Raw genomic sequence first — 60792 nt, 5'->3', positions numbered from 1 at the left:
GCCGTATGTTTAAGCTGGCGTATGCTTTCCCATGCCTGGCTGCGCCCAATACAGCAGTGCGTTTTGTGTATGTGTCAAACACAGAAATAGCACCACTTACTGAGACTGCGCCCAACAATACGGTGCGCCGAATGGTCGTGAAAATACAGTAATAACGCAAAAGCCCGCCTAAACTGACCTCTCAACCACAGACTGAATGTAACCGACAGTGTTCCTGAGTGAGTGGTCAACGAAACAATGCCTTCAAGTGCACAAAATGTGACTTTTATAAAACAAATGTAATTATTTGTGTCTCTTTTTTCCCCACTTGTTTTAAATGTAGGTTTCATTTCTTTGCGAACATAGATTTGAATCTGGGTTGCACCATTTTTCTGCTTGACTCATTCACTCCCAAAGACGTTTTTAAACGTCTTTTCAGACTTGGTCCAGAATTGGCTGGAACTGAATGAGTTAAGTGTCCGCTAAACAAAAAGCAGCTCATGACTGCTTCCATTTGCAACGAACCCTGGTTTGGTTTGGAATTGCACTTGTAGGTTTGTGTGTAGATCCACGTATCTGGCACATAAAATGACCACATATTCCTTCCCTCCACATCTTGAGAAATTTACTCAACAATTAACATGTGCCAGTCAAGCTGGTGATGATAGCGAACACCAATGTGTGCATCCAACATCACTGCATGTCTGCTTTCGTTACTGACATGATAATGTTTCTGTCGTCCGTATGCCACTTGAAAATGGTGCATTGCCACCGGGGCCCCGGCTGCCGAGTCAATAACATTGTGTAAATTAGCTCAATTATACAGTCAATAAGTGAATAAGACAAATTAATTTGATTGTCTGTCATCTAGCAGAACAAGGTTTAACACTTATGCCTTTCACTATATGTCACTGGCATAGATAAATAAACAAAGTGACATTATTTGCTGTAAATAATTTTCAGAGTAAAATTGGTTCATTTCCCCTGGCACAGCCAATGACCTCTGATGGCATCATTTATGGTTGCAACGACAATATCTGACGAGCTTCAAGTCTTGGACTTTCAATCTTGATTAATGAACACTTTCTATGACAAATGCTTTTACTGTCATCCGCCCTGAGCTAGTCCAAGAATGAAATTTCAAATCTACCTGCACAGTACGAATACTCCCAGTGGGCTGTCCACTGTTGTAACCGCTGTCCCTGAAAGGGTTAATACCACAAGAAGACAAGAAAATGACCGATCAGCGGATCTAAATGTTCGGAGCATCCTTTTTAACAACAGCGTGAATTGCAAGTAAAACCACCAATCCGCTTTTTCTTTGATGCAGGGGTACACAAGCCTTTAAGAAGACATTTTCATTTCTCTACCATTTTTACATCAACACCGGTCCCAGGGGCTGTTTGAATGAGTGCCACCCAGCTCGCGTTAAGCCTGAAATGCTCCATGTGACACAGTGAAATTCATCATCATAGCCTCTGACCAATTGGGCGTAAATGCTGGCTGCCAGCTGCTCCTCTCTTCAGGCACCTCTCTATGTCTATCTAGCCTCTGAGCACTGCAGGTCTCATGCAGCTCAACCTTCACCTTGCAAGTTCCTACGCTGACAGCCTGCTCCCATACTTCACTCTACGGCAGTGCAGTAATAAGCTGGAAGCAAAATATTGGCTCACCTCAGTCATCTGATATAGCTTTCTCCTCTGTCATAACCTTTACCAGTAATGCTTCGCCACAAATACGTTTCCTTTTGACCAGAAATATGTTTTTTTTCCATTTACTGTCACCCTTCACTCCGCTCATCCATATCCCCATACCCTTAAAATTTATTTTTATGAAAAGGCTCTGGACCTCCGATAAATGTATTTTTTGTTGCTGTCAATCCTCTGATCCATTCGAGTGAAAATGAATGCAAATGTACAGTACTTACTTTACAAGTCAATTTACAATGGTTGCTCCTAAATTTTCGACCTGTGCCCCTAAAATTTCAGGTTCAGAGCCTCTGTGTTGCTAGTAAAAAAAAAAAAATTGTCTGGAGCTGGCATATTATTGTACTGCTTGCGCAATATATTAACCGCACTGGCATGCTTTGCGACTCCTAATACATTCTCCCGTATTTTAATAAAAATATTTTTGCTTCTTTAACTACCGGTACTTCCCTCTTCACTTTGGGACACACGTTTCAGCCCGTTTTACCAATCATTACAGTGTTAGTGAGCAGAAGTCCCCAAACAGAACCCACACAATCACATGGAGAAGGACTCACCTTTTTAACGGCCAAGTGTCCCTCGAGCCACACAGCATTCCAGCATGAGAGCTCATCTATGACTTGGCAGTAGGCAGCTCTCTCTGATGGCACCGTTGCAGGCCAGCCTTCCCTAATGAAAGGAGTCAGTCGGGTCTTGTGCAAATGCCATCTGAAGCACCTACAAGCAAGACAACAGCTTGGAGGGGAAATGCACCATGAGGACCCAGCCTGTTCTACGATGTCCTGGTCGGTGTCTAGGACATCAAAGCCTACGGTGGCTCAGGAAAATGATTCGCCAACGCGTTACCTCTGCCACACGTTCATGGTGATCCATCAGAAGTATAAAGTGCCGTCCATGGGTGTAGTGGGCTGTGGCTTTGAGTAGTCAGGCAAAACCCCACAAACCCAATGGCAGGCACTGCAAAGATGCACTTCTCCTAGATTGGTTCATTGTGAGGCTGCGCTGTCCAGTGCATCGAATATCCTGTTGATGTATTCATTTTGTCAGATGGTTGACACCCAGTGCGCCCCAGTGTGGATCAAGATGAGTGGAGTGAGGCTTAAGATCTTGCGTTTGTAGTGAAAGGTTACAAGGCTGTGATGGTTCAACAATGCTGGTGCATTGGCAAAGCTCCAATTTGGAGAATACAACAGAGACGTACAATTGACCAGCAATCTCTCATTTGTGGGAGATCACTATTTTGTTCGCCATCCTGAACTCTGAGATTTGACGTTTGACATGCATCAGTCTACTGGATGACGCCAACATCGCGGAGCGTTTGCAGCTCAGCATCGTATTATCATGCAGAGTGAGGGGCAGCTGGCAAAGATGCTGGAAAGTGGTGGCCAGGTGGCTCGTTAAATGTGCCGTGGTGGAAGGCAGTTAGACAGCCCAAACCCATGAAGAGTGACGGCCAGTGATGCTGCCAGAGTGTGGACGTCGTGAAGGTGGTGGAACTAGTGGCGGCGAGTGGGGTGTTCGCTGGGATGTAACATCATATGCCAGACATTCTATTTTCTGTTAAATATTCGTTGTAGTACTTTTGTAAATGTAACCAGAAGGAATAAAACTGCACCTCTTGTATGATTTGTCTCAATATTTTAATGAGAAGATAACATTTACCAAGTCATTTAGGACTGTTCTGTTATTATATTAACCTCTAGGTGGAGGCCAAGTTATCTGGAATGCAATAAGTCAGAGGTTGGCGGTCTGACCACCCAAATGTGTGAAATACTGTCACGTGCTTGCTAAAATGGAAACAGGGCAGCACAACCGAGAGAAGCTGTTCATCTTTTCAAAGCGCCAGAAATCTCTGTCAGGTGGCTGGGAAGGCTGGTGTGCGCCTTTGAACTACTCAATGCCACGACTCAGCATTCAGGAGCCAAGAAGAAGAAGAAAACAATCCTTGTCACTTCCAGACCCAATTATGTACAGTATGTGTCTTGTGATTGACGACCTGTCCAGGATGTTTACCATGCCTCACCCAAAAGCAGCTGGGATAGCAGGCAGCACTCCAGCGATCGGAAACAGTGTAGGTTTCTCAGAAATTATATACTGTATAGCAGCCATGTCCAAAGTCCGGCCGAATTTCATCCGGCCCTCGGCCCCTGTCATAAAATCAGTCTGGCCCGCAGGTTGGGCGCAATGGAACACGTGTTGCATTGACTGAGGTCTCGTAGACTGGGGAGTGATGTTTCATAGAGTACTGCTTCCCTCTAGTGGCTAAATGAGTAATAGCATTTAGACACTAGAGGGCATCACTCACGATTTAACAAGACATCACTCCGTGTTTATATTGACTGATATGTCATATTTCAAATGATCCTTGCAGTTGTGGATATGTGTATTGCTTGTTCATTTCCCTGTTGTTCGAGTCAAAGGTTTTGTGACTATTGAAAAGTCATGGTGATACATTTTATGTTTCAAATCAATCAATTTGCACTCAGGAGACTTCTGTTTAAGAAAAAGTCAAGTGAATAAGCAGTTGCATGTGATATACCTGTTTCAAATGAACCAAAAGAAATTCTTAAGATTGTTGAAATTAAAATAAAAATGGAAATGTGAAACAGACTGGCTTACTAAAATTTGTTGAACAATATTGTTGTTCAGGGCGGCCCGGTAGTCCAGTGGTGAGCACGTCGGCTTCACAGTGCAAAGGTACCGGGTTCGATTCCGGCTCTGGCCTCCCTGTGTGGAGTTTGCATGTTCTCCCCGGGCCTGCGTGGGTTTTCTCCGGGTGCTCCGGTTTCCTCCCACATTCCAAAAATATGCATGGCAGAGCTGATTGAACACTCTAAATTGTCCCTAGGTGTGAGTGTGAGTGTGGATGGTTGTTCGTCTATGTGTGCCCTGCGATTGGCTGGCAACCGATTCAGGGTGTCCCCCGCCTACTGCCCGGAGACAGCTGGGATGGGCTCCAGCACCCCCCGCGACCCTAGTGAGGATCATGCGGTACAGAAAATGAATGAATGAATGAATGAATGAATTAATATTGTTGTTCAATGTCAAGAATGTCAGCCAAGGTCGGGCCCCCGACATTTTACCACATAAAATCTGGCCCCCTTGGCAAAAAGTTTGGACAACCCTCCTGTATAGCTTTGTTTATTTTATTTTTTTCCGATCGCTGAATTCTAGTAACTTTGTAAGGCCACTGGATTATAACTATCTAGTAGGGTAACCAATGTGTGATGTGCGCCCTTGTTTTGTTTTCATGTTTTATCGATTCTCATTTTAAAAAATTTAAAAAAAAGGTCTCCGGGTCTCAATCTTAATTATATTGTCTGCACATTTTATACTATTATTTCTGATAGGACAACCTTTATTTCACTTTGTGGGGTCTCCTTATCATGAGTTATCTTGTAATGGTGACCCACTGAAAGCAAACTGGAGACAAAAGACGAATGATTATGTTGATGATGATGATGAGTGTGATGACTTTGAAAGTTGAGCAGCTTGACCTTGGCATTCAGGTGCCATGTAGTTCTAAATGATGTGATAATGTACTAGTCATAAAAAGGACATGGACGCTCTGATGAAATATATATGATCATTTGAAGGTGTCTTATAAAAATGCTTAAAATACTGCCACAAGTAATTGCTTCTAAGTAAGCACATCTGTCGTGAACGGTAATGAATATAATTAGGATACTGAAGGAGAAATTTAGTGAATGGCCAAGACCATGTGACATTGTCAAGAATGACTTGTAACAGTGATCAGTTGTAATGCATTATCCAAATGTGGGTGGCAAGGTCAGAAATGGAGAAACGTCTACATGTGCTTTTTCACTCATGCAAACAAGAGTCTTCGGTCATTATGGCAGAAAGGAACTGATTTTATAAACTGATGGGGCAAACTCGTTTTTGTTGTCGAAAGTGGAAACAAAGAAATGCTTTGTGTCCCAAAAAACTCTATGTTATGCCAGTTTTGACCTTTTCCTTTACAGGGAGGAAAGTTGACCTTTAAAAACCATCACGGTTTAATGACAAGCTGGTCGCTAACAGAAGAGCACACTTTCAATGTAACCTTTTACCAAAGTTCCTTTTTTTAAAACTGATAAATCCCAAACTAAGACGTTATTCCTCATTCAATGGACATATCTATGCCAATGCTACGGTAGACTGCCAGAGAGAGACACCTACTGGCGGATCGCGACTACATTACATGATCTTGTTTTCTTTTGTTTCGTCTCACACCAGAAGAGTTGGTGAGGGGAGACATCCATTTATCTGGTTGCCAGCCAAGGCGGTCCGGTAGTCCAGTGGTTAGCACGTCGACCTCACAGTGCAGAGGTACCGGGTTCGATTCCAGCTCCGGCCTCCCTGTGTGGAGTTTGCATGTTCTCCCCGGGCCTGCGTGGGTTTTCTCCGGGTACTCCGGTTTCCTCCCACATTCCAAAAACATGCATGGTAGGCTGATTGAACGCTCTAAGTTGTCCCTAGGTGTGAATGTGAGCGTGGTTGGTTGTTCGTCTCTGTGTGCCCTGCGATTGGCTGGCAACTGATTCAGGGTGTCCCCCGCCTACTGCCCAAAGACAGCTGGGATCGGCTCCAGCACCCCCCGCGACCCTAGTGAGGATCAAGCGGTTCGGAAAATGGATGGATGGATGGATGGTTGCCAGCCAATCACAGGGCCCACACAGACGAACAAGCGTCCGCACTCACGCTCACACCTATGGACAATTTAGCGTGGCCCATTAACCTGCCATGCATGTTTCTGGAATGTGGGAGGAAACCAGAGAACCCGGAGAAAACCGACGCAGGCACGGGGAGAGCATGCAAACTCGCCTAATCATAAATTAAGTTTCACTTTATTCATGGTGAACAAAAGGTTAGTTCTGACGGTCTGGCTTTCATTGTTTCTATAGGCCCTGATCTTTTTTTGTTTGCCTCAGCATATTGCATTGGTTGTACAGGTAGTATGTTTCATAAAGACAAGGTAAAATAGGCCATACTCGTCCTTCAATTTTTTGCTGTGTGTGTGCCTTCGGGAAAAGTTCCGACAGTTCTACAGTAGTTTTGTTGGTCTTTGTCATCAATGATCAATATCAGGTTACCACTAGAGGACACTGCTCTTTTATTATCCATGTGACCTCAAGTTTCAGTTTGAAATTTCATAAAATCACACAACTGTCAGGTGAGTGGCATGTTTTAGCAGTCAGTTAAACACAGGGGTAAGCGCATAAGCGCACAATCGTGTGAAAAAGAAAACATTACACGGGTTTCTCTGAATGTGGCTTGAGGGCTTTTTCCCCAGTCACATTTCCTGGTGATTTCTTCTAGCTGCAAAGGGGAATAATCCATCAATCCATCCATCCATCCATCCATTTTCTGAACGGCTTGATCCTCACAAGGATCACGGGGGGTGCTGGAGCCCAGCCGTCTTCGGGCAGTCGGCCTGAACCAGTCGCCAGCCAATCGCAGGGCAGACAGAGACAAACAAACATCCATGCTCACACTCACCCCAAGGGACAATTTAGAGTGTTCAGTCAGCCTGCCATGAATGAACTCCCAGCTCCACATATGCATCGGCGCTCTGCGCTGATGCTCCTTTCTTCTCAATGTCAGCTCCTCAAGCCATGCATCCACCGAGCCGTAGACTGAACAAAGCAGGTCTGTGAAAATGCTGCCCATTACAGGCGCAAAACACAATCGCCATGGGGATGTCCTGCAACGTCTGCAACAAATGGTGCAGATATTCCTCCCAATCAAAATCAGTGCTGGTACACGTGTGCTGCCGGGAAGGCGCACCCACCAAATCAGGTGTTTTGCTCGTGGGGGAGCTGGAAAACAGGCAGGACAGCAGACCTTGAGGACTGAGTTTGGACACCCCTGATTTAGGGTGTTCAATCAGCCTGCCATGCATGTTTTTGGAATCTGGGAGGAAACCGGAGTAAACCCACGCAGGAAAGCCGGAACCGGGATCGAACCCACGACCTCTGCACTGTGAGGTCGACACGCCAAGGGGAATAATTCATTAATTCAAGCATTTTCCGATCCGCTTATCCTCAATAGGGTCGCGGGGGGGGCGTATATCACAGCTTTCCTCGGGCAGTAGGCGGGGGCACCCTGAACCGGTTGCCAGCCAATCGCAGGGCACACACTAATGAACAACCATCCGTGCTCACACTCACACCTTGGGGCAATTTAGAGTGTTCAATCAGCCTGCCATGCATGTTTTTGGGAAAGTGGGAGGAAACTGGGAGTACGGAGAAAACCCACGCAGGCCCAAAAGAACATGCAAACTTCACACAGGGAAGCCGAAGCTGGAATAGAACCCGGTACCTTTGCACTGTGAGGTCGACGCGCTAACCACTGGACCACCGGGCCTCCAAGGGGAATAATGTTTAGGAAAATATTTTTGTTGAATTGACAAAGTGAATCATGTAGACAACAAAGTTGATAAGTTCCTGCAGGATTTGAAAAGAAATGAGGAAACTGTATTACTGTGCTGTGCTTTATTTGACAATAAAGTTATACTTGACTTGATTTTACTTGACTTGAAAGCGAGTGATGTTTTAGGAGACAAATAATAATGGGAAGAACTTAGTGGAACATAGATGCATGTGTGAGATTGGCCCAAGGGCGTTGTTTCGACCTTCAAAGACTGGATCCCCTAAATGCTGCATTTTCGGCTAGGCTACGCTTCCATTTCCAGTGTCACTTCCGGTGCGACTTGAGCACATGTGGTTTCACATTAAGCCTGTCCAAATACGCCACGGTTTGAGGCAGTCACGGTCTCCTACAAAAGGAAAGATGATGTTTGGCGCGGCTTCCCCCCACCACAAATGAGCATTTGCTCCGGAGCAAATTTTTAAACCACCTCCCTGAAGTGGGTTAAATTTGCTCCGGAGTAAGCTGTTTTCAGGGGCTACACCGGTGGGTGTAACTTTGCATGTGTGAACGCTATACTGGGGCAGCACAGGCGTAGCATCGGAGCAAATGTTGCCGTGTGAACACCCCTTTTCTTCGGAGGACTCGGCTTGTGAATTTGGACACAGCCTTTAATGAGCGGGCAAGGTGGAGCTAGGCAATAACTAATCGAATCATACCTGTAAAAAGATCCGTAATCTGCCTTTTATTGAAAAAATAATATTCAATATTGTCTGTAACTGTAATTTAGCAAAGTATATTATCATAGGTGCCGCATGATAGAAAATTGTGATAAAAGGCCATTTATTTAAAAAATATTGGGTCATTTGTTTTTAAGTGTCAAAAAAATTCCCATGCAAATGAAATAGCACCTATTTTTAAAAACAGTCTGGAATATGAATTTTATGTTGTGACTGTGAGCAACTTGAAAAGCAGTCATTTTCGTGAGCGATGGAATTCAAAGAGCTCCTAGACAATGATGTCATATTTTCTCAGAAAACACGCTTGCTTGAAACACTAGCGCAATGACTTATCAAGGTCACTGTTTGCCCTGGCATTCAACTTTTCAACTCAATTTTTGCAGAGTGTGGATACCAGTAATGCCGTCAAACTGATGAATAGAACCAAATATAAACTTTTTTTTCCACTACTGCAATTTAGTCATTTAAAAAGAATGCTTGCATCTGTTTTGAGCAAACGGACCACCTCTTAAATTACTCCGCATGTCATCAATCATAAAGTGCTTGCATCCATCCGGTCTTTGTAATATAATTGTAGACAAGCAACAAGATTTTGACCACTTGCACAATATTGCACAATGATATCTGATGTAAAAGCTGTATCATACAGTCTTCGTTTTAGAATATTTTTCATCAACACTGCCAGAGTGACATTTTAGAATTGATCACTATAACTGAGGATATTGTGCAAGTGGTAATTATCTTGTGATTGCTCAGTGTAAGGTTACAACTGCTTTTCCAGGACAGGTCACCTTCCAACATTCTTTCTTAACATTTACAACAGTTCTCACCTCAGTTTGTACAGTTATGGGGTCTATTTAAGTTTTGAAAGCGGAGTGTAAGTCATTCGATCTTAAAAAGGAGATTTCATGTTCAATACTGTAGTTATAGTTATAGCTATAGTTCAATACTTGTTTTGTGAAAGGACAGTTGATCAAATATTGTATAACAATTGCCCTGATGTACTTCTATTGATTTGCATTAAAACCAGATAAGACTGATTTTGCTGACCTGGCCCTGTTGCCCCACATTGAGTGTGACTCCCCAGACATAAAGGCTTTCTGCTGATTAGTCCCATGAAAATTGTCCTACTGACGCAACAATCAATAATGACCTTTCAGATATTTAAAGGTGTGAGCATGAAATTTATGTTTGCTTGTAAATATCTGGTTGTTGTCAGTGTCAACCGCATTTTGCATTCGTAGCCAACAATGCTGTTGGTTGCCAAAATGTGTGTTGACACACTCTTGGTGGTTGCCCAATACTTGATTGCTGTCGTGTTCTCACACGATGTGAACTCTGTGCTAACATCTGTGAAGGAGCATCTGTTTTTACAAGCTGCTATGGTTTTGATCATAATGTGATATTTAACAGTGTTCACTTTTGCGATAATTTTAATTAAAACATCTCTTTCAACCTCGCTCTCAATGTGTCTATGAAACACGGTCGCAATGCCAAAAAAGTCATGACATTAATTTCACAGAATTTCTCAACAATGAAATGGTTGACATGAATAATTGCAGTTTTTTGCAGCTAAATAATACGGCACCAGTGCAAATGCTAACGTAAGCTTAAACAGCCAAAGACTGGTGTTGGGAAGTCTTACCACTTCCAGGTTGTGTAGCAAAACAAGACTTTTTTTTCAAAACCGTATAGTTACCATAAAGGCAAGTGAATTTAAGTGACGTTCATGATCTCATTCATGTGATCTGTTTCTGGCAAACTATCAGAAAAGATGCAACATTCTTCCCCTTAGGGGCTAAATAAGTCAAAGTAAATACGTAATAAAATAAAAACGTTGTACAGTGCACATCAACACGTTGGATGAAAAAGCCCATTACTTTATGCAGATGACTAAAATCAAATTTTTGAGGAGTTAATCGCAGAGATGAACACACGTTTTTATTTTGCTTAGTTTTGTTTTGTTATTTTTTTAAATCAAAGAGAATAAACAGAGACAAGAAATCCACAAGCACACAACATGGCTACGCCCAATGTTCCAAGTGCAGTCAGATTATCAACCAATTTCTTGCATTTTCACAATGGAGCAATTAGTCTTTCTTCCTTTCTTGGATCTCAAAAGAGCTTCCTGCCATTGAGTGACTCAACTGAATGGGAGGTGGGGGGGGGGGGGGGGGGGGATTCCACTTGTTGGGAAATATATCTTTCTCACAGTAAAACCGCATTAGAATATGGCCAAACTCAAACCGCCTGGGGCTAATGAAAACTTTTGAAATTCCTCCAACAGTTTTTTGGGGGGAAAAAATACATCTTTTATTCAGTACAACATCTTGCATCTTTCTGTTACACCCTAAAATTCTTGCAACGTCTGTTCACCGGAACACTGGAACTGACTCAAGATCTCTGTCAACCTGATTTGTTGGGCTGTCCTACGAATGCAGCAACAATAACAATCAACATTGTGAACAATGTACTGTTTGGGTCCTGGGTTTCGACAATCGTCTTGAAATTCTGTATGACGTTCCTCAATATGAACCACAGGAGTACACATAAGAAAGTGTTCTTTTTTGCTTGTGTTTTTTTTATTGTATTATTTTATATTGTCATATTGTCTTTCATTCAAATATTGTAAGTGACTTTAGCATAGGTTAAGAATGGAGACTACAGCACATGCGCTTTGACTTATGGGTAAAATGGGGTTCTGTTTGGGTCGTAGGAACGTAACTCTGCCCCTATTAGATTGTATATGTGAGACAATGATTTAAAATCATTTAAAATGTTTCTGCTAATGTAGCAATACTCCAAAAGCTATAGTGCCGTGAACACGGTCTTACAGAAGGCCCAAAGAATTGGTGGAGATCATACTTGAACAATTTCCTTTTTAATGAAGTGCTTTTCTTCATCTACAAATGAGATGCTCTCGTGCGCATGTTAACTAATGGGATCTTCAGAGTTCTCCAATTCCCAGTATGAGAAGAAAATTGGCTACCTCATGGAAAGCGTATCATCCATCTTCCAGGTCAGGCCCACATGTTTCTAATCTAGTACTTAATAGTGCGTGTCTTCATGCTTTACTGAGGTGAGGGAGCCAGCAAACACGAAGGACACGCTTTAACCTTTGCATGGGATATGCATACCCTCCACAACGAGTTAGCTGAAAAACCCTCCCGTCACTGTTGTGTCCAGGGAATCATCTTACAGGACGTACCTTTGCACATTCATATGTGGTGATGATATAGGATAAGGTGGTTCGGAAGAATGAATGAATGGTGATGATGTTGGACCTGGTGTCTCAATCACCTATGGAAGGAAAGCACATAGACTGAAAGTGAGTTGGATACTGCATTCAGCCATCTCGTTACCTTTACGTCCCGCGTCCTAGATGCATAATTTTCCCGCGGGACACACAGTTCCAAATAATGTGCGTTTTTGGGACGCAAGGAAATTTCTCAGTCAAAAAAAAAAACTACGGTAAATCTTTTTTTTTCAGCAACGATGGCAGTTTGACCATCGTCGCCATTGTTGTTTTGATTTCGCGTTAAGTAATCTCGCGTGATGAGATTTCCGTTCTCGTGAGACGAGATTGGCGAGATCGGCCTTCACCTGGCGGGAAGCAGACGATTGCCAAGTTGTGTAACATTAAAACAACTGTTGCGAAAGTTTATTGCGGAGATATCACAGAGGAAGCAGGTAAAGTTTTTTTGTGATGATAAGTTGACTTTGAGAAAGCCTTGCATCATTGGAAGCAGAGTAAAAAGAGGAGAATTTATTAACTCAAAGACTGAAGCATGGGATGAAATAAAAAGCTATTTCTCAGCAAATCTTGTATGCCTGAATTATTAAAATGTTTGCAGCATTTGTTTATAAGAAATAAACCTATTATCAAAGTATATTGTTGTTGTTTGTGTTATCAGCATATGCAATTGAATAAGTAGACCATTTCAGAATTCGAAATTTAGGACTCTCGAAATGCATAATGGCACTCATACTTTTCTGATCAGTGAATCACTGGGACTCACAGGACTAAAACTGTACAATTATCACTGAGACTGCACATGTTTAAATGTGCACGTAGAGTAACAATAAACCCTTTTCGTTCCTCCAGCACAACTGCCGCACGCCTCATTTAAGTGTGCATGCCGTAACTGGCGCCCAAATAATTTTGTCCGTTTATCTTGGTGTTAAACAATAAATATCATGAAAGTTCATGTCTCATTTTTAAAAGAGGGTTTTGGTAACTTGACAAGACACAGACGTTGGATGTTATCTATAGTACAGTGTATATAGACCAGTGGTTCTTAACCTGGGTTCGATCGAACCCTTGGGGTCGGTTCGACGGAACCTTTGTCATGTAGGGTAAGACACACATGACTCAACATGTCAATTAGTTATGACACGCCCACTTGGCCATTACCTGCTGCCGATGATCATATAACATTGCTTGTCCAATCCCCGCTGTGGGAAATTTAGTGCGCTTTGTCGTCAACGTGCGACTGTCATGATAGTACGTTAAAATAAACTATACTTATCTCTTGAAATTTTATTAACTTTTTTTCTGTTTTTAATAAATGCATTTTTTAATACAGTATCTTGAATTTGTTTTAAAATATATGAAAATATTGATTTTTCACTAATGAAGGTGTCACGTTTGCAAGGTGGTGGTGGACCCCAAAAAGCAGGCACGAGGGAGGAGCAGGTTGTACTTGAAGTGTATTGATAAAAAAAACTGAAAACTAAATCCAAAACAAAGTATCAAACAAAAACCATGACTGAAGCTAAAACATAACAGTGACCAAAACAACTGAAACAAATCTGACAGCAGCAAACAAGCAAACAATGACCCGACAATGAGTGGTCGGGTGGTAGTCCTTTTATACAACTAATTACATAACGACCAACAGGTGTGCAGCTGCAGGGGGAGCCCTACACTGCCACGTGTTGGTCCCAAACCAAAACATGACAGAAGGGTTCTGTGAATGTGGGTTCAGTACCTCTAAAAAGGTTAAGAACCACTGATATAGACCAAGGGTGCCCAAGCCTCGTCCTCAACAACCCCATTCCAGCCTGTTTCACATGTTTCCCTCTTCCAACAAACCTGACTCAAATGATCAGCTCATTAGCCAGCTTTGCAGAAGGCTGGTAAGGATCCTGATCATTTGAATCCGGTTTGATGGATAGTGGCTCTCGAGGACCGGACTTTGGGCACCCTTGATGTTGACAGGAGACTGTGTGATTGGAGTGGCATGCAAATAATCCCTGTAAGGAATTGGAGTGCAAATTAGAGGGCGTTCCAAGAAAATAACGTAATCGTAAGAATAACTCATGTTAACTAAATCCAATAGGGAGACATGCTAGCTGAGCAGATAATGTATGCAATGATATAGGCTAAGACAGCCATTGTGAATAAAATTCAAATAGAAACCCAATTCCAATGAAGATGGGGCATGATGCACATCAATAAAAACAGAATAAATGATTCTTCCTTGCTGTATAATGAATTGAGTACACTACAATTTTTATTTGATTTAATGGTCAAACTTCTACAGGCGACAAATATTTACTCCTTTTGAAGTGAATGCCGGCAACACATTCCTCCAAAAAAAAAGAAAAAAGAAAAAGAGAGAGAAAAAAAGCTTGCGCTGGGGCATGTTTCTCACTGTCTGACATCCCCTTTCCCTTTTACATTACGCAATAACTATTTGAGAACAGAAGACGCAAACTGTTAAAGCTTGTGCGGTGGAATACGTTCCCATTAACGGTTGGTGTACACACAGCCGGTGATTTGTGTTGTTATATTTTGCAAGTGGCACACATTTTCATCGGGAGACAGGTCTGGACTGCAGGCAGGCCAGTCCAATTCCCTCACTCTTTTACTACAAAGCCACGCTGTTGTAACGCATGCAGAATGGGGCTCGGCACTGTCTTGAAAAAGGCATTGCTTGAATGGTCGCATATATTGCTCCAAACCTGTATTTGAAACGCTCAAACGCTACGTGGTGTCACAACAGAGCTAACCCAATGCAAAGGATGTCATCTGACACTACACGGGTGTACGTTCATAAAACCTTTCTCCGCAAAGCCTTCGACGCCACTGACTTGGCAGCGTGGGCTCCCCAGTCGGTGATGCGGTTGCGATACGGCTTCAAAGCATGATTCGGTGCTATTGGGACCCACACATAAAAATAAGTGTATAAAAGCTACAGGGTTGTAAGGCAAGATGGAGGATTTTATATATTGTGCTCTGTATCATATCGTAATAGGATCACACAGCACTACGAGTGCACACGTATACACACACGTGCACACACGCACACACAAGTCACAGAAGGCTCTCATGCAGCCTTGGCAGTGGCCCCAGATGGCTCCACTCCGATTGTGAAGATTATGAAAATTGTCATTTTTATTGCCAGTTACAAATGAGATCACAAAGGTAGAAGGTGCAAAATAACATTTAGATAGCTGAAATAAAGTTGAAAAAGAATTTGAAATTCCTTCAAGACCGTGAAGAGGAGCGTTAAAGGTAGGGTTTTTCTATACTCCAATTTTTGAAAAATCTGCCCCGGCAGACTATTTAGTACAGAGGCTTGATACCCATCTCTAACCATCATTGGTGCAGGTTTTGGAACTTTGCGCTGTTATAGGCCAAGATGGTCACTTTACATATCCGACCGGGAGAATGCAACATCCATGATTTAAAACAAGAAACATTTAAAATGCGGATTTATCAGCCCACGCTTTTTCCACTACGTCCAGCCATCTTAGATGGGCTCGTGCCCAGAGAAGCCGACAATGTTTGCTCTGGATGGTCGAGTTTTAACTTGCATTTGTAGATTTAATGAAGACCTGTGATAATGGACAAGTTTTTTTTTTTTGGGGGGGGGGGGGGGGTTGAAACAATTATGCCAGTTTTTAATAAAGTGCTACACGAGGTATCAAAGATCACAAGCATCCAGCGTTGGTTTTCAGGCCTTGCCGCTTGCCTGTAGAGATTTCTCCAGAGTTTTTGAATCTTTTGATTATATTTTGGACCGGAGATGATGAGATCCCTAAATTCCTTGCAATTTTATGTTGAGAGACGTTCTTAAACCGTTGGGCTACTTGCTCATGCAGTTTTTTTCACAAAGTGGTGAAAGTCGCCCAATTCTTGCTTCTTGAAAAACGGACCCTGTGAGCTGGATCTGCTCTTTAAAGACCCAATCACAACGCTCACCTGTTTCAAATGAACCAATTCCCCAATGGAATGTTCCAAACATGTTTTTGGACCATTCCTCACCGTTCCCAGTTTTTTGACGCAATCAATCATTTTTGCAATTACCTAGTAACAGTCTCATTAGACAATGTTTGAGCCATGACATTTTATTATTTGATGCCAATTGGACTCTATCAATGTTCAGCCTGCCCTTTACTCTGTGGTTTACATACTGAAATGATGACATCGCATTCAGACTGACACATTCAATGTGATTATATTGCCACCTGACTGTGAGTAATGCAGCACACTCTAACATTAAGATGCATTTCAACAACCCTATCTGCAAGGCTGTGATCTAATACTGCTTTGGCTTTCATGAGTATTACTCAGCAACTATCAAGTCAAGTCCAGTCAGCAGTATTTATAGAGCACTTTCAAACAGCCATCGCTGCATACAAAGTGCTGTACATGGAGCGATTTAACATACACAATTAACAGTAAGACGAATCCGTAATAAAGGCGGTAGAAAGCACCAAACAGTAAAACCAAGAACAAATCTAAGTCATGCTGAGTCGAATGCCAAAGAATACAAGTGAGTTTTGAGGAGGGCTTTAAAGATGGGCAGCAAGGAGGCTCGCAATCAGTAAACATTGTTGCAGTTTGAAAAAAGAGCGTTAGCTCGGTGAGTTCATAGGGGCTCCTTTCTCATTCGGGTCGATATAGATTTTAAATGCTGTAATAAGTAGCAAATATGGGCAAGGCAGAACATTTTAGTGAATGGGAAGACTTTTCACTCCATCTGTTGCAAGAATCTATAAACAGGGAAGAAAAAAAAAGTCCGGATTCAATGTGTAATGTTTTGGCCTCTAGTATTCCCATAGTGATAACAATGGACTTACCGGATGAGAAAAAAAATGGTGATTTATTGGAACGACAGAATTGTTTTGTTCTCACAGAAATATAGTAGGAACCATCACCCCGTCCGTGTGGTGACACGGCGTCTGAGCCTTTGAAAATGGTTCTTCAAAGCAGTGAGAACAGAAAGGAGGAGAAAAAGGTTCGATGGAGAGCACTCACGGTTGGTGTCGGTCAATTTAATGACTATTCCAGTAAATGTATGCTGAGCGGCCTCTGCTACTGTCATTAGGGGGCCACCGCGCATGGCAAAAATGGAGAAAGCGAACACTACTTCCTGTAGGTCTGTTCAGAGAAAGGACAAAAAAATTAGAGGAAACCTCAGAAAGGGGGAGCCTGGAAGACGATGGCAATGAGGAAAATCCTTAGGGTCAATCATCATTGACACACAGTATTATATCTCTGTGTCCTGAAAACCTGGACTCACACACACTCACCCATTTTAAATATGCTTCCATTTATATTTTACAGTTATATTTATGTATATACTATTTGTTCTTCTACTTTTCCCTTTCATAATTTTGCTGTTGTAAATTGGGAATTTCTCCATTGTGAGACAAATAAAAGTTTTCTTATCTTAAACCATCACAGACAATTCATTAACAATGAGGCTGGAGCATTGAACAAAACAACAACAACAAAAAACATTTGCATGTCTGTGTTTTGTGCATAGTAGAATAAATATTGGCAAACCCACTTGAAAAAAATGCATAAATTACAAGACAAAAAGGGGGGCTAAAAAAAAAGTTGGACTTTCAAGCAAATGTCTAAATTCCTTCCGAAAAGTAACTAACTGTAAATAAAAGCAGCCATTGTATGCCGAGACCTGTCAAAAATTCATTTAGAATTTGGAAAGAAAAAAAAACCAACCTATGAAATAATGCAAAATTAACTGTTGCGGTCTTCCAGTATATGGTTACTCTTTAAATATGTTATGAACTTATTTTTGCCCAGTAAACATGCAATTATTATTCTTATTTTTTGTAAAATTCAGTCTTTATTTTCAAGATAGTTCTGGTTGTATAATATTTCTAGGACAACATAATGGTAACAACAAAATGGTAGTGCCTTTTTTTTTTAAATTTGTAGCAGTGGTTTTCAGACCAAGTACGTACCACCTAAAATATACTTGGCTGTCCAAATACCACCATCGTGACTTGAGCTAAAATACAGCAGTATAGTTGTCCTAGGTATTTATTTTAAAAAAGCAAGAAAGGTTTTATTCCTTAAAATTATATTTACTGAGCTCAGATCTCATTTTAGAAAGAGGTTTTGCCCACCATGGCATATTCAGAGGAGCACTGCAAGTGCAAAAATAAATTTAAAGTGATGGATTTGCAATTGCTAAGGCGCTGCAGGTTATTAGATTGGCTTCCAAATATGTTCAATACACAGTTGAATTTGTGCACGTTTTGCATGCATAATTATTTCAATGCAGCAAGCATTGTGTTGCCAGGGGAAACAGCAGCACCAATTTCTTGTCCCTAAAAACATGATTTCATCCTCTCACATAAAGCTAAGGGCGGGCCGGTGATCCAGTGGTTAGCGTGTCGACCTCACAGTGCAGAGGTACCGGGTTCAATTCCAGCTCTGGCCTCCCTGTGTGGGTTTTCTCCGGGCACTCCGGTTTCCTCCCGCATTCCAAAACCATGCATGGTAGGTTGAGTGAACACTCTAAATTGTTCATAGGTGGGAGTGTGAGCGCAGATGGTTCTTCGTCTGTGCGTGCCCTGAGATTGGCTGGCAACCGGTTCAGGGTGTACCCCACCTACTGCCCAAAGACAGCTGGGATAGGCTCCAGCACCCCCCGCCACCCTTGTGAGGATGAGCGGATCGGAAAATGGATGGATGAACATTGAGCTATGTAGCGCTACAGAAATTGCTTGAGCCTAAACATTGGATAGTTTTACTAAAACTCAAATTTTCCAGATGGTGCCCTTGCCTTACTTTGCAGCTTGTCTGACTTCAGAAGCAAAATTACGGTTTTGTAAACCTCCAGCTAAACTTGGAAAAAAAAAGCGGATCTCTGGAATCGTCATGGCATTGCATGCTTGGTGATCAATTTTAATTACAAACGTACCGTAGACAGATTGATTGATTACACAGGTGAAAAAGCATTTCCACGTGTTCATTTTTCACCTCTTCACTGTTTATTAATAATGGTTCAAGCCATTTGATTCCAAGTAGACCCATAAAATATTTGACCAAGAGGACGAATTCCAGTGTCCGCTACACCGCCAGCAGAAATGGTTCCCATACTTCCATCCTTCGAAACCTCGTCTTCCCCACTAAGTCCCACATTGATGAACACATCCGTGCCGGACGAGGACGGTGATGACTTCTCAAGATATTATGGAGACGTAACGAAGGGATACTGTGACGTACTGCCGAGATCCTGAAGGAGTGGTGCTACAGGCAGAACAGTATAAAAGAGACACTGGAGGAGGGTGCTGAAACACACCGAAGAGGAGGAGAGACTTGAGCTAGAAAGAGAAGAGGAACATGCGAGACAAGGATAAGCATAGGCAAGCATAGCCACAAGTAGAGGTCCACAAACAGGTAAGACATTTGCGCGTCCCTATAGGATTGCGCTTTCTACCTTCTCCTGAGAGGCTTATGCAATACCGCACAACTACACATTTTTAAAACATTGTTTCTGACATTAACGAAGGGAAACCAACCAAGGTTGTTAGTTTCTAGTCACTTTCATTTTAATAAGATGTCAAATTTGGGTCGTCCGTGTTGAATGTAATTTGAATATCAATCCATTCTGCTCATGAATGGCAGTGGAACTAATTCATTGCAATGGTCGGCAAAATGCATCAAAACATTGAATGGAGTGCAAATGTGGCCAGTTGGGCAGATTACGCATATTTCCGATGCTTTGACACAACGACAAACTTTTGTACGTTAATTGCTTTGTAAGTGGATGTGGAAATGTTTGTGAGTCCCCCTGACAAATGGTGATGGCTAACACAGATGTGAAATCCGAGTGGGGGCGTCGACAACGGTTTGTTTTTTTTCTTCTTCTTTGCTTCAGCCCTCCCCACTCAAATACATCCGAGTCCATGTTTGAAGGCATATTTGTTTCTGTTTAAAGTACATTTGTTGCCACTATAGTGGAAAATGGGACTGACAGTATAGCGCAGGGGTCCCCAAACTTTTTCCTGTGAGGGCCACATAACTTTTCCCTTCTCTGATGGGGGTCCGGTGTCAGTTTGTAACATCAACGATCGTAGGGGAGCTTAAAAAATGTATTGTTTCCCAGAAAGCCACACATATCCAAATAACCCTTTCCAGGTTCTTTACAGAAAAAAAGTCAGGAAACAAATAATAACACTATTAATGAAATAAATAATAACTAAATAACCCTTCTATGAGTTTTTCACAGAAAAAAAACAGGAAATCAATAATAACTAAACAACTCTCTCTCTTTATAGCCCCTTGAAATCCACAAAAAAAGAGTTCTGCCATCTACGAGAACGCCACCTATATTGTCTTGTTTATGTCTGCTACCGTCTTGTTCACGTGTTCTACTAATTGATCTGAGACACAACTAAAACACTGAAACATTCTATGGTTTGTAAATAACTTTGTGACCTTGATTTCAACGCTATTTGCGTCATGGGTCATTTTGCCCCTAAGACCACCTTGGTACTTTTTTCTTACAGCTTCCATGGAAATGTGAATAAAAACAACATTTCAATTTTTCTGCAGTTGGGGACAAGCTAGGAAAAGTCATAAAATTTCAAGTTAAAAAAATATCTTTTAGGGTTTTTTTTTAACACAGTGACGGGTCTTTTTGACCCGAGGACAACAGGAGGGTTAGAGGGCCGGGTCAAATGTGCCCGTGGGCCGTATCCGACAGTGAGAATTGTGAGTGGGAATGGTTGTCTGTCCTGACGAGCCCTGTCGCGGAATGTTTTTTTTTGTTCTTTTTCAAAAAAATTTTGATGCAGTTGTTTTTCTTTTCCTACCAGAGGTGACGTTGTGCCGCTGGGTTCTATCCTTCGCTGAGGTCCTGGTGTACAACAACAAACGACCAGCGGTTGAAAGTTTGACGGTCAAATGCGAAGGAACTGCATGACAATGCCATTGAGGCTACTCCTCCTTTTCATGGTCGGAATCAGCCAAGCGACGTTTTTTTCGGCAAAAGGTGAATCTTTCACAAAGCTCACTTGATATTTAGGAAAACTGGATTTCAAAGACCTTCTTCATCTCTGAATAAGATCTGTCCGGAAATTTTCAATAAATACTCAAAATAAATTCGCCTTCCAGAGGAAGTCCAACTTTCAGGAAAACTGTATTTTTTTTCTTCACAATTTAAAAAGTTCCCTGGTGGCTTCATAAAAGACTTTTGGCTCTAAAAATACAAAGGATAATACACTTAACATATGCTGTTAAATATCACTCAGCTTTGGTTGGGCAATTCAGTTTCTTCCAAACGAGCCACTACTCAAACCTGCCAGGCTTTGTCGAGTACGACATTTCTTACCATGACGACTTGGGGCAGTGCAATGACATTGCGACAAGGTGAATGCCTACTTAAAAAAAAAAAAAAAATAGCCCACAGACTGAGCAGACCTCCGAGCTGATAACACTATTTGCTCATCTGTGCAAACGTAGCACTGCTTACCTTTTGCCTCCGACATGATAGCACTTCCCTTTAATTTGGTGGCTAGCCTCTAAAAGTGAGAGTGAAACTGTTGCTTTGCCCGGCCGAGTTCGCGGGTCATAGGCAGCGAAACTTGGTTTGTGGGTGGTATTTTGTCAAATCTGGAATGGCTTGCATGTTGACGCACAATTAGGCAGCCAACTAAAGATCTACTTGTTTGATAAATTTTCCACTTGGTGGGTGGACCGGCCCTCCGGAGACCTAACGTTTTTGTACACAAGCAATTAAAACTTAACCGAGTCAGTTGACATTAAAGATGTCCAAGAGATTTTTGGTTAATTTCTCCAACACATACACAAAAAAAAACACAAGTGTGTTTTTGTGGGATGGGTATATGAAATTTACAGTCGAGTTATGCAGCTATTGGCAGCAAGGTCAGGTTTGAAAGGCGAGTATTTATTTCTATTTGTCTCATCTATGCTTGGAATGTCCGCAATTTTTTAGAGGTTTTCCACTATTTGTTATTATCAGCGCATACAATAAGATCATAAAGCAAATCAAATCAATGGTCTCTTGCAGAACAATGGCGAAGCGAAGATTCTATGACCCGCTCTCATGGTAAAGTTTGTTGTTCTTACACCCTCTAAGTGTTTTGAAGTGGGAATCGATCATTCTCCTCAATGTGATTTCCCTGCCTGCTTCTAAACTGCCAATAGACAACTACGAATGGAGCACATGGTTCAATGTGGACCATCCGGGAGGCCGCGGAGACTACGAGCAGCTGGACGCCATCCGCTTTTACTATCGAGCCCGTGTGTGTGAGACTCCCCGAGCGCTGGAGGCCAGAACCACTGATTGGGTCCCAGCCCGTGAAACCGGGGAGAAAGTGCATGCGGACCCAACTGTGGGCTTCTGGTGCCTCAACGAAGAGCAAGGCCCAGAGCGGAACTGCTCCAACTATGCGGTTCGATTCCTTTGTCCCAAAGGTTTGTTCTCATATGTTTCAGCAGTCCAGATCTTGATATTATGTGATTATTGATTCATTTTTACACTGCATCATTGGTGTAATTGTTACTTTGTGGTGTAATACGGCTGCGGTTCTATTTCTTCTCAGGTAACGGTCTCAACTTTCAGGATATTTGGAGTCCGTGGACAGACTGGGGTCCATGTTCTGCCCTCTGTGGTCAAGTGGGAGTCCAAATTCGCTCCAGAAGCTGCAGTTCTCCCTCACTGCTTTGCAATGGACCAAAGGTAGAAAGGAAAGAATGCCACGGACCAGAGTGTGTGACAGGTAAGCACGCATTGGTTGCTTAAAACAACTTGTTCTCTGAACCAGGACCAGCAAGCACTGCGATACGGCAAATTATCAGTGACTGAATACTGTGGTTATTTCACCCAATTTTTAGATTGCGCCCTACACTGTGTGATGGGAAGGGCGAATGCAGAGTGCAGTGCGTGCATGTGTGAAGAGCACATCCTGCTGGGCTCTGTCCGTGGTTCTGGGGCTCTCATTGCCGAGGGGGCTGCAATACTGGGCTCGGACAAACTCCTCACCCTCACAGACCACAATGGACATTTCCGGATCCCCGGGCTCTGTCCTGATGGCAACACCACGTTGACAATCAGGCTGCAAGGCCACGCCACCCAAAGTGTTTTGGTTCCAAAAAGCGCTGAGCGTACCACAGTCGTCAGCGTGCAGCTCAAAAGAACCGGTACAGGAAAAATCTTTCCAAGTAACGACAGAAGTGGATCAATATTGATGTGTATTTTGATTTTCGTCACTGATCAGACAAGCTTCACGTGTTGAGCAACCCTGAGAGCAAGGCCAGGAGAGAGGGACAAACTGCTGCTTTCTGCTGTAATGTGGCCGGAACACCACAGCCAGACAAGTACCAATGGTAGGACTTCATAGTTTAAGTGCAATATACAAATCCTGTAACAATGTTTTCATGACATTTGAATACTGTGATCCGCGGGCTGTTTCGGTTTTTCTAATGGGTCTGTGTTTCCCAAACAAAGGTTCCATAACAACAGCCTCTTAGAAAGGAAATCCGATAGCACCTTGGTTCTAAAAAATCTGCATCTTGAACACGCTGGAGAGTACTACTGCAGGGCAAGCAGTCAATCTGGAGCTATTAAGACCAAACCCGCCATGCTCAACATCATCGGTATGTTACAGTCTACTGGAAAAAATAAATAGTGACATACATATAAACAAAGGCTATACATTCAGTGATTAAATTATATTTCCTTTCTCCCTCAGGCCAAAATAGCCATTCATGCAATCCCAAGCCTGATCCTCATCTCATACGTCTTCCACACGACTGCTACCAAAACGGCACAAACTCTTTCTACTACGACGTCGGCAAATGTCCTTCCAGCACATGCGTTGGACAGCTGGACAATGGTATCAGATGCAAAGACAAAGTGGCATACTGCTGCGGAGTGGCAAAAATGGAGGAAAGGCACCTGGCATGCCAGGGCTACCAACTGCCCACAATGGTCGTTACTGAATGTGGCTGTCAGAAATGTGTGGACACCAAAGCGATTGTGCATGGAAGAGCTGTAGCCGCAGACACCGGTGAGCCAATGAGATTTGGCCACATCTTTATGAACGGTGTAAGAATTAGCCGTACAGGCTACAAAGGTACCTTCGCCATCCACGTTCCGCCTGAGACGGAGAGATTAGTCCTGACTTTTGTGGACAACATGAATACGTTCATCAACACAACAAAGGTACTGCCATTCAATGCCAAAGGAGGTGCTGTTTACCATGAAATTCAACTCACACGAAAGAAAGTTCCTGTGACCATTCGGTCCTCAGAAACCAACACGCTCGATCTTGGGGAAGTCGAAGGACGGGAAGCGATGGCTCACATACAGATTCCTCCCAATTCTTTCTATAAGGAGAACGGTGAAGTGTTTGTGGGCGACGTCAACGCCAGCGTAACATTTCTTGACCCCAGAGATGTTTCCACAGCCGCCGCGGCCCAAAGTGATCTCAACTTTGTCGGGAACGAAGGAGATACCTTGCCACTGAGAACCTATGGGATGTTTTCAGTTGACTTCAGAGGCGGAGAAACCAATGAGCCCTTGAATGCGGGTGAGGTGAAGGTGTTCCTGGATTCTGCCCAGGTTATGATGCCTGAACACCTTGGAACCATGAAGCTATGGTCACTCAACCCCGAGACAGGCCTGTGGGAGGAGGAGGGAAGTCTGGAGCTTGAAAAAAAATCAAGAGGAAAAAGGGAAGAGAGAACTTTTCTGATTGGCAACCTGGAGATCAGAGAGCGGCGACTTTTTAACCTGGACGTCCCAGAGAACCGGAGGTGTTATGTGAAAGTGAGGGCCTTCCGCAGCGAGCGCTTCATGCCCAGTGAACAGGTTGAGGGAGTCGTAGTGAGTCTCATAAACATGGAGCCCACAGCTGGCTACTCCTCGAACCCTCGCGCTTGGGGGCGTTTCGACAGCGTCATCACAGGCTCGAACGGCGCTTGTCTCCCGGCTTTCTGCGATGAGCAAAAGGCAGATGCTTACACTGCGTACGTCATGGCCAACCTCGGAGGCGAGGAACTAGAGGCCGTCGCTTCGACACCCAAACTCAATCCGAATATCGTCGGAGTGCCTCAGCCTTACCTGGGCAGGCTGAACTACAGGCGCACTGATCATGACAACCCCAGACTCAAGAAGACGGCGTTTAGCATCAACTTGGCAAAGCCAAGTCCAAACACGGCCGAAGAGGCCAACGGACCGGTGTATGCCTTTGAAAAACTGAAAGAATGTGAGGAGGCACCATTCAGTGCTGCTCATTTCCGCTTCTCGCGAGTAGAAGGAGATCGTTATGACTACAACACGGTGCCATTCAATGAGGATGACCCAATGAGCTGGACAGAGGACTACCTCAGTTGGTGGCCTAAGCCAATGGAATACCGTGCCTGTTACATCAAAGTCAAAATCAACAGCCCGCATGAGATTAATGTGCGGTCTCACAATATGGGGGGCACTCATCCAAAGACAGTAGGCCAGCTGTACGGTCTCCGAGATATCCGAAGCATCCGCGACATGGACCAAACGGCAGTGTCGGCCGTGTGCCTCGAATTCAAGTGCAGTGGGATGCTGTACGATCAGGCACGCGTCGATCGCACGCTGGTGAAGGTGATTCCGCAGGGTAGTTGTAAAAGAGATCATGTCAATCCGCTCCTCCAGGAGTACCTGGTGAACCATCTCCCGCTAGCTGTCAACAATGACACCAATGAGTTCACTATGCTAGCACCTCTCGATCCTCTCGGTCATAACTACGGCATTTATACAGTCACGGATCAGGATCCGCGCACGGCTAAAGAAATTGCTCTCGGCCGCTGCTTTGACGGCACCTCTGACGGCACTTCTCGTGTCATGAAGAGCAACGAGGGTGTCGCACTGATGTTCACTTGCGGAGGTCGCGAGGTTACACGTCAAAATTTCTTCCAGACCCTGCAAAACTCGCAAGGTCAGATAGCCATAAGCGGGGGGAGAATTGAAGGCAGACAAAACTGGCGTCGGCAAAGAGCTAACGCTTCCCGAAACAGTCAAAGACGCAGCACCAGAGACCCAAAAGGAAGAGGCTCAAAGGCCAGAAGCTAAGCGCATCGAGATTCAGCAATGAGTGTGTCCAACATTAATCTTGACTTGGGTGCAAATATTCAATAATTTCACAAATTAACAAAGTACTGTATGTATCTACCAAAGCTAAAGTAAATGTCTCAATGCCGTTCATTTGTTTCCACAATGTCATTCTTACGCGGTTACTGTATTTCCTTGAAACTTGTAAATAGAATATTTATTACTATTAAAACATTTTAGTGATTCCAGCAAGACACCTTTGTTTTGACCAATGATTTATTAAATTAGATGCTTATAAAACACTGCAGCAGTCTAAATGTCAACACAGTAGCCAATTCCCCATGTCACATTGAAATTGGTCAAGATCTAGAAAAAGGTGAACTAAATTGCTCTCAATTGATTTAGCCCGTATGAAGAGTAGGGGGAGGCCCATAAATTCCACGATCCTCATCATACTTGATACAAGCCGGCAGAAGTAATGATTAGGAGACCATTTTATTCAGTTGTTCCAATCTCACCAATCCAATGTTTTCAAGCACTCGTACGGTATGGCAAATTTCATTTGCAATGCACCAAAAAATGCCAGTTAATACGCTTGCCTCCAATTGTTGGAGGAGAGTCAGAGACATCGCGATAGAATGGCAGTCAAGTTTTGAAGTCAATTCTTAATTCTTTACCCTTCCCTTTAACCTTTCAGCTAACAGTGTGCTTTCTGTAAACATACATTCTCCACTTTGATGTCAGTTTCAGGGCCCCAGAACAAAACCTCTGCAGTTGAAAAACAAGAATAGTGGGTTGAATTATTTGTATTTGGCAACCGGTTATAGATACTATATACTCATCTGTAAGAGAACCATCCTCAAGTGAGACCTAAAATATATACACATGACATTCTGGTTTAAGAATTTGCATAGAACCTTCTGTTTCTATGTCACGACATGTATAACTCCAATACTGAGTCTGCTTTTGGGACAGAAGCAACATTGCATTGAAAATGAGCTCTGACAACAGACAACAGCAGTTCCAAAGTATACTTCCTTGAAGCAGGGTTACCCAACAGATAAAAACTTAATTATTCGGGTGTGTGCATGAGTCCAGGCTGTATGAAGAGAGTTAAAAGGCAATTCCGTATGTCTGAACATAAATCAAAAGGTGAGACTGGAAGCTTCCAGCACAGTCCCTGAAGTCACTGAAGCAAGATGAAGGGTGCAACACATAGTTCTGAACTTCCAGGATGACACTGGACAGCATAAGGTAGAGCTGCAAAATTCGGGGTCGGAAGGGCACCGGGACTATTGCCATGGAGCCTGTGTCACATGAAGTCCTCGTAGTCTTGCGCGTAGCCGCCATCAAAGCCGCCATAGTCCAACTCGTCTCGCATCTGTGCTTTCAAACCGCCACCGGGTATGACACCTTTCTTCTTTTTTTTCCCTTTGTTTTGCTGGAAAGAAAACAAGTTGAAGTCAAACATAGTCTGTCATTCAAAAATGCTTGTGTATCAGTGGCTCGCATCACGGGTCCTTCTCGTAATGTTACCTACAAATGCGTCATGGAAGTCAATAATTCTGACTTCAATTGGGAGAAAAAAAAATGTCCACACTCAGAAAGCATTTGGAACAACCATCATACAAGAAGACATCAGACAAAACCTTAGTTTTTGCTCGTGTAAATGTAGTTGTTCTGTTGGCATATACCAAAGTACAATTCATAAATACATTTTATGATTGTGACAATTTGACAGTGGAAGCGATTGTTTCCTACAGCAGGAAGGAAATGTTCTAAACAACAGGTTGTGCTCATTTTTTATATTGGCCATTTTGTCACAGAATTGCAATGCACACAATACAAAAACTTGTTTCATGAAGGCCAAGTTCACATGGCAGGGCGGGATGTTCAATTAGGATTTTTTCGTGAAATCACATCTTTTTATACCTGTATACTCGTTAACACAACAAAAACAAATGTGACTTTAAATGCGGGGCTCTGGACTAAGGTTTTTAGTGAGAGCACAGTGGCCCCTCACCTGTAATGGTAGGAGTGCAAGAATTGGCTTCCATAGTTAATTTTAACCCTACTCATTTTCACTATGACTGATAAATGGGCTGGGGTGCGAATCATAAACTTAGCAGCAACAAAACATATTCAAGAATAGCAATTATCAAAAAAAGTACATTGTTTAAAAAAAATAAATACTTGTTGCACTGGCAAAGGTAGAGAAAAATTGTAGCTACACTTTCTCAAACTTAGGGGCAAAATGCCACCATTTACGGACACTCTACAGACTTGTAATGAGAACGGAACACATCCGTGATGTGACATGCATGCACAAAAAGCATGCCGTCACGTGATGCGCGCCCCCCAAAAAACATCACACGTTTCTGGATGTACATATATTCCCATATGTAGGGATAGCCTCATCTTATCTCATACTGTCAGAGTAGCAAGGTGGGAGGAAGTAGAAAGAGACGTCTACTAATTACAACCTCAAGCAACCAAACTGTCTGCATGGATGAACTGCAGCCATCGCCACAAAACACCCACTATCTGCTTCTGGTTACTTACAGGTGCGAATAAATTAAATGCAAATAAAGTTAACACTGTTACTCCAAGCAACTTTGCAGATTCAAGGACGATTATCAGTTGTCTCCAGAGTGCTCTCTTCCGCCCGCAGCGGCCATATTTGGCTTTTGATGACATGTACGTCAGGTGCATACGGATGAGCGTTCATAACGCAAATGCATCGGGTACCCATCTAATTTAGGAAAGAGGCCCGGGTCAGATTGGGGGAATCGGAATTGTACTATTCGCACTGCATGGGAAATATAACTATGATACATGGCGCATATGGACAAAAAGGAAAATAAAATAAAATTATGGATTGTGCAAAAGTGTAAACGTAGCCTAATGGCCTTAGGTTGGGTGCGTTTATTCATTATAAATCTGAATTACAAGAGAAGCTATCCAAACGATTGTGATGAAAGGTTTACGTAGCAGGATGGTTTGGGCCCGATAACATCCATACAAGTTGACACGCCCAGTTTAAAATGGAGCCTATACATGTAACCATTCTTTCACCTGTTATATGTTTGTGGGCAATTACTGTGCACATATGAAAAGTGAGAGTAATTTGTGGCTTTTGATCAAGGTCATTAGGGTAGTTGCTGCTGTCATTGTAATGAACCCATTGATCATAGATGAACCCAACCCATAAACATAAATCCTTATCTGGACAGTGGTCGAGATTCTATGGTAATACACCCATGTCGTCGTCTTTTTTAAGAAACGACACCTTCTTTATGCCAATATTTCCAAATATCTTAAACACCTGTGATCGTTCAGGATGTGGCACAAATTGTTTTGCAACATACTAAAATGTAGGTGCTATGGGGCATGAGTGTTTTGCGTGTGCGTTGGAGGGTCACAGCAGGTCACTCAAATGGGTAAACACTGCCCCCTAGCAGTCAAAATCTCATAAACATGAAGAAGCAGTCGTACCTTTTCTTGTTTCTGTTTTTCACTAAGTAGAACTGAGAGGGAATTACTGACTTTCTTCAAATCATCCACTTCCACTGTAAGAAAACAAGTTGTTACTAGTCAGACATGTCTCAGAACCTGATGAGGAACAGGATTATCAACATCATGTAATTGCACCTGAAACAATGGCTTACATGAAATACAGAGTTCCCGAAACAAGGAGTCCAAGAAACTTGAATAGTGCACCGATTTCTCAAACTGGGATATCTTTTCTTTCAGCAATTTTTCAAACTCTGTGAATTCTTCTTTGGAAGAGGGACACATTGCATCAATTCCAGCTACTGAAGAGCCGCCAACTCCTGGAAACAACAAAACAATGGGTTTCGCAATCACGGCGAGTGGATCCTAAAATGATTGAGAATCAGGTTAAATGCGACTTTTGTTGAATGCATATCTTCTGGCAGGTAATGACAGAGGAAAATGAATGAAAACAGATGCATCAGAGGGTTCTCTAAATAGGAGATTGGATTGAACAGAACGTTGGAAAAACAGGGTGGAGAATTTGGATCGTGGGAACCTTTGTTAAAAGCGGTTATGGGGGGTCTCTTAAAACAAATCCAAAGAGGACAGTGTTTCAAAAAATAAAAAGAAGAATACAATTCCACCAACATTAATTATTTGGGTTGAACCACATTTTGAGTAAGTAGCCCGACAAAAATACTTCAGGCTTACCGAATGCATCCTTTGCCAACTCCATGTCTGCATCTTCCTGAAGCTTCTGCACTCTTAACTTTTCTGCGAGTTGTTCTTCTGGGGTGAGCTCTTCCTAGAAAAGCAGATAGCACAAAGTATAACATAACATCGTTCTTCATTGATGAGCATAAGGAACACAGGAAAATACAAACGCAAACGGCAGAGGAAAGAACTCACTTCCAATTCTTTTTCTTGCAACTCCTGTTGTTTTTTCTTCAAACGGTTTTCTCGCTCTTTAATTTTCTCACTCAACTTTTTCTTTTCAGGAACTTTTACCTCTGAAAAGGAATGATAACTGACAAAACAGCAGCTGTCAAAAGTGCTAAATAATGAATAATTACCCGTCTTGTTCAGTTCTTTTTTCTCCTCGTCTTCCTCATCATCCCAGTTGTCCTGCAAAGTGAATTCACTGGGTCAACTGAAAATGAGCAAGCAACAAACTAGGAGACCGCGGATCTTAAAGGTAAGTCTGTCAGTAGTGTGATTCAGTATCAACCAGCAGCCAAATTGCGACAGTCATTAATTCTGAACTCATGGACCACCACATTAGGTACACCTCGACAATCTACTACTAAAAAGTACCAATGCCGTGACGGAAGGCAGTTGAATTCATTTGATAAGATGTACCAACACTCACAATGAAGGCCACGGCATACCTGGTGTCTCCCAAATGTTTTGTGCCTCACCTTGAAAACCAATACATACCGACGATACCTTCAAACAGCAGAAAGGCCAACTCTTTGTACTGCTCAGTCATCAGGAATAAACCTGCTCGTACTTTTAACCATTGCGGGAAACTTGGATTCTGTGTTTGTTGGAGGATAATGCCCGGGCTCACACAGCACAGGCTACAGAGAGCTGCACATCCTCCGCAATGATCCGCAAGGGATCCTGGGTTTTGAATGCAGGAAATATGTGCGGCGTCCCACTTAATCGCCATACTGAGCCTGATAGCTTGAACACATTGATTGCTCCGCAGCGTCTCAACAGGAAAAGTGACGGTGTTTATATAGACACACGTATACGCATGTATAACTCTGTGCATCTGACGCACAACTCAAGCGGAGGAAAACTGTCATGGCTAAGATAACAGAAAGTACACTTTTGAGCAAGGACAAAACTGACTGCTTTATTCATGTAGTAAATTACATGAATATCTATTTTGATGGGAGAAAGTAACATGTGGAAATCACTTCTCGGTGCGTTACGATTGAATTGGTCGTCGTTTGAATTGGGTTACTCAAATGCGGTAGTAACTCTGTCCGCTCACACAAACGGGTTTTTCCAAATGTTTCAGAAACCGGAATTTTTGATCTTGACGACATGTAAATGTAGTCTGTGTAGAACACAATTTCAAAATCACAAACACTGCAATGTGGAGAAAAAAAACATCTATGGTGCATCATTTATTATTTTACTCTGTGCTGTTTTGTTAAGCGCTTTGTTACAGCTGCCGCTGTTGTGAAAGCGCTATATAAATCAGAATGTATTGTATTGTATCATTTTGGTCCGTTGACTCAGTAGGCCGTATTTATTTTATATTTATGCTGTCACTATCAAACATTTTTAGAATTTATTATTGCGCCAATTAATCAAAAAAGTGTTTATTTTGCATTTAATTGTATTAGAAGCGGGCGGCCTGGTAGTCCACGTGGTTAGCACGTCGGCTTCACAGCGCAGAGGTACCGGGTTCGATTCCAGCTCCGGCCTCCCTGTGTGGAGTTTGCATATTCTCCCCGGGGGGCCTGCGTGGGTTTGCTCCGGGTGCTCCGGTTTCCTCCCACATTCCAAAAAAAAACATGCATGGCAGGCTGATTGGACGCTCTAAATTGTCCCTAGGTGTGAGTGTGAGTGTGGATGGTTGTTCCTTTCTGTGTGTCCTGCGATTGGCTGGCAATTGATTCAGGGTGTCCTCCGCATACTGCCTGAAGACGGCTGGGATAGGCTCCAGCACCCCCCGCGACCATAGTGAGGATCAAGCGGTTCGGAAAATGGATGGATGGATATATTAGAAGTGTGCCCCATTACTGTGTATTGCACAATTACTGCTGGTTATTTGGTATTATTTAGAGATTAGAAAAAATGAGCAAACAAGATCACATGACAGGGATTGATATCAGGGATTATAAAGTAAAAGCAGATTATTGCAAATGTCTTACTCAGAAGATAATCAGTCTGTTTTCATGAAGTATGACAGAAATCAAAATAATTACTGTTGAAAGGCTGACATTTGAAGATCGAAACAATTTAAAGTCAAACAATGGCTCTAAACAACGATAAAAGTAACCTATTGAAATAGTTGTCGATTAATTTTGACACCTCAAATTCATACAACATCTGGATATATCCAGCGCTTAAGAAGTGCAGTCCACATGTTTACACGTCATTGTTTCATGGATCATAAAAAAAGATGAAGTGATAAAGTCACAGATTTGTTTTCATTAGAGTTGTAATTTTAACTCAGAGGTACATTTTACTTGTTTGTCAGAGTTTTGTGAAGCTGTTTTCGTGAGCGCATAGACAACATGTCAAAGTGTGAAATCAATCGACAACTCTAATCTACGTAGATTAATAACCATTGTACATATTAATTCATGATTCAGATTTTTTTCCACTAAAGAGAGAATTCGCTTACCTTGCTGATAGTTTCAGTTGTCAGTTCAGCCTTCGTCAGAGCTGACAGTATTCGACAATTCTCTCTTTACTGGAAAACAAAACTTTGGTCTGGGAAAAAAAACTGAAACCGACTGAATGCACCTATCTGAAAAGACTAAAACATTTATGCATAGTAAAAGAGTGTATACTGTGCTACATACAGATTTATTGCTTTCATTACAAAAAAAAAAACATTGGAAGATCTTGAAAAAAATAATTGCATATTAAAACTCAACCAAAATATTGAGTATTGAATGGGATTTTCAAATTTGTTCATGTCTTGTACAATATTAGAACATGTTAATCAAGGTTATTGTTAACCCTTAACTCACACAAAGCCTGAGAATGAATATTGGTCCCAACAATTAACTCGAGGGAATAATTCCAGTGTTACGAATGTGAACTTAGTTCATCAGTTTCTTTCTGCAAAAAAAACAACAATTGAGGAGCCCGCCCCCAACCAGCAATTTCCCTGACACAAAAGCAGCATTCAGGTAATAGCACCTGCACAGTCACAGCAACTCAAGCCCCACTTCCTAAAAATAAACGGAAAATTCTGGAGCTACGGCAAGATGTTGGATGAGTCATCAGACCAGACGAGTTCATCTGAGTGACGGCTGCCCGCGTTTCCCAACTAGAGTGCACTATCTGGGGCTTTCCGCAGTCATAAAGGAGCCAATTTCACACAATCGTTCATGACAACCAATTGAGAGCACTAAAATGCCCCTCCTCAAAACGACACACGCCTTTCCGCGCCGATCGGGGTGAAGTTACTTCATCTGATTTCCAGAGGCAAACTGAAGCGAAGCTAGCCAGTATGTTAGCAGGTCTGCTAGCCCAACCGGGCGGCCCGACAAGAGATTAGCTTTAACAATGTTAATTCCGTCGGAAAAGACCAAGACTTGGGGATAACTACTACACACTGTAAATGCCTAAATATTGCCTTTAAAAACACCCAGAAGGTGGCAATATTTACTGTGACAATGTCCACATATCAACACAAATACACATGCACGCTGCTAGCTGTACTTGGGGTACAACAGCAGATCACACATGAGGTAGCAGTCAGCTAACTTTAGCTTCACTACGTGGGTGGCGATTGATGACTGTCACAGTCCACCCGCGGTCAAGAAGGACAACGGGGCCGGTGCGACAAAGTCTCTAGCACGCGAACAAAGCGTTTGGACCTCAACGCGTTAAACGCCACGTCTCGAGGCGCCCACTGTCATGTTCACCCACTTTAACGTCGTCTTCTTCGTCTTCGCCTTCCCATTTGTCCCGCGGCGCCTTTGGAGTCGCCTCCTGCACCTCGAAGTTGTCAGCGTCTGTAAAAATGACAGTAGAAAATGTGTCAGCGCCGGCCATACGAGTCGGCAGTTAAGTAACAAAGGAGCGATGGCCTCGTGTATCAAAGTGTCTGACGAGTGAAAAATGGGGCGGTTGCTGTCCGCTCCGAGTTGGTTTCTTACCCCAGTCCGCCATGTTGGCCGCGATGCTAAATGTTTGACAGACCGACAGGCTGCTCACTGCTGCAGCCCGCTGGTTACGTTCACTCTGCTCCCACCTTCTATACGTCACAAATAGGAGATGACTTGGTAATGTCGCCACTTCCCGAGCGGGACAAAACAATAATATAACGATAATAACATTCGTTGATGTAATTGCTTCTCCTCTTTTCTGTCCTGTCCCCACGATGACGAGAAAAGATGACAGTTTGGCATTATCCAAAAAGAAGACGAGACCGACTAGACGGCGTAAGAATGACGTCACACACCGGTCGCGCTCGTTACACTTTTGATAAACGCCTAAAAATGTACCCTTTGATCTGTTGAAAGAGAAGACAGTGTGTACCGTTTTATATGTATTTTAACATTGCTTAACGCGAAAGTGTTTCTTGCCCTCATAATTTACAACCCCAAGATTGATACTTATGGGCAACATAGAAATATATAGTGGAGACTTTAATTCAGGTTGAAACAAAAAAAAAGTAAGTATCCTGTACACAAGTGAAATCATACTTTGTCCCTAAAATACACACTTTGTTTAAGCCGCCGACTGTACTTGCGAAGTCCGTATCTTTGCTTCTGTTATAGCGATAACGACAAATTTGGTATTGTGTACATATTTTGGGTCACGGAATTTAATCAAATAGGTTTCAATAAACAGCATCCCCCTTCCCATAGCAATCTGAGTAAAATATACAATTGTTTAGGGTGGTTGACTGGTTAGCAGGGGTACAGGGTTCGATTCTGGCTCCGGCCTTTCTGTGTGGCCTTTGCATGTTCTGTCTGTGCCTGTGTGGGTTTTCTTCTAGTATGATGGTTTTCTCCCACATTCCTAAAACATGCATGGCACGTTGATTAGGCACTCCAAATTGTCCGTAAGTGCGATTGTGAGTGCCAAATGGTTGATCGTCTATGTGTGCCCTGTGATTGTCTGGCAACCAGTGCAGGGTGTACCTCGCCTACTCTCAATGACAGCTGGGATAGGCTCCAGCACGCCCCACAACCACTGTGAGGATAATCGGATTAAAAAAAAAAATAGATGGATGGTATTCTGAGTGACATTTTAAACTCTTTTAAGAATATTGAAATTAAATACCAAGTACACATGTTCATGACTTGTACGTTTTTTTTGTTTGTTTTAGGAAAGGTGTAAAGGAGAAAGGTCTGAAAATGGCTGGCATTGAATGGGTTTATTAATTATATTGATTTATGTGAAGATACTGAACATGATCATTTGTCAACATCATGTATTTATGCTAAGACTAAAGCTTCATAAACCTGCTCTGGAATAACTGTTTTTAATTCATTCATTCAATGATTAATTTAAAACAAAGTACAGCCATAACACAGGCATGGCTTGTACAATCAAAGAGTCAAGTCAAGTCAACAGTATTAATAGAGCACTTTCAAACAGCCATCGCTGCATACAAAGTGCTGTACATGGACCAATTTAACATGCACAATAAACAGTAAGACAAATCGGTAATAAAGGCAGTAGAAAGCACCAAACAGTAAAATCAAGAACAAATCTAAGTCATGCTGAGTCGAATGCCAAAGAATACAAGTGAGTTTTGAGGAGGGCTTTAAAGATGGGCAGCGAGGAGGCTTGCCGAATGGGAGGTGTGCAACTGTTGTATTATGCTGTACAGTATAATGATTTGGACAATTTTGCTCATCCCTTGTGAACCAAGTGGCATTTGCACCCATCACACTTCTTTTAATTGCAAACAGTTGCAACAACGTTCCGAAATTCAGCATTGGTGTTAAGCTTATGTGACTAAACTCTCACCAAAAATAAAACACAATGTACCGGTATTCATTTCCCCCCCCCCCCCCTCCCCCCCATTTCAATCACGGTCGCCACAATATAGCAATAAAGATATTGCTTTTAACATGGTGTACATACACTTCACAAAAAAAAATAAAATAAAAACCAGTTATGCATAAAATCAATACATATTTTAGTCTCTTTTTAACAGTGGTGTATGCTTGAGTAGACACAGTACTAATGTAAGATGAGATAACTTATTAGTTATCTGAAAGAAAATCTGAATAGTTTATACAATGATAATGAATTAATAAATACATCTGCAAATGACTACATGGCTTAAAACCGAAATGATTTAAATTGAAGAAAGTAGCACTATTTAAATCTAACATTACTTTGGATGTGTAACAAGACACACTCAGGTAGATGTGACCAAAAAATCAAAATCAAAAATTAAATGATACTTTTAAACAATGCAAATCTCTGAGATGTCAGAAACACACAACTTATAGTACTGATGATTTGTCCGTGAATGCACGTACATGTACTGAGTTTCCAAAATACCTGTAATAAACACAATCATGTTGATGGACTTAGAACAAAAACGTGTTCAGTCAGACGTTGATATGATTTAAAAAAATTAAAGGTACATATAGTAATGTTTTGAATGACTAGCATCCTACATAAAGTGTATATATATATATATATATATATATATATATATATATACTGTATATATACATAAATACCTCTGTTTAATGTAGTGATTGTTCAGTTTAATACTGCTGGAGCCTGTTCCATCTGAAATTCTGGACATATTGTCAGTGTTGAATGTCTTAAATAAATAATTTAATCAAATACTTGAATTAAAGTTTGGTTAATTATATTCAGTCCTCTAAATTGTCCTGAGGGGTGAGTGCAAATGGTTGTCAATGTCTACCCTGTTATTGGCAGGTGTCAAGTCCAGGGTAGGCTCCAGCTCACTTGGGGACCTTGATAAAGATAAGTGGCAAAGAAACGTAGATAAATGGATGGAGAGGACATTAATTAAATATGCAGACGTGATTTTTTCAAAGCAGTACAGTATTGCACAGATAAATTCTTTGGTTGTGTGGGCGAGTCGGTGCCTCCTGATCCTGACATGGGATAGCTGTGTCATCAAGCAGGATATGTCAGCTCAGGCTGGCCTATCTGTCAGCGCCATCAGCAAGCCAAGGATCAGGTACAGAGAGTTGGGGCTCACCGTCAGTCCCTGTGACCTCCCTAAATGAGTACATTCAAATCATTGCAAACATCCGACTGTCAAATGCATTTGCATATTAGTGTTAGAATACTGAACAACTAGAATGCTTAAGCTTCCAGTATTTATGGTGAACACGTCGTGCTCAATTGTTTTCCACACGCTTGGCTGAAATACCAAAAATAAATGTAGAAAAAAATGTTTAATTAATTTGATATAAGCCCTCAAGAGGAAATGTAACTCACTCTCTTGTATATTTGTGTTGCACACCACACAGAGAAACACATCACACACATGCAGGCATGCAAGGTGAGATGCCAGAGAGAATGTGGCGCGCAAACTATTGATCTGGAGGCTGGGGTGAGTCACTAACCGGGTCAGTGACTAACCCCAGCCTCCAGATAAACCTGTGTCAAACATATGGCCCCCGGGCCGGAACCGATCAGGTCCGCAGGATAATTTAAAGATGAAAAATTGCATAAAAGGCACAGAATGAATATTTTTAATATAGTGCACTTCATGGATTATCCACTAGGGAACACACTGTTTTGATCATTGAAGAAGACAACAGCAGTCTCTGTCACCGAGACAGACCTCCCCCAACACTGCAGACGCTATCGAGGACATTTTATTCTGTACATATTTAATAGCACTCTCCTTAGTTTGTAAGGTGTAGGCAGGGATTACATTTAGATTTTATATGCATATGTGTCATCGTAAAGTGCATTATTATATTTTTCAATACCAATTACTTGTTAAAGTTTTGTGCCTTTGTACAATCAGTGGGATCAGTTGCAATGCATAGATGTGAATGACAAAAGTAAATTGCACATTTGTCTAAGGAAATCTAAGGTGTTTATGAAATGTTTTGTAAAAGATATGTTCATTAAATTTTAATATTTTCCTAATGTTCTTGTGCTTCTTTAGATCACAACAAAGGAAATACATGATATGTTGGTTATTTATAGCATAGCATGGTATAATTTTAATGGTCCGGCCCACTTGACATCTACCGAGGCCGTATGTGGCCCACAATGTGAAATAACTTTGACACCCCTGGCATTAGTGCCTTACTCAGAGGCAAAAAGTGGGCAAAAAGCCATCTAGCATCTTTTCAACAACCAGTTACCATTTTCCACAGGGCCATGTGTGTTGCGGATACATAATACTAAGCTGCCCGAGTTGCGATGGTTGGACAAAGACAACAACAGAACACTTTGCTCATAAACCATATAAACGTGTTCAAACCGTTGCTGTCATTGGCTTTATCATTACAACATATTTTTCTCTGAGCGGGGTGGTGCGAATGACAGGTGGGTACACACAATTGCAGCAAAGAATACATCGTATCCAGAGAGGATTAATAATACAACACAGTTATTTAGATGGAAAATAAATGCTCCCAAATAGTTTTGTTTATACGGGTACATGTGGGTATGTGAGGTGCAGATATTGTTTTCCATTGAATAATTTAAAACAGTCTTCCAACTGAGAGCGTCAATAAAATTTTCTCCTTCCACATTGGTAAACATAAATAAATGAATAAATGGCATGCGTGTTCCTCAGTAAAGAAACAGTCACAACTTATTGATCGGAGAGACAGTAATGTAATGCGCAAGAGCGCTGCTGTGTTGACTCACTCTGCTACTACCGATGCACAGACACTTGTTTCCAGACACCGTAACATTTGGTTGTTTGTTACCATTGCACCAGATGAAGCCATTTGGACTGGTACTGATTGAATGGCTTTAGGCGCAAAATAATGCAGTCAGACAAGCAAACAGTAATAGAATAAATTCCTTTGCTCCGTGGTAATGAATGAACCCGCTGATGACAATGCCTCAAACAGAGTATCCAAAAGAGTGTGACTTGAGTTCGGGAGCTCTCTGTCAATCAAAACAGCGCCCACCTCGGACACTGCATATGTTTACCCTAAAGTTGACCCAGAAGGAGATAAACATGCATAATAACTACTACAGGTTCCCTTATCAATTACAGATACAGATTACCAATTTTTTTTTTTTTTTTAGGAGGGAATGCAAAAACTTTGTGTGAGTGCACACCTTTTGAAGCAAACAAAAACGCAACCTGAAACTTTGTCGCTAATTTTTAAACATGCTGAATTAATTATCAGTATTGGGCCATGTTTATATTCTGCACGTAACCAATGAAAAAAGTAGAACACAGATTAAAAAAAAAATATGTAAGGAGTGTCTTCACCTCTAAAATCCACATGCCTGTCCTCCCAGGGCGTCAGCACCATAAAGAGAGCAGTCCTCTGAACATCTGACAGAGCTGCGATTTGCTGCTCTGTTACTGCAGCAGCCTGCTCATGAGAAAACATGCTAATCTGCCGCTGATGGAACACAACCTTCACGTGGTAAGACATGAGGACAAGAAAGCAGAAGACACCAAAAGAATTAGCAGAATGCAATATTCACAGCGATGAAGAGCTTTCAGTCAAAGGAAGAATTTTGTTTAAGAGAAGTCAACTTACAGCGAACTTGTCATGGGGGATCATTGAGATCGCCATCGGTGTTATTCCTTCTATTTGCTCTTTTACCAACGCTGACATGGCCATATCTGGGAGACCAGCTGTGAGAAGTTAATGTGGAGACTATGTGTCGGGATTGAAACATGTACATGCTCCAAAGTACAATGCTGATTTGAAAATAGGCAAGGAAAAAAAGGATGTTTTTTTAATGTCTCTAAAGTGAAGTATTCTTTATCACAAAGCTGTTCCATCCATCCAATGTGTTAATATTTTTAAAATGATAATAATGCACCATTTTTGATTAAGATCAACAATGAGTGGCAAGCAGTTCGGGTGTACCCGTCCTCTCATCTAAAGTCACCTCGGATAGCCTCGTTCATGGCTCAAATTAGGACAAGTGGATGATGGACAGATGAGTATTTCAACAAATGTGCATCATAGGCGAATGCTAAGTACCTGCCAGACTTCCTATCTCAATGAAGACTTCCATCCCCCATGAACTGATGGGTCCAAAAGCCAAACTGTGGGTCAACAGGCCCGCCAGCGCTGACAACTGTTCTTCTGAGCAGGAGAGCTTGAGCTGACCCAACCAGAGCACCGCCTTGCTACAACCACCAGGGGGAAACAGAGTGAATCAGTGAGATTCAGGGTGATGAATATCAAGATGTTGATTTGCTCACCTGAACTCAACAGCATTGAAGGAGCTCATTTCTGTTGCTTTAGCTCCGCACACCATGTATCCAATGGCTACCAGAATGCTGGAGTCAAGTTGGCTCGGGTTCAGCTTGGTGGAGTTCAATGTTGTTGTAAATAGTGCAACCAGCTAAGGAAAAAAGTAAGTGCCGTCACCTGTCTAACGCTTTAAATTACAAATGTGAGGGATTTGCATCACGCCAACCACTGCAGACGGAGTTGAGGCACCGTGGCAAACTGAGTAGCCACCGTCCGTGTAATGTACTAGAGCAGTACAAAAAAAACCTCATTTTTTTTGTCACGGGCCACATTTTAGTTACTGTTTCATTTGGAGGACTGTTATGACTGAAACCATACAAAGAAGTCAAGAATAACTGTTGATTCCCCTGTTATTTAAATTATAATCATGAGGGGTTTAGTAACAAGAAAATGCATAGGCTATATCTCTTATGTATTACACACAAAATTTTGATAGACCTTTTAGAGCGGATCATGGAAGTTGAAATGTTTGAGCTGCTTTTGCGGGCCATATAAAATGATGTGGCGGGCCAGATCTGCCCCCGAGCCTTGAGTTTGACTGTGGACTAGAGGAAGCTCAACGGAAATATTAAAATTGTTTTTAAAAAGTTTGCTCCAACTTCTATTGTCATCACATTTCGTCACAGATGGCAAAAAACAAAAAGAGTACTCACGCTCTGTACTTTTAGAAGTACGGGTACTTCTGTAAAAAAGACTGGTAAATGTAAAAGTAGGCTACTGATTAAACTCCTGTACTTTAAGTACGGTACAAAATGAAAAAGTATTTTTCCTGTAAATCATATACAAGAGCCATTTTGATATAATGCACAACTACAAAAAAAACTCTTTTATGAACTTGAATCGGACTAAAAATCAATTGTCTCATGACACGTCTTGTGCTGTTCATGAAGAGCCAGCTCGCATTGGCTCAACATTTCTCACATACTAAAATTGGTTTACTGACAACAGACACCTTACCTGTATGTTTTTTTAATTTGTTTTGTTTTTACATTATGTCATCATCCGCAGACTGAGAAAAATAAAAAAGCCTATTTTGACAAAATAAGGACTCGAGACTACTAATATCTTAAAGTAGGGGGTAGAAATAAAAGGTGCAGAGGAAAATAAGGACTCAAATATCTGAAAAACTCAAGTAGAGTAACCAAGAATTTGTATTTCATTATTTCCCTACCACTGCATGTGAAATATCAGATATTCCTCCCATAGTACTCCGGTAAATATGAAACACTAATCCTGTGTTTTATGGCAATGTGAATTTTATTTGAGAAAGAGTCCATTCATCTTACAGTGTCTATATATCCACCCATCCATGAAAGTAAATGCATCCAGGCACTTACCTGCTTGCTGCTCCACTCATTGATGGCGCCCAAAGAAGCAATGCTGCTCCTTTCAGTCAGTCGGAGCATACCGATCTCCTCTGGTGTCATTTCCAGGGTCAGTCGGCCCATCTGACTGATGATGGACTGGGAGAAGGACGAGACTGGGCCGAACATCTTCATTCCATTCCATTCGATCAGCAAAAGAAAAACAAGGATAAAATGCAGACCGAAAGTTTTATTGTAATGATGCTCACTGCAGTGTTGCAGAGTCTTACTTGTTTGACTTTTCCGAAGACTTGTTTACGTTGGTAAGATGCAAGATGGGGATCGTGGCCAATCAGCTCCAGGCAGTTTGTGAAGGCTGCTGGCGACATGCTCGTCAGGCTGTTAGTGGTCCAAGCAAATGGAGATGTTGTCTGCAGAATCTCACATGTGGGAACCATCGGAGCCGCTGTTCAGAAAATAAAAATGCCATGATTGTATGGATAGCTGTGACACAATGCATACAGAACCTTAACTCCGTGCATTTAATTAAGGTCAGTGCAGTTTCCCACATTGCTTTAAAAACAGTGACAGGTTGGAGAACCAAACTGATGCTTACGCGACTGAGGATTTATCTTGAGGAAACCGAAAAAGAACTGCAGAACAAACTGCTGCTTTTCAGCAAAGCGCCTCTTCTCACTCTCATCTAAACAGTGAAGAGCCACAACCCGGCGTTCCCACCGGCGCTGGCTCAGGAACAACTTCTCGATACGGCCAACAGTCATCAAACCCTGTTGTTGAAACACACGAATGATCACGACGACGCACTGATGGTTTACAGGACATCACCTGATCCCGACACCTTCTGAGCATACAGGATATCATTTCAGGCTCTCTCGGTTTCATGGGTCATATCAAGTAACAATCCAAACAGATTGCTGTGGATTTTGGGACCCGATAGAATAATTGGGCTTGAAGACAAATGCAATGAAGATTTATAGCTCACAGCAAAACGGTTTAATTTTCTCTAACTCTCCAAAACATGGCCATTTTACAAACATTGAACTCACCAAAGAAATCTTCTGCAGTTGGTCCTGAGGAAGGAAAAATAGAAACCGATCAATCTGACTGAGTGTCGTCTGGTTCCAGTTCTCCACCGCAGAGCTGAAGAAAACACACACACACACACACACGTATGATAGCTGCTCTGTACACAACAAATCATTCTGATTTGAAGATTTAAAAAAAAAATCCAGTAAATAACATTAAAAAGAAGAGCGGCTCCTTGAGTGACTTGTAATTGGATGTTGTTTTATACCCGAATGCAGCAACTTCCAGCAGCATACGAGCCACAATGTCCATCTTGCTGCTGCTGTAGCACAAGGTCTGAAGAAAATCCAGATTGTTCAAAAAGAATGCGCGATCCAGCTGGATCAGAATCTCATCTGAAACAAATGTGGCCATGATGTCCAGAGAGCGGAAGGCTTCCTCGGTGTATACACCAGTGTACATTCCCTGGAGGCACAAGTGAAGTGACAAAGATGTCGACAGTGGATAAGTGACAGAGTTTGAGTCAACAGTAATTTGAAAGATTCTGCACGGAAATTCTGACCAGCCTTTGCACCATCTTGTCCACAAGAAGCAGCTGTTCTGTTTTTGACATCATGAAAAATGGAACGGGGTCCTGAATAATCATTTTCCGCAAAGTGTCCATCACATCTGAAGGAAACTTTTTAATGGTGCTCACCCTGGAGAGAAAAGCACAACGTCATATCTGAAACTACTGAACATGAAAGATGACTTGACGTGAATGATGTTGGGTTTTTTGTTTTTCTTGTCACGATCTATCAGTGAATCCATCTATTCTATTTTCTGCAAGATCAAAGGTAAGTGGAGCACATCTGACTTTGAGAAAGACGCTTTGGTAAGTGCTGGGCCGGGCACACAATCACAAGGCGGACGGGGAGGGAAAAAATCACTACAACAGAGTTTAAGAATCTTCAGTGAACCTAGAAATAATATTTTGGAATATTTCTGAAATGTAATTTATTTTTTAAATGTTAATTCGTTAACACTGCCAATCCCATCCAATAAATGGGTGAAAACACCTTCTTTTGCAGGGGATAATAAATATTACTCAGATTTGACTGATACTGGTATACAACCACAATGATAAACATATTTTTGTTTTTTAATAATTTGTGCTTGTTTAGACCAGTACACGTCAACCTAATGTTAAAGGCTTACTTATAGTTTTAGGTTCACACTTACGGCATAGACAGGGCGAGCTCCACTCCTAAGTCTTCAACCAGTTCAGAGAAGAACTGAAACTGATAGAGCTCCTCGATCACGCATTTTTTCTGCATTAGGGAGCAAACAGTCACTTCAGTGCATTTTCGCTATCGCATGACTTGGGATGACAAGTGAGACAATTTTCTTGTCAATTTCTAGCTACATTTTACCAGTGACGTGTGCAAAGGACCGGGCTGCTCCCTGAGGAGGGCCAAGATTTTCCTAAGCGCTGCGGGTGAGGTATCGGCCCTGAAATGCTGCTGTAAGGCCTGGCAGCTCATGCCCTGTACCAGCATCCCAAGACTCCTGATCATGTAAAGTGCACAAAGACACAAATATATTGAGTCTGAAAAATATTAACACAATGATTGGCAGAACACAGAAATGAGTAGTCTTGTTGCACACAGATGGTGTGTCAACGTAATTAGATTTGAACCCTTTCAGGGACAGCGGTTACGACAGCAGACAGCTAGTCATGTTATCACAGTGGTTCTCAATTATTTTCTGTCATGCCCCCCTTCGGAAGTGGAAAACATCTCGCCCCCCCCTCCCCCCTGCACGACTATAAATAGTATCATTTGTCTATAATATTGTACAAGTACACCTTTGCATAACACTGTATCCTTATTAACGTACAAGAGAATAAAAAAGAAAGAAATACGGACCAACTTACAACAAAGAATAGCTCTAGTAACTGGAACAGAAAACATTTTAAGTGCATCTGAAATTCAAAAATTGCATTAAATCCTTAATTTAACTATAAATGTTTTTTGACTGACCATGACAAACCATACGATACTGAAAAATAAAATTACATAAAATCAATAACTAATAATGCATTCAAACTAATCACGAACATTATCTCAGGAGCACAATATTTAAAAAAAACTTTAACCAGCAAAACAAAAATATATAAAATGATTTGTGCTTTTTTTTTTTTAAATCGAAGATAATGTCTGGATTAATGGCTACAATGAGCACGTTTTACAATGCACAGCTTTTTAAAGAAAGGTTTGAAGCAGGACACAGCAACTCCGGGCTCCTGCTCAATGTATAATGGGACCTGTATTTAAGTTTAGTGAAGTTGCAGTCACCAAGAGGCATGATTGTGGGCAATATTCGGCACATTTTCGCTGGAAAAAAAACTCTAGCAGCTTATCAGCGTGATTGTGGTGTAATGTCTTTAAGTGGAGCTTTAATTTATTGAGCTTCATGCTGTCTGCAACCAACAATTTTAGACACAATAAGCTCACTGATCTTTCCTCATCTGTAGTCAATTACTTCCTCCCTTAGAATGCTCCCTGCACAAACTCTGAGAATGAGAGCGTCACTGCTCCCTAACGTACTGGAGGTGCAACTGCACATTATTTTAGGACAGTAAAACAATTTCAAAAGCATGTTTCCCGAGGTCAAACGCGCCCCCTTGACGGAGCCTCACGCCCCCACAGGGGCTCGCGCCCCACTATTTGAGAAACACTGAGTTATCAGGTTACAGGGTGCATCAAACGGTACAAAGTTATACTTACAGGAAGTCTTTGATCAGGCTTGATCTTGTATTCCGCTCCGTTTTTAGTATTGCTATAGCCTGAGGAAGAACATGAAAACATCTTATGGTGTTACATAATTGTGGCATGCTGATTTGTACAACTTGCGAGAAGTTTCCATCCTCCCTTGCCGCGGTGAAAAACAATGGAAATATGATATAGAGACACTTGACTTGTCGTCTGTTGTTTCCATGCAAGTCTAATTCCAGGAACAGCGACATCATCTGCCCTTTACAATTTAATAATTCAGTAAGTACTGTAAACACACACCATCTCATCTACGAAGGGTATTAGAAATGTGGGCACTTTTAAGCCAAGCAATGTTGAAGGAAGATGAGATGTGTGAAACCTGCTGTGTGTTCCACGCTTTAGAGGATACACTGGAGCTGTTGTCCATTAGTAGACGAGCTCTGGGCAGTACGCTAAGAAGGGGAGTGCAACAAAGTAGTGGCTCGACATCGTCCAACCAGAAGATCACCTCTGGAAAGCCCTGGTAAGAATAAAGGTAAATAAAATAGGCAAAAGTTGGCATACTACCCCCCCCAAAAAAACAACAACCAAACAAACAACAACAACAACAACAAAACTGCAGCAGTAGCCCATCATAATTATTTGGGGTTTGGAACCCAAAGATTTCAGATCCTGGCTAGTTGCATACGGATGTTGGCCAATGCAACTCAGCACAGGGGCAGAGTGAGGATCTACAGGCATCCTCACGCTGCCTCTGTTCGGATGTCTGCATGTGTGTGCTCTGCCGCTCTCTGTGTTGTGTGCACAAAAATTGCAGCGATTTAACCAAATTTTCACTTGAGGCATCATAACGAGTATAAACAACATTTAATTCAAATCTAATTCCAGCAAAAGCCAGTTTCTTTAGAACGTATATAGAATTTCCATCAGATCGATCTCAATATAGCAAATAAAAGAAAAAAAAAACGACCATTCAATTTGAAGGTTTCATACCCATAGTTTTGTGGCGACGGCATTTGCTTGTGTTGGACGGAGACCTGCTGAGTGTTGCGCGAGGCCAGGAAGCGATGACAGCAGCCTGTCAGATGTCAGCATCAATAATGTCTCTGTCTTTACTCCTACAGTGATAGAGCCCAGCTCCTGGAGGCGACCTGGAGCGCTAAGCTAGATAGCAGGAGGGTGGGAGTGGGGGGCATGGAGGGGGTCACGAAAAACTAAACCACTACAGAACAAACCAACAACTTTCATTTTGAGGAGAAAAAAAACCTACTGCATTGACAGATGAGAGCTTATCAACAATGATGGAGGCCTGCAATGCATACGAAACACGAGATCAATATGAAGTGCACTTCGAGAGCATGAACAGGGCTTAAAACATTTTGTGAACAGTGAGTGAACAGCTGCCATCTCGGCTCTTAATCGACAAAGAAACGTGGCAGTGTATTAAGTTTGTGAGCCCCAAAATTTTCAAAGAATAAGCGATTTGTTTGTATTACATAGAGGAAAAACAATAACACACATTTTTGCAATTGTACAACCATTGGTGTCCTTACAATGATGACCTGTTGTCTTGTGAAATTCACAGAAGCAATTTGAATCACAAACATGAAAACTGAAGAGATCATTTGGCCATGACATACAATAAACATTACAGAGTGATCTGAAAAGACATGACAGACAAAAGTACCTGAACCCGTTTCTCCAATTTTCCATTTTAAATTGCTTCCAAATTCATTTTAGAAGTAAAAATGTGTCTGCTCTGTACATTGTAAAAGTGTTTTATTGTTTTCTTATTGATTTAGAAAATTTATTTTGTCATCAATGTGTGAAGTGTTATCAACATGCTATAAGAAATCGAAACAAAACAAAACAAAACAAAAAAATGAATCTCCCAACTCATTATTTGGTTTATCTGTTTATCACCAGGCGACACGGTGTTCCAAACCCAGACTGAGTTCCTGAATTAAAAAGTGGTTCACCATAACGCATGGAATTTTTCCTGTCTTGCCACCAACGACATCCTGTGAAATCCCAACGTGTGCACCTCTTTACCTGTGCAGGACTGAACGACACCGCTCTGAGGGCAGGAAGTGCTGCAAGTAGCTGCGAGGGAGAGAGGCCTAGCAAGAAAATCGCACCCAGGGAGGGCAGAAGTTGTGCAATGTCTGCCAGTCTCTCGGGACTGAGTGAAGATGGGATTCTTAACTCAGTGCTGTTCAGGAACAGACTGGAGGTCTGCAAGGAAACAACAGGCAAAGCAGCATGAAGCATACAGAAATACTCCGAAGCAGGGCCCAACCGATATGGACTTTTTGAAGGCGATGCCTATTTTTTGGGCAGAAAAAAAAATCCACATTTCCAATTAATCGGTCGATTAAATAATATAGAATGCATAAAACAACATTTCCCCCTCAGTGTATTTCAGTGAGTGTCAGTTAAACGGGAATTTGCGCTATCCGTGCGCTGTCCTGGGACAGTTGACTGGAACTCTATTGCAGGGATTGGGATTATTGCAGAATCTCAATGTTATTTATTACACGTGACAATTTGACATTCCAGTACAAATTTAACGAGGATCATGAAAGTTGATATTCGTGATTTGCTTTAGCGAGCCACATAACATGACCCGAGCCTTGAGTTTGACGACTTGAGATCGAAACTCTTCATACATACCGTATTTTCCGGAGTATAAATCGCCTTTCAAGATGACATGTATGTTTCTGGTGTTGGATTTTATCAAATAAATGTTCCCAAAAAATGTGACTTATACTCCAGTGCGACTTATAAGTTTTTTTTTTTTCATTCTTAATTATGCAGTTTTTGGCTGGTGCGATTTATAATACAGAGCGATTTATAATCTGAAAAATACAGGAATTAAGAATAAAACGGCATGGTAGAGACGTATGTGTGAGGTCAGTATTACATACGCACATCTGCTGTATAAAATCGGGAATGTAAAAATATTTAGCCAATTCTTTAACTCCAAACAAGAACTATAATTGGCTGATTTAATCGGCTGGCCGATTACCGTATTTTCACGACTATAAGGCGCCATTAAAAGTCTTAAATTTTCTCCAAAATGGACAGGACGCCTTATGGTGCGGAGCGTCCTTTATATGCGCTGAGTTCCAAAATCTGACTGACAGCCGACACGCTGTTTATATAGAGAAAAGGCGGAAGTGACTGTGAAAGAAGTCGGCCAATCAGGGAAGGGTGGGCGTGTATATATACATATATGGAGAGGGAGAGAGAGAGAGAGAGGGAGAGAGAGGACAGACAAGCTAGTCCGCCAATGGTGAAGGGTGGGCGTGTAAGTGGACGCCTCAAGCCAGTACCAACACTTGTATAGCGTGTGGCAATGTGCATTGTTGCAAAACAACTCCGGTTTTGGTTTCTAAGAACCCCTGAAAATAAATTCGACAAAAAGACACGCCTACGAAGCTCAGTTCAAACTTAAAGCCACCGGTTATGCTTTTGGCATGCGTGCCCATCTCACAGCAGCGGTGAAAAAACAAGTCAAGCAAATGAACTCTGAGCTTGCCGTTATTCCCGGAGGCTTGACTAAAGAACTCCAACCACTGGACATTGGCATCAACCGGGCGTTCAAAGTAAAGTTGCAAACGGCATGGGAACAATGGATGATCGGTGGCAAACACAACTTTACAAAGAGTGAGAGGCAGCGCTTGGCGAGTTACGCCACAATTCGCAACAACGAGAGGGAAGGCGGCGTTTTTGATGGATTACGGTACTTGCACAATTGTTCAATTCTTTCTACACACACGCGCTGCCACCATGTTTCTCTCTGTTATTTACTTTCAAATGTGGGAAAGCTTCACACGAGGGAAATGTTGACTTTGCTGTTGCTACTCTTTCCGCTCGGCAATGCGTAGCAACTCACACTAGCATGTGATGCATTCAATGACAACTGAGATGTGCAGTCCTCTGCTTCTGATACAGAGGATGAGGACTTTGATGGATTTCTGGGTGATGATTGATCGAAAAACGTGAGAACATTGTACGATGGCTAAATAAAATACACCCGAACTCAGTTCTGCTTTCGTTGCCTTTTTAAAAACGTGTTTTTATCTTATCTGTATGTCTTGGCATGCTACCGTATGCTTCAAGCTAACGTGTTAGAGTGCGCGCATGCATGCCGTATGTTTAAGCTGGCGTATGTTTTACCACTGTAAAACTGCGGCTATTCGTACGATGCGTCCTGTGTATGTGTAAAATACAGAAATGTCACGCATTAATGAGACTGCGGCCATTAGTACGATGCGTCGAATAGTCGTGAAAATACGGTAATCGGTCAGGTCCTTGTCAAACACCTCTTCATTCAATATCCTGAAAAAGTGTTAAAATCTTTGACTGATACCATAACCGAAAACAATCATTTTAAAAATGCAAACCAATTAACAACACAAAATAGAGAAGGCATCCCAAATCTACGTGGCTGCTCCTTACCAAGTGACTTGGTAGGGTTAGTCCGTCGTGAGTGCAGTTCAGGATGACATCCCAGATTACACTGAAGGCCTCACTGCATTTGTATGCCAGGAGGTCACTTGGCTCTGCTTGGCAGGAGAGACTGCCCATCCTAACACCACAAACACAGAGTGTCAACAGCCCAATCCTGATAGGAAATGACATCTTGAGGAATTAATCGACAACGCTTAAATTTGGTCATCCAACATCGGGTACAATAGCACAATCTAATGACCTCTGACACAAAAGATTTCTAATGTCGCATTCCTTTCATTCAGCCAAATAATGTCACTCAAATTTTATGACACAGCACAGCTGTGCACATGTAAAAAGCACAAAGACAAAAATAAATGCATTGCTTTATTAACATCTTTTTCACAGTGTCAATCAAAACTGAACGTTATAATATTTGTGAAGGCAGAGTTTTGGATGAAGCCACCGCATTGGATCTAATGAAGTGTCCGGTGAATTTACAGTACACCGCATGCAATACTTGAAAGAAAAATGGGTCCAAAGGTAATGTTTAGAAGTCGTAAGTTGATCGAATGTTTTGCAGGAGCCTCTGCAGGATTGCCTGACCTGATGAAGTCATCGGCAGTCAAGTTTCTGTAGGTGCCGATGATGCGCCGTGCGACAAATTCCTGCTTCAAGGAAGTCAGTCTGTTCCTTTGCAATACATCCAGCCCATCTAATAGCTAGGAACAAACAGAATTAAGTAATTATTTGAAACTACAGCTCTGTTCAGCAGAGAACAGGCCCTTCAACAAGTCCAACAATATAGAAATCTTTTTTTATGGTTTCGTCGCACACACCTTCCTCGAGTGCATACATTTATGAACAATTCTGGAGATATTTTTTGCTATGTTAATAAAGGTGTTTCACATTATTATTATTATTTACTGAGGTTATCTTCTATCCTTGACAAATGTCCCACAATTTATGAGGGAATCTAGTTTTATTTATGGTGTACAAACAGTATATCCGGCCAAAAACAAATAAAGAAACAAATAAACAAATAAATTGTTAGTTTTATAAGTTTAGATTTTTGTAAAAAATGCCTCGTTTTAGTCTATTTGTTCTTGGTATAGTACAGTATTGTTTTTTTTGTTTGTTGTTTTTTTTCATTTTAGGAGTTGTCAAGTGCAAGAAAAAAAAAAGAAGTCACCAAGTGATGTATAGGAAGCTAACACAAAGGTAGAGTAGCTGTTCTATGTCCTGAGACAAATCGAAGTGGCAGAATCATGTTTCCCCACGTGGTGTCGGAGATCAAAGGACTGTTACCTGAGCAGGTGAGAGGTGTTGGAAGTTGTGGAAGGGCAGGTAAGTTATCACGTTTCCAGTGTCCCTGATGAGTGACTGGTGAGCTTCAGTGATATTGGAGGGGGGCAAAATTTTACTGTACCACAATCCAAAGGCTCGCTGCTGATCTGCAGTCAATTGGCCCAAGTTGCTGTTTATGGTTTCTCTCCTGGAGAAAAAAAGCAGAAAAAAACCCATCTCTACAACTATGAGACATGAAACAGTTAAACGCCTTACGATGCATTCATGTAAAAATCTGAAACTGTGAACATTAGCGCCAGATAAGCACAAAAGTGTCAACTGATGATAAGAATAAAGCTTTGGTTAACACTGTTAAATAAATATAAATAACAATTTGGCGGTGGTTTACAGTAGCGTATAACGGTTCAGCATTATTTGTGTGATATAGTACTTTGGTATTTTATTTAGCTACCAGTACGTGGAGCGACATAATTCACTGCCATCATAATAATAACTATTATTATTAAAAAAACAGCCCAATGAATAAGTGAAAATGCCAACATCCCTAATGTTTGTTCTCACCTGAATGCGTAAGGGAACTTACTGAGGTGAATGGTGATTATACTGTATACAGTACTAGTAAATAATGCAGTAAATAATTTAGTCTCCATTTTCCTATGAAATAGGATGTTTGGTGCATTTATAGAAGTTTAATTTTGGTGCTAATCAAAATAGCACAATTCAGGGTGACTATATTCAGTCTCGTTTCATGCCGAGATTACTGTCCATCTGTTGTAGGTTGAATAAAAATGTAACCAAGGATTGTGTATATCACTATGTCAGTGTGCAGCCTAAATACGGCGTCTCGTACACATCATGATTGTTTTGCAGAGAAGGCAAAGTGTGGATGTCAGTCGGACGGGCCGCTTTGAAAAGGGGAGCCAACTCGGAAAACAGACTTCCATCTTTTGCCAGATGGCTGCTGAACAGCACGGATGTCAGGGTGGACAGGTAGTTCTCTGTCAGCTGGCGTAAGACAACAGCAGAGGGACATTTTATGCATCGTTCGCACCATAATGTCAAATGAAAACATTAAACCGAGGAAAATAATGCGAACAACCTTCAGTGTGTCCTTATTTCTTGTGTAGTATTGGAGGATCAGCCTGAGAGTTGTGACGTGCGCAGCACGAAGCACTGACTTCAAGCTGGCCGATGGTATGCTGAAGTATTCCTAAAAAGACAAAATGGAAGAGAAAGTGTGTCAAAACTACCCTGAAAGGACAGAAATCAAGAACAAATCATTCGACGTATACCTTAACGATGAGATTGTCATTACTGGTTCCAACCTGGGCTGTCTGCATCAAGCTGGTCAGGACTGTCTGCATGGGAGAACAATCACAGCCCAGCACACAGCAAGGCAGTTGAAATGACAAGAGAGTTAAAGCGGTTTGATTTGATGTCATAGGAATAGCACTTATCAGCAAAAAAATAATTATCTTTATTTAATATGAATTAAAACCTAAAAAAATGAAGTATGGTATCAATCTGCCTCAATTCATGCTGCCTCATCGTGTGGATGCAGAGGGAACATTTGCACAAAGGTCAACGTGTGAACACAAGTCTCAAGAATTGCTGAAGCCGATATTTTTGAAACACAAGACCGTTGATAGAACGCAACAGACATATTCATCCAAGCGACTTCGTCTCCATTCGGACACTGTCGGGCGCATATTTGCATCAGGGATTGCAATGACTCCCTGAGACCTGTCAGCAAAATAGTCTTGACTTCCTTTCTGTTGGTCTCTGAGACATTTTGTCCGTTTTGACTTACATTCTTATTCTTTTCAACAGAGAGCAAATTATTATACGCACGGGACGGCATTATTACAAGTATGTACGTGATATCATAGCAGTTGCACTAGAAAGCAATCTGATTCATCTGCCAATCCCTTTATATATAAATCAGCATGTATTGTATTGTATTGTAAATGTTCATCCTCTATTTTGAAGTATAAGGGAATTAATGAATCATTTTAGCAAGGCGCCGAAATTACGGAACAATCACAGTCTTACCCCAAAACACTGCAGCAAGACCCTCTTTTTGTCAAAGTTGTTCTCCCCTTCGAGATAACGAACGACAGCGTCGAGGACACTATTGCGTATGTTCTTGGTGACATGCAGTAAAATGTTCTGGACCTCCTCTATTGCTAGCAAGATGACAACAGAAGTGCTGACTGCTTGGTTCAACACCGCAGCTACGGATGGCGTCACCAGATGAGCCACTCGGGACCTCAGACCGTCTGCCCAGCAGCGTATAATCAATCGCATGAGCATGTTCTGGCTTGCCCCAGGCCTGCAGGCTGCGCTGAAGTCAATAGGACAGGTCCAGTTGAAGTGCATCACTAATTGTTTGGCCAAGCAAAAGTCCTCCGAGGTTGTGTTATGAGTGGTGTTGGTGGCACATATGGTGCTCACCCATAGGCTAATGGGCTCATGTGCCAACGAGTCGAGAAGGGCAGGACTGGCACAAATGGATGACACAAAGTTGAATTGATCATGCTCCCAGCAAAGAGTCAAGAGAGCTGCTTCCGGAAGGGATATATTCCAGGTGGAATACTGGCACTGCTCGTCAGGGTCGAATCCTGAGCCATCATCGTCTTCCCCTCCGTCTACACCCAAACTTGAATGGTTGGCACAATACTTCATCAACCAGGTGTTGTTTTGGTTTGCCATCAGGTTCTGCAGGAGTGTCTCATTGGCGCAGACTTTGGAGGTGAAGTTTTTGGAGTCCGTATTAGCGCAGAGAGCCAATTCAGTCATGTCAACAAAGATGGGGAGAGTCCATTCGGAATACATGCACACCTGAGGAAGAGAAAATTAAAAAAAATAAGCTGAAACTAATTCGAGACATACTGATAGACTGGATTGAGCCAGTTAAAGCACACACCTGAGGTATATCCTCGATTTCCTCAGTTTCCTTGTCTGCGCACACTGTTTTCAGCCATTTGTTCTGGGGATTCTCTAAGAGCTTTTCAAACAAAGTCGCCTCCCAGCAGACATTCTTCTGAAAAGCAAGCTGGTCATGCTGCCAACACAGTCCGACCACTGAATCGTCCACCTGCCGATTCTTCCACGAGTGGTAGTCGCACCAGTCCAAAATTCGAAAAGGTTGCGGGGCCGCAGTGGGCGGGAAAATCAAAGCAACACTGCAGTGATCCTCAAGCCAGGCATTGTCCTGATTATGTAATAAGCTATTTAGAAGGGTTCCGTTAGCGCAAACCTTCTCAGCGAAATCTGCGGGATCATTGCGTATGCACTGTGACAAGACATCTGACGTCAGTTGCATCACATCTTCCCACTCGGAGTAGTGACAGGATGGTGACAACGGTGAATCTGAGCTAGGAAATGGTGATGGAAATGGCAACATTGTGCAGTTCGGCATGAACCTCACATTTTCTGGGTTGGAGGATAATAACGTGAAGAAGCCAGTATGCTCGCAGATGAGTTTTGTAAGTCTTGGACTATCCAGGCTAACGCAGAACTCCAGCAGGTGTGGATCTACCACAACTGGAGGTTGATCAATCCACTGGTGGTAGACGCAGAACTGATCCACCAGGTAGCCGCGTTCCGCTGTGGAATTTGCACAGAAGCCATACAACCAACTGTTCATCCGGTCTGAGAGCAACTTCTTCATCAGTAAAGTATTATTGCACACGTGCTTCACAAACTCCTCCCGTTCGTTGTCGCTGCACAGAGAGACCAGGGCGGCATCCACCACCTGGTTTTCTAACCAGCTGCTGTAGTTACAGACAAGATGTTGGAGGTTGGGAGCTTCTCTGGCTTTTCGGGGGGGTGCGAGGGAAACGTGTGGGCTGTTCACCCGAAAGTTCGACGTGTCTCCAACATCGCACTCCGATGAGCTGCCAAGGAGCGATGACACTAGCGCCTGAATAACATAGCACGTATTGCTCCACACCAGTTCGACCTGCCGGACACTGAGCGAGTTGAGCGCCTGACACAAGGCGAGCACCGATGTGGGCGTTCGTGCTCTCGGTCCATGGAGAATTTCACCACAAAGTGTATCATTGATGTCGGACAGATTTTGGCGATCACATCGAAGCAGTATGTTGCGGCTATTGTCAGCGTGTGCCTCTGGGAGACTGGATTTGCCGGTGGCAGGATTCGGGCATTCTGAACCTGGATATGTGCACGCAGAATGTTCTAGAGGCAGGAGCGTCTCCAGAAGGATGTCGATAAACGAGTCGGTGAAGGACCAGCTCACGTTGTGGTTCAGTCCCCTAAATGAGACAGATTCAACAAATTTGTTCAATAGCGGGCAAAACTGCATACAACTTTAGTGAGCTTTACTCTGAGAAATATGTGTTTGACTTCTTGGACTGGAAATGTAGAATTAAAAAAAAAAGATAAAGCAAAATATATATATATATATATATATATATATATATATATACATATATTATATAGCGATATCGAAATTCACTCAAAATAGAGTTACATTTTCTGTGTGACCAGCAGATCTAAACAAAACAAAACCCTACTGAATAAATTCCAATAAAACACTCAATGTGGAGAAAGTACCCTGGCCATTTTGCTGCAAATATTTGCTTGTTTTTATATAAGGGCAGGACTTTTTTTGGATGGGTTTTCAGAAGACTTCAAAAGTCAGGGGAATTTATGTATGAGGGAAATGCACTCACCACATTATGAGTTGCTGGAGATTTCCTGAAAATCATGGAAAACAAAACATTTTACCAATAAGAAGTTAGACCACACTGAATATTTTGTTGCAATTGTACTGTTAAGACAGGTTACCTTGTTCGCAGCTCTCCCTTTCCTTTGGAGATGGAATTGCTATTCCAAACTGCAATGCTATTTTCACATAGTCCATTGGTACTTGGATTAATGTTGCCATGATGTTGGACATGTACGCAACAGCGGCATCCACCACGCCACTCACTGCACTCATCAAAGTCCCAGATAGTGGAGAGCTTTTTAAGATGGTAAAAAATGTCTGCTGAATGCTTGTCAATGTTGTGGCTGCTGATTCTCCCACCCAGAGAGAGGCGTTCACCATCTTATGATCTGCATCTGGTGCATCACTCAAGGGCGAACATGTCTGGGATCTCAGAGATAAGAAGGTCACCAGCGGTTTGCCTAACTCCAGAGAAACTGTCTTTGTGAGCTCTGCTTTTGCTCCACAATCTTGTCCCTCAGATAAAATGCAAACTAAAGTTTTGGGAAAGTCATCAACGAAGCCCTCTCTTAACAGCGGTTGAAAGACAGAGTAGACATCAGTCAAGACGCCAGAATATGAATTCAAATCCATGGAGGAAGTGTCCGAGCTACGCGTGTTTGCTTCTTCATCAGACAAGTAATGCATCTGACTAATAACTCTTTGGATGTCTGCTTCTAAACTGGCGGTCTGGCTCACTTTTCGTTGTATGAGTCGGGATTGTGGTCTCACTTGATTTATGATCCCTGCAAAAACATAAGCAAACATTCATGTCAACTAAATTCATCGGGAATGGACTCAATGATCTTTGCTGTAGATGATAACTCACAACGAAATGTCATAAAATGATCTTGCATGGAGAAAATAAAGGACACACAGATTGATATACCTACAGCAACACTAAATCACACTAGCGGTTTCCAGTACTTATTTTCCCAGTGACTCATAATTTTGGAAAGAGCATTCATTCTTGTGCTCTAGACACGTGAAAAGTACCAAGTCACTGGTTCCACGCAAATCTCTGCTGCTATATTTATCACAATTATAAAATATTCTGGGGCAACACAGTGGTCTGATTACATGTTCTCCCTATGCCTGCGTGGGTTTTCTCTGGGTACTCCAGTTTCCTCCCACATTCCAAAAATGTACATGGCAGGTTAATGGAACACTGGAAATTGTCCCGAGGTGCGAGTATGAGCGCGGATGGTTGCTCGTCTGTGTGCCCTGCGATTGGCTGGCAACCAGTTCAGGGTGTTCCTGAAGATAGCTGGTATAAGCTCCAGCACCCCCCGCGACGCTAGTGAGGATAAAGCGGTTCGGAAAATAAATGAATAAAAGATATAGCGCAAAAGCTCCGATCACAAGCTGCAATTGCAGACTGCTGAGCACGAACAACTTCCGGTGTTGCAGTTCACGCGCCACCAAATGTTAAAGATTTACCTGTTTATTTTATTTTTTAAATACTTTTTTTGTGAAAATAAGACTGATAAGATGGTTGGGGTGCAGTGTACATTAACACAAAAATATATTACTAACATGTACAGAGACCCTCCGTGAGCCGTCACCTTACCGTGGTGGAGGGGTTTGCGTGTTCCAATGATCCTAGGAGCTAAGTTGTCTGGGGCTTTATGCCCCTGGCAGGGTTACCCATGGCAAACAGGTTCTAGGTGAGGGGCCAGACAAAGCACGGCTCATAGACCCTAATGATGAATACAATAGATGGACCAAGGTTTCCCTTGCCCGCACGCGGGTCACCGGGGCCCCACTCTGGAGCCAGGCCTGGAGGTGGGGCTCGTTGGCAAGCGCCTGGTGGCCGGGCCTACACCCATGGGGCCCGGCCGGGCACAGCCCAAAGAGGCAACGTGGGTCCCCCTTCCCATGGGCTCACCACCCATGAGAGGGGCCAAAGGGGTCGGGTGCAATGTGAGCTGGGCGGCAGCCAAAGGCGGGGACCCTGGCGGTCCGATCCTCGACTGCAGAAGCTAGCTCTTGGGACATGGAATGTCACCTCTCTGGCAGGGAAGGAGCCCGAGCTGGTGTGTGAGGCAGAGAATTTCCGACTGGATATAGTCGGACTTGCCTCCACACACAGCCTGGGTTCTGGTACCATTTCTCTCGAGAGGGGCTGGACTCTCTTCCACTCTGGAGTTGCTCACGGTGAGAGGCGCAGAACAGGTGTGGGCATACTCATTGCCCCCCGGCTCAGTGCCTGTACATTGGGGTTCACACCGGTAGACGAGAGGGTTGCCTCCCTCCGCCTTCGGGTGGGTGGACGGGTCCTGACTGTTGTTTGTGCATATGCACCAAACAGCAGCTCAGCATACCCACCCTTTTTGGAGTCCTTGGAGGGTGTGCTGGAGAGTACTCCTGCTGGGGACTCCCTTGTTCTGCTGGGGGACTTCAATGCTCACGTGGGCAATGACAGTGAGACCTGGAGCGGCGTGATTGGGAGGAACGGCCCCCCCGATCTGAACCCGAGTGGTGTTTTGTTATTGGACTTCTGTGCTCACCACGGATTGTCCATAACGAACACCTTGTTCAAACATAAGGGTGTCCATATGTGCACTTGGCACCAGGACACCCTAGGCCGTAGTTCGATGATCGACCTTGTGGTCGTGTCATCGGATTTGCGGCCGCATGTTCTGGACACTCGGGTGAAGAGAGGGGCGGAGCTGTCAACTGATCACCACCTGGTGGTGAGTAGGCTCCGATGGTGGGGAAGATGCCGGTCCGTCCTGGCAGACCCAAACGTATTGTGAGGGTTTGTTGGGAGCGTCTGGCGGAATTCCCTGTCAGAAGGAGTTTCAACTCCCACCTCCGACAGAGCTTTTCCCATGTTCCGGGGGAGGCGGGGGACATCGAGTCCGAGTGGACCATGTTCCGTGCCTCTATTGTTGAGGCGGCCAATCTGAGTTGTGGCCGTAAGGTGGTTGGTGCCTGTCGTGGCGGAAACCCTCGTACTCGCTGGTGGACACCAGCAGTAAGGGATGCCGTCAAGCTGAAGAAGGAGTCTTATCGAGCTTTTATGGCCTGTGGGACCCCAGAGGCAGCTGACGGGTACCGACTGGCCAAGCGGAACGCAGCTTTGGTGGTCGCCGAGGCAAAAACCAGAGCATGGGAAGAGTTCGGTGAGGCCATGGAAGCCGACTTCCGGACGGCTTCGAGGACATTCTGGTCCACCATCCGACGTCTCAGGAGGGGGAAGCAGTGCACCACTAACATTGTGTACAGTGGGGATGGGGCGCTGCTGACTTCGACTCGGGACGTTGTGAACCGGTGGGCAGAGTACTTCGAAGACCTCCTCAACTCCACCAACACGTCTTCCTTGGAGGAAGCAGAGCCTGGGGAATCTGAGGTGGGCTCTCCTATCTCTGTGGCTGAAGTCACCGATGTGGTTAAAAAGCTCCTCAATGGCAAGGCCCCAGGGGTGGATGAGATCCACCCGGAGTTCCTCAAGGCTCTGGATGTTGTGGGGCTGTCCTGGTTGACACGCCTCTGCAACATCGCGTGGTCAACAGGGAGAGTGCCTCTGGATTGGCAGACCGGGGTGGTAGTCCCTCTTTTTAAAAAGGGGGACCGGAGGGTGTGTTCCAACTATAGAGGGATCACACTCCTCAGCCTCCCTGGTAAGGTCTATTCAGGGGTGCTGGAGAGGAGGGTCCGTCAGGAAATCGAGCCTCAGATTGAGGAGGAGCAGTGTGGTGTTCGTCCCGACCGTGGAACAGTGGACCAGCTCTACACCCTTAGCAGGGTCCTCGAGGGTATGTGGGAATTCACTCAACCAGTCTACATGTGTTTTGTGGACTTGGAGAAGGCGTTTGACCGTGTCCCTCGGGGAGTTCTGTGGGGGGTGCTTCGAGGGTATGGGGTACCGAACCCCCTGATACGGGCTGTTCGGTCACTATACCACCGATGTCAGAGTTTGGTTCGCATTGCCGGCAGTAAGTCGGAATCGTTTCCAGTGGCTGTAGGACTCCGCCAAGGCTGCCCTTTGTCACCGATTCTGTTCATAACCTTTATGGACAGAATTTCTAGGCGCAGCCGAAGCGTTGAGGGGGTCCGTTTTGGGGGCCTCAGTATTACATCCCTGCTTTTTGCAGATGATGTAGTGCTGTTGGCTCCTTCAAACGGGGCTCTCCAAATCTCACTGGAGCGTTTCGCAGCCGAGTGTGAAGCGGTTGGGATGAAGATCAGCACCTCCAAATCTGAAACCATGGTCCTCAGTCGAAAAAGGGTGGAGTGCCCCCTCCGGGTCGGGGAGGAGATCTAGCCCCAAGTGGAGGAGTTCAAGTATCTTGGGGTCTTGTTCACGAGTGGGGGTAGGAGGGAGCGGGAGATCGACAGGCGGATCGTTGCAGCGTCTGCTGTGATGCGGACGTTGTATCGGTCTGCCGTGGTGAAGAAGGAGCTGAGCCAAACGGCGAAGCTCTCAATTTACCGGTCGATCTACG

The 60792-nt window shown here is 42.8% G+C and overlaps 3 protein-coding genes across 6 annotated transcripts; 1 reads left to right on the top strand and 2 right to left on the bottom strand.

Annotated features, from left to right (window-relative positions):
* Nucleotides 1-19188: 19188 nt before the first annotated feature.
* Nucleotides 19189-26374, top strand: cilp (cartilage intermediate layer protein, nucleotide pyrophosphohydrolase). Its single transcript, XM_052063055.1, has 9 exons — nucleotides 19189-19460; nucleotides 20882-21057; nucleotides 22096-22134; nucleotides 22233-22502; nucleotides 22631-22807; nucleotides 22923-23228; nucleotides 23306-23414; nucleotides 23536-23684; nucleotides 23780-26374. The coding sequence occupies exons 2-9, from the start codon at nucleotides 20970-20972 to the stop codon at nucleotides 26137-26139; spliced, it is 3498 nt and encodes a 1165-aa protein (XP_051919015.1). The 5' UTR covers nucleotides 19189-19460; nucleotides 20882-20969; the 3' UTR covers nucleotides 26140-26374.
* Nucleotides 26375-26376: 2 nt separating this feature from the next.
* On the bottom strand, nucleotides 26377-34696 carry eif3jb (eukaryotic translation initiation factor 3, subunit Jb). Of its 3 annotated transcripts, XM_052063348.1 has the most exons (8): nucleotides 34470-34686; nucleotides 34240-34325; nucleotides 30687-30738; nucleotides 30523-30623; nucleotides 30325-30418; nucleotides 29787-29951; nucleotides 29614-29687; nucleotides 26377-27559 (listed from the first exon to the last, which is right to left on the bottom strand). In XM_052063348.1, the coding sequence occupies exons 1-8, from the start codon at nucleotides 34480-34482 to the stop codon at nucleotides 27431-27433; spliced, it is 714 nt and encodes a 237-aa protein (XP_051919308.1). In that variant the 5' UTR covers nucleotides 34483-34686; the 3' UTR covers nucleotides 26377-27430. The 3 variants fall into 3 exon arrangements, with proteins under 3 accessions (XP_051919308.1, XP_051919306.1, XP_051919307.1); XM_052063346.1 differs by having other exon boundaries at nucleotides 30523-30738; nucleotides 34470-34696; XM_052063347.1 differs by lacking the exon at nucleotides 34470-34686 and having other exon boundaries at nucleotides 34240-34380.
* Nucleotides 34697-35789: 1093 nt separating this feature from the next.
* strc1 (stereocilin 1) lies at nucleotides 35790-57074 on the bottom strand. Of its 2 annotated transcripts, XM_052062991.1 has the most exons (28): nucleotides 56422-57074; nucleotides 56307-56331; nucleotides 54536-55886; nucleotides 53662-54450; nucleotides 52902-52967; nucleotides 52709-52819; nucleotides 52460-52614; nucleotides 51610-51796; nucleotides 50908-51023; nucleotides 50311-50440; nucleotides 47899-48081; nucleotides 47117-47155; nucleotides 46840-47010; nucleotides 46226-46366; nucleotides 45859-45917; nucleotides 44503-44638; nucleotides 44312-44400; nucleotides 43653-43788; nucleotides 43359-43555; nucleotides 43111-43204; nucleotides 42660-42831; nucleotides 42334-42509; nucleotides 42077-42232; nucleotides 40688-40830; nucleotides 40464-40612; nucleotides 40011-40108; nucleotides 39734-39884; nucleotides 35790-37536 (listed from the first exon to the last, which is right to left on the bottom strand). In XM_052062991.1, the coding sequence occupies exons 1-28, from the start codon at nucleotides 56987-56989 to the stop codon at nucleotides 37451-37453; spliced, it is 5874 nt and encodes a 1957-aa protein (XP_051918951.1). In that variant the 5' UTR covers nucleotides 56990-57074; the 3' UTR covers nucleotides 35790-37450. The 2 variants fall into 2 exon arrangements, 1 of the variants encoding a protein (XP_051918951.1); XR_007962040.1 differs by lacking the exons at nucleotides 35790-37536; nucleotides 39734-39884; nucleotides 40011-40108; nucleotides 40464-40612 and having other exon boundaries at nucleotides 42363-42509.
* Nucleotides 57075-60792: the final 3718 nt, after the last annotated feature.

Source organism: Hippocampus zosterae, chromosome 4, assembly GCF_025434085.1.
Source record: "Hippocampus zosterae strain Florida chromosome 4, ASM2543408v3, whole genome shotgun sequence".
Classification (NCBI taxonomy): domain Eukaryota; kingdom Metazoa; phylum Chordata; class Actinopteri; order Syngnathiformes; family Syngnathidae; genus Hippocampus; species Hippocampus zosterae.
Note: the sequence above shows the minus strand (reverse complement) of the source record. Positions and strands in the feature narration are given on the sequence as shown.

Excerpts from the sequence above, each read along its gene's own strand:
- strc1 (XM_052062991.1), bottom strand. The coding sequence starts at position 56,989 with ATGCATTACTTGTCTGATGAAGAAGCAAACACGCGTAGCTCGGACACT. Across the intron at positions 45,918-46,225 it reads AAGCGTGGAACACACAGCAG|GCTATAGCAATACTAAAAAC; the intron begins GTTTCACACATC and ends GTTCTTCCTCAG. Across the intron at positions 39,885-40,010 it reads TCCCCCATGACAAGTTCGCT|GTTGTGTTCCATCAGCGGCA; the intron begins GTAAGTTGACTT and ends TACCACGTGAAG.
- cilp (XM_052063055.1), top strand. The coding sequence starts at position 20,970 with ATGCGAAGGAACTGCATGACAATGCCATTGAGGCTACTCCTCCTTTTC. Across the intron at positions 23,229-23,305 it reads CGTGCAGCTCAAAAGAACCG|ACAAGCTTCACGTGTTGAGC; the intron begins GTACAGGAAAAA and ends GTCACTGATCAG. Across the intron at positions 23,415-23,535 it reads CAGCCAGACAAGTACCAATG|GTTCCATAACAACAGCCTCT; the intron begins GTAGGACTTCAT and ends TCCCAAACAAAG.
- eif3jb (XM_052063346.1), bottom strand. Across the intron at positions 30,739-34,239 it reads ACGAAGAAGACGACGTTAAA|GACAACTGGGATGATGAGGA; the intron begins GTGGGTGAACAT and ends TTCACTTTGCAG. Across the intron at positions 30,419-30,522 it reads TGCAAGAAAAAGAATTGGAA|GAAGAGCTCACCCCAGAAGA; the intron begins GTGAGTTCTTTC and ends CTGCTTTTCTAG.